The sequence below is a fragment of the Ranitomeya variabilis genome, chromosome 1, assembly GCF_051348905.1.
Source record: "Ranitomeya variabilis isolate aRanVar5 chromosome 1, aRanVar5.hap1, whole genome shotgun sequence".
Lineage (NCBI taxonomy): Eukaryota > Metazoa > Chordata > Amphibia > Anura > Dendrobatidae > Ranitomeya > Ranitomeya variabilis.
This window is the reverse complement of record NC_135232.1, coordinates 367,711,600-367,783,688: the sequence shown is the minus strand read 5'-3', so window position 1 is coordinate 367,783,688 and position 72,089 is coordinate 367,711,600.

Sequence of the window (72,089 nt, the reverse complement as noted above, 5' to 3'; positions counted from 1 at the left end):
TCATTATCAATTACAACAACAGAACATAACGAGTTATTAAATTTATGAAACAAGGATTAGCTTGCTGATCTGAAATTAGCAGGATATCCACTTGTATTAATTAGGAAGTAATTAGTAAATGCAAAATCTACAGTAAAAAAAAGGAAATTGCAGATTACCCAATTAGCTTATAATCAGCTATGTATCTTCTGTACACATGGCAGTATGCTGAATTGCATGATAATTACCCTCTTATACTCTCACATTCAGTAAACATTCCATTTTAGCTAATGACAAATTATGCATCTTATTATGTTCATTTTTATATGTGAGTACATAGAAAGATTGAATATGCCCCATCGTACAAATTTGCTGTCAGCTTAAATATAATCTAATGATTTTCTTGCTGACCTTCTTGTTCCATAATGATGCTGCACATTGTTTATCACCCTATTATATCTGATATTCCGTTTACATACCATAAAGCTCATGTCTTATGACTATTTCATAAATATGTATTTTTGTATTTAGCAATATTCAATATGTAATTATCTTGGCTATCATTACTATGATTGATTACCTACAGCTAGACCTAGAGGTTTCATATTTCTTCTAAGCTTCTATTTACATGAATTTTTCTCAGCAGGCGTTATACAATTGAATGAAAGTATCATGTTTTTAAATTGAAAGTAACACACGAACACACATTCTGCAGATATTATCATCAGTACTGACTGAGTGTATAATGAGAACTGAGAAAATGTTGAAAATATATAACTTGATGACAGCTAAGGGCCATTGGGTTTTTCTGGTTGACTCGTTTTGCTTACTTGTTACAAAATCATAGACTTTATCCAACCTAATGCTATGTTTTGGTCTATTCTTCTACCCCACTGGGTGTCTTGAATGTGTACGGCTCTAAATTGTCATTTACTGTATATTGCTAAGAGTTCTACACACCATTTGCTGAAATTATTTTTGTATTGCTAAAAATTGTCTTCATATTTCAAATTGCTCCATAATCTAAAGGCTCAAAGGCAAGAACACTTGCATTTATCGCTCTTTATGATATTCTTCCTGTTGTGTCTTATTAATATTTGCGAATGCCACATATAAAATTTCACCATGCACCTGTGCAATAAACCCCTAAGTTAAACAGTAGCTTGCTAGATTTGAGGTTCAGAGCAAATCATAGGGATTTAAATTTGGGGAATTAACGGACAATATCATTTTTAATGATGTGCTTGTCTGTAGAGAAGATGGAATTGTTTTGACAGGTTCAAGATTCGCAGCTTACAAATATAATTTAGTCACTCATTTATGAGATTTTTAAAAATATTTCCTCTTGTAATATGGAAAGTATTTGGTTGACTCTATGAAGACTGGCATTTTATCAATCACTCTTTAGCAAAAATCCCTGCATATTTTAACTGGCATATTCCTCTTAATAAATTTGGCGCAACTTTAGACAAGCAGGGATAGACTATGTTTTAACACCTTCTGCTCCCCTTCTTCCCAGAGCCATAATTTTTTTATTTTTTCATCAATAAGGCCATGTTAGGGCTTGTTTTTTGCAGGACAAGTTGTACTTTTGAATGACACCATTGGTGTTACCATATCATGTACTAAAAATAAGAAAAAAATTCCAAGTGCAGTGAAATTGCAAAAAAGTGCAATTTTGCAACTTTTTTTTTTTACCATGTTCACCAGATACTAAAACTGACCTGTCAATATTATTCTCCAGGTCATTATGAGTTCAAAGACACCAAATATGTCTAGGATCATTTTTATTTAAGTGGTGAAAAAAATCCAAAATATATTTAAAAAAAACAAATTGCACCATTTTCCGAGACCCGTAGTGTCTCCATTTTTCATTGTCTCTGGTTGGGTGAGGGCTTATTTTTTTTGCACACCAAGCTGACGTTTTTATTGATACAATTTTAGTGCAGATACAATCTTTTGAACACCCGTTGCATTTTAATTCATTGTTGCGGCGACCAAAAAAAGTAATTCTGGGGTTTTGACTTTTTTCTCTCTACACTGTTTAGCGATTAGGTTAATCCTTTTTTCATTGCTAGATCAGGTGATTCTTACTTATGCCAATCTCAGCATAGGGAGAGGTTTCTGCAGCTTCGTCAGAAGAAGGGATATAGTTAGGGAGGGAAGATTAACCCACAAACCGCTTGTGCTGTAGCGATTTCCACTGTCCAACACCACCTTTTTTTGCAGGGACAGTGGAGGCTATATCTTTGTGCATCAGCTCTGTAGCTTATTAGGCTGCCTTGTAAGGCTCCCTGATAGCTGCATTGCTGTTTGCACGCTGCTGTGCAAACCAACTGCTTTTTTAAAGGCAAAAATCCTGTTGCCCCTTTCTGCACAGTTATCTTGTTTATTTGTCCACACTTTTGTGTGCAGCAGTCCTTTTTGTTGCTGCCATACTTCTCCTGAGATCATTGTAGGGAAAAATTGTACTACAGTCCTTGGATTTTTTCAGATATCTTCAAGCCACTTTCTGCCATTTACATTGTGTTGTGTTACACACTGGGCCTGAGTTGTGGTGCTGTCTCCCCCACAAAAAAAGGGAGATTCAAATTGTCACAAAAGTGGATATACGTCAGTTCTGTTAGTTTGTCGTATATCAGCCAGCCACGTTCTGCCACTTACATTGTGTTGTGTTATATACTGGGCCTGAGTTGTGGTGCTGTCTCCCCCCCAAAAAAGGGAGATTCAAACTGTCACAAAGTGGATATAAGTCAGTTCTGTTAGTTTGTCGTATATCAGCCAGCCACGTTCTGCCACTTACATTGTGTTGTGTTATACACTGGGCCTGAGTTGTGGTGCAGTCTCCCCCCCAAAAAAGGGAGATTCAAACTGTCACAAAGTGGATATAAGTCAGTTCTGTTAGTTTGTCGTATATCAGCCAGCCATGTTCTGCCACTTACATTGTGTTGTGTTACACACTGGGCCTGAGTTGTGGTGCTGTCTCTCCCCCAAAAAAGGGAGATTCAAATTGTCACAAAGTGAATATACGTCAGTTCTGTTAGTTTGTCGTATATCAGCCAGCCATGTTCTGCCACTTACATTGTGTTGTGTTATACACTGGGCCTGAGTTGTGGTGCAGTCTCCCCCCAAAAAAAGGGAGATTCAAATTGTCACAAAGTAGATATACGTCAGTTCTGTCAGATTGTCGTATATCAGCCAGCCACGTTCTGCCACTTACATTGTGTTGTGTTGTACACTGGGCCTGAGTTGTGGTGCTGTCTCCCCCCAAAAAAAGGGAGATTCAAATTGTCACAAAGTAGATATACGCCAGTTCTGTTAGTTTGTCGTATATCAGCCAGCCACGTTCTGCCACTTACATTGTGTTGTGTTATACACTGGGCCTGAGTTGTGGTGCAGTCTCCCCCCAAAAAAAGGGAGATTCAAATTGTCACAAAGTAGATATACGTCAGTTCTGTCAGATTGTCGTATATCAGCCAGCCACGTTCTGCCACTTACATTGTGTTGTGTTGTACACTGGGCCTGAGTTGTGGTGCTGTCTCCCCCCCAAAAAAGGGAGATTCAAATTGTCACAAAGTGGATATAAGTCAGTTCTGTTAGTTTGTCGTATATCAGCCAGCCACGTTCTGCCACTTACATTGTGTTGTGTTATACACTGGGCCTGAGTTGTGGTGCAGTCTCCCCCCCAAAAAAGGGAGATTCAAATTGTCACAAAGTGGATATACGTCAGTTCTGTTAGTTTGTCGTATATCAGCCAGCCACGTTCTGCCACTTACATTGTGTTGTGTTATACACTGGGCCTGAGTTGTGGTGCTGTCTCCCCCCAAAAAATGGGAGATTCAAATTGTCACAAAGTGGATATAAGTCAGTTTTGTTAGTTTGTCGTATATCAGCCAGCCACGTTCTGCCACTTACATTGTGTTGTGTTACACACTGGGCCTGAGTTGTGGTGCAGTCTCCCCCCCAAAAAAGGGAGATTCAAATTGTCACAAAGTGGATATACGTCAGTTCTGTTAGTTTGTCGTATATATCAGCCAGCCACATTCTGCCACGTACATTGTGTTGTGTTATACACTGGGCCTGAGTTGTGGTGCAGTCTCCGCCCAAAAAAAGGGAGATTCAAATTGTAACAAAGTTGATAAATGTCAGTTCTGTTAGTTTGTCGTATATCAGCCAGCCACGTTCTGCCACTTACATTGTGTTGTGTTATACACTGGGCCTGAGTTGTGGTGCAGTCTCCCCCCCAAAAAAGGGAGATTCAAATTGTCACAAAGTAGATATACGCCAGTTCTGTTAGTTTGTCGTATATCAGCCAGCCACGTTCTGCCACTTACATTGTGTTGTGTTATACACTGGGCCTGAGTTGTGGTGCAGTCTCCCCCCAAAAAAAGGGAGATTCAAATTGTCACAAAGTAGATATACGTCAGTTCTGTCAGATTGTCGTATATCAGCCAGCCACGTTCTGCCACTTACATTGTGTTGTGTTGTACACTGGGCCTGAGTTGTGGTGCTGTCTCCCCCCCAAAAAAGGGAGATTCAAATTGTCACAAAGTGGATATAAGTCAGTTCTGTTAGTTTGCCGTATATCAGCCAGCCACGTTCTGCCACTTACATTGTGTTGTGTTATACACTGGGCCTGAGTTGTGGTGCAGTCTCCCCCCCAAAAAAGGGAGATTCAAATTGTCACAAAGTGGATATACGTCAGTTCTGTTAGTTTGTCGTATATCAGCCAGCCACGTTCTGCCACTTACATTGTGTTGTGTTATACACTGGGCCTGAGTTGTGGTGCTGTCTCCCCCCAAAAAATGGGAGATTCAAATTGTCACAAAGTGGATATAAGTCAGTTCTGTTAGTTTGTCGTATATCAGCCAGCCACGTTCTGCCACTTACATTGTGTTGTGTTACACACTGGGCCTGAGTTGTGGTGCAGTCTCCCCCCCAAAAAAGGGAGATTCAAATTGTCACAAAGTGGATATACGTCAGTTCTGTTAGTTTGTCGTATATATCAGCCAGCCACATTCTGCCACGTACATTGTGTTGTGTTATACACTGGGCCTGAGTTGTGGTGCAGTCTCCGCCCAAAAAAAGGGAGATTCAAATTGTAACAAAGTGGATAAATGTCAGTTCTGTTAGTTTGTCGTATATCAGCCAGCCACGTTCTGCCACTTACATTGTGTTGTGTTATACACTGGGCCTGAGTTGTGGTGCAGTCTCCCCCCCAAAAAAGGGAGATTCAAATTGTCACAAAGTGGATATACGTCAGTTCTGTTAGTTTGTCGTATATCAGCCAGCCATGTTCTGCCACTTACATTGTGTTGTATTATACACTGTGCCTGAGTTGTGGTGCAGTCTCCCCCCAAAAAAGGGAGATTCAAATTGTCACAAAGTGGATATATGTCAGTTCTGTTAGTTTGTCATATTTCAGCCAGCCACAATCTGCCACTTACATTGTGTTGTGTTACACACTGGGCCTGAGTTGTGGTGCAGTTTGCGCCCCAAAAAAGGGAGATTCAAATTGTCGCAAAGTAGATATACGTCAATTCTGTTAGTTTGTCGTATATCAGCCAGCCAGTTCTGCCACTTACACTGTGTTGTGTTATACACTGGGCCTGAGTTATGGTGTAGTCTCCCCCCCCCAAAAAAAAGGGAGATTCAAATTGTCACAAAGTGGATATACGTCAGTTCTGTTGTTTTGTCGTATATCAGCCAGCCACGTTCTGCCACTTACATTGTGTTGTGTTATACACTGGGCCTGAGTTGTGGTGCTGTCTCCCCCCCAAAAAAGGGAGATTCAAATTGTCACAAAGTGGATATAAGTCACTTCTCTTAGATTGTCGTATATCAGCAAGCCACGTTCTGCCACTTACATTGTGTTGTGTTATACACTGGGCCTAAATTGTGGTGCAGTCTCCCCCCCAAAAAAGGGAGATTCAAATTGTCACAAAGTGGATAAACGTCAGTTCTATTAGTTTGTCGCATATCAGCCAGCCACGTTTTGTTACTTACATTGTGTTGTGTTATACACTGGGCCTGAGTTGTGGTGCTGTCTCCCCCCAAAAAAAGTGAGATTCAAATTGTCACAAGGTGGATATATGTCAGTTCTGTTAGTTTGACGTATATCAGCCAGCCACGTTCTGCCACTTACTTTGTGTTGTGTTATACACTGGGCCTGAGTTGTAGTGCTGTTTCCCCCCCAAAAATGGGAGATTCAAATTGTCACAAAGTGGATATACGTCAGTTCTGTTAGTTTCTCATATATCAGCCAGCTACGTTCTGCCACTTACATTGTGTTGTGTTATACACTGGGCCTAAATTGTGGTGCAGTCTCCCCACAAAAAAAGGGAGATTCAAATTGTCACAAAGTGGATATACGTCAATTCTGTAAGTTTGTCGTATATCAGCCAGCCACGTTCTGCCACTTACATTGTGTTGTGTTATACACTGGGCCTGAGTTGTGGTGCAGTCTCCCCCAAAAAAAAGGGAGTTTCAAATTGTCACAAAGTGGATATACGTCAATTCTGTTAGTTTGTCGTATATCAGCCAGCCACGTTCTGCCACTTACATTGTGTTTTGTTATATACTGGGCATGAGTTGTGGTGCAGTCTCCACCCCCAAAAAAAGGGAGACTCAAATTGTCACAAAGTGGATATACGTCCGTTCTGTTAGTTTGTCGTATATCAGCCAGCCACGTTCTGCCACTTACATTGTGTTGTGTTATACACTGGGCCTGAGTTGTGGTGCAGTCTCCCCCCAAAAAAAGGGAGATTCAAATTGTCACAAAGTGGAAATACGTCAATTCTGTTAGTTTGTCGTATATCAGCCAGTAACATTCTGCCACTTACATTGTGTTGTGTTATACACTGGGCCTGAGTTGTGGTGCTGTCTCCTCCCCAAAAATGGAGATTTAATTTGTCACAAAGTGTATAAACGTCACTTCTCTTAGTTTGTCGTATATCAGCCAGCCACGTTCTGCCACTTACATTGTGTTGTGTTATACACTGGGCCTGAGTTGTGGTGCAGTTCCACCCCCAAAAAAGTGAGATTCAAATTGTCACAAAGTGGATAAACGTCAGTTCTGTTAGTTTGTCGTATATCAGCCAGCCACGTTCTGCCACTTACATTGTGTTGTGTTATACACTGGGCCTGAGTTGTGGTGCAGTCTCCCCCCAAAAAAAGGGAGATTCAAATTGTCACAAAGTGGATATACGTCAATTCTGTTAGTTTGTCGTATATCAGCCAGCCACGTTCTGCCACTTACATTGTGTTGTGTTATATACTGTGCCTGAGTTGTGGTGCAGTCTCCCCCCAAAAAAGGGAGATTCAAATTGTCACAAAGTGGATATACGTAAGTTCTGTTAGTTGGTCATACATCAGCCAGCTACCTTCTGCCACTTACATTGTGTTGTGTTATACACTGGGCTTGAGTTGTGGTGCAGTCAGCCTCCCAAAAAAGGGAGACTCAAATTGTCACAAAGTGGAAATACGTCAATTCTGTTAGTTTGTCGTATATCAGCCAGTAACATTCTGCCACTTACATTGTGTTGTGTTTTACACTGGGCCTGAGTTGTGGTGCTGTCTCCTCCCCAAAAATGGAGATTTAATTTGTCACAAAGTGTATAAACGTCACTTCTCTTAGTTTGTCGTATATCAGCCAGCCACGTTCTGCCACTTACATTGTGTTGTGTTATACACTGGGCCTGAGTTGTGGTGCTGTCTCCCCCCAAAAAATGGGAGATTCAAATTGTCACAAAGTGGATATAAGTCAGTTCTGTTAGTTTGTCGTATATCAGCCAGCCACGTTCTGCCACTTACATTGTGTTGTGTTACACACTGGGCCTGAGTTGTGGTGCAGTCTCCCCCCCAAAAAAGGGAGATTCAAATTGTCACAAAGTGGATATACGTCAGTTCTGTTAGTTTGTCGTATATATCAGCCAGCCACATTCTGCCACGTACATTGTGTTGTGTTATACACTGGGCCTGAGTTGTGGTGCAGTCTCCGCCCAAAAAAAGGGAGATTCAAATTGTAACAAAGTGGATAAATGTCAGTTCTGTTAGTTTGTCGTATATCAGCCAGCCACGTTCTGCCACTTACATTGTGTTGTGTTATACACTGGGCCTGAGTTGTGGTGCAGTCTCCCCCCCAAAAAAGGGAGATTCAAATTGTCACAAAGTGGATATACGTCAGTTCTGTTAGTTTGTCGTATATCAGCCAGCCATGTTCTGCCACTTACATTGTGTTGTATTATACACTGTGCCTGAGTTGTGGTGCAGTCTCCCCCCAAAAAAGGGAGATTCAAATTGTCACAAAGTGGATATATGTCAGTTCTGTTAGTTTGTCATATTTCAGCCAGCCACAATCTGCCACTTACATTGTGTTGTGTTACACACTGGGCCTGAGTTGTGGTGCAGTTTGCGCCCCAAAAAAGGGAGATTCAAATTGTCGCAAAGTAGATATACGTCAATTCTGTTAGTTTGTCGTATATCAGCCAGCCAGTTCTGCCACTTACACTGTGTTGTGTTATACACTGGGCCTGAGTTATGGTGTAGTCTCCCCCCCCCAAAAAAAAGGGAGATTCAAATTGTCACAAAGTGGATATACGTCAGTTCTGTTGTTTTGTCGTATATCAGCCAGCCACGTTCTGCCACTTACATTGTGTTGTGTTATACACTGGGCCTGAGTTGTGGTGCTGTCTCCCCCCCAAAAAAGGGAGATTCAAATTGTCACAAAGTGGATATAAGTCACTTCTCTTAGATTGTCGTATATCAGCAAGCCACGTTCTGCCACTTACATTGTGTTGTGTTATACACTGGGCCTAAATTGTGGTGCAGTCTCCCCCCCAAAAAAGGGAGATTCAAATTGTCACAAAGTGGATAAACGTCAGTTCTATTAGTTTGTCGCATATCAGCCAGCCACGTTTTGTTACTTACATTGTGTTGTGTTATACACTGGGCCTGAGTTGTGGTGCTGTCTCCCCCCAAAAAAAGTGAGATTCAAATTGTCACAAGGTGGATATATGTCAGTTCTGTTAGTTTGACGTATATCAGCCAGCCACGTTCTGCCACTTACTTTGTGTTGTGTTATACACTGGGCCTGAGTTGTAGTGCTGTTTCCCCCCCAAAAATGGGAGATTCAAATTGTCACAAAGTGGATATACGTCAGTTCTGTTAGTTTCTCATATATCAGCCAGCTACGTTCTGCCACTTACATTGTGTTGTGTTATACACTGGGCCTAAATTGTGGTGCAGTCTCCCCACAAAAAAAGGGAGATTCAAATTGTCACAAAGTGGATATACGTCAATTCTGTAAGTTTGTCGTATATCAGCCAGCCACGTTCTGCCACTTACATTGTGTTGTGTTATACACTGGGCCTGAGTTGTGGTGCAGTCTCCCCCCAAAAAAAGGGAGTTTCAAATTGTCACAAAGTGGATATACGTCAATTCTGTTAGTTTGTCGTATATCAGCCAGCCACGTTCTGCCACTTACATTGTGTTTTGTTATATACTGGGCATGAGTTGTGGTGCAGTCTCCACCCCCAAAAAAAGGGAGACTCAAATTGTCACAAAGTGGATATACGTCCGTTCTGTTAGTTTGTCGTATATCAGCCAGCCACGTTCTGCCACTTACATTGTGTTGTGTTATACACTGGGCCTGAGTTGTGGTGCAGTCTCCCCCCAAAAAAAGGGAGATTCAAATTGTCACAAAGTGGAAATACGTCAATTCTGTTAGTTTGTCGTATATCAGCCAGTAACATTCTGCCACTTACATTGTGTTGTGTTATACACTGGGCCTGAGTTGTGGTGCTGTCTCCTCCCCAAAAATGGAGATTTAATTTGTCACAAAGTGTATAAACGTCACTTCTCTTAGTTTGTCGTATATCAGCCAGCCACGTTCTGCCACTTACATTGTGTTGTGTTATACACTGGGCCTGAGTTGTGGTGCAGTTCCACCCCCAAAAAAGTGAGATTCAAATTGTCACAAAGTGGATAAACGTCAGTTCTGTTAGTTTGTCGTATATCAGCCAGCCACGTTCTGCCACTTACATTGTGTTGTGTTATACACTGGGCCTGAGTTGTGGTGCAGTCTCCCCCCAAAAAAAGGGAGTTTCAAATTGTCACAAAGTGGATATACGTCAATTCTGTTAGTTTGTCGTATATCAGCCAGCCACGTTCTGCCACTTACATTGTGTTGTGTTATATACTGTGCCTGAGTTGTGGTGCAGTCTCCCCCCAAAAAAGGGAGATTCAAATTGTCACAAAGTGGATATACGTAAGTTCTGTTAGTTGGTCATACATCAGCCAGCTACCTTCTGCCACTTACATTGTGTTGTGTTATACACTGGGCTTGAGTTGTGGTGCAGTCAGCCTCCCAAAAAAGGGAGACTCAAATTGTCACAAAGTGGAAATACGTCAATTCTGTTAGTTTGTCGTATATCAGCCAGTAACATTCTGCCACTTACATTGTGTTGTGTTTTACACTGGGCCTGAGTTGTGGTGCTGTCTCCTCCCCAAAAATGGAGATTTAATTTGTCACAAAGTGTATAAACGTCACTTCTCTTAGTTTGTCGTATATCAGCCAGCCACGTTCTGCCACTTACATTGTGTTGTGTTATACACTGGGCCTGAGTTGTGGTGCAGTTCCACCCCCAAAAAAGGGAGATTCAAATTGTCACAAAGTGGATAAACGTCAGTTCTGTTAGTTTGTCGTATATCAGCCAGCCACCTTCTGTCACTTACATTGTGTTGTGTTGTACACTGGGCCTGAGTTGTGGTGCTGTCTCCCCCCCCAAAAAAGTGAGATTTAAATTGTCACAAGGTGGATATATGTCAGTTCTGTTAGTTTGTCGTATATCAGCCAGCCACGTTCTGCCACTTACATTGTGTTGTGTTATACACTGGGCCTGAGTTGTGGTGCAGTCTTCCCCCCCAAAAAAAAAGGGAGATTCAAATTGTCACAAAGTGGATATACGTCAATTCTGTTAGTTTGTCATATATCAGCCAGCCACGTTCTGCCACTTACGTTGTGTTGTGTTATATCACTGGGCCTGAGTTGTGGTGCAGTCTCCCCCCAAAAAAAGGGAGATTCAAATTGTCACAAGGTGGATATATGTCAGTTCTGTTAGTTTGACGTAAATCAGCCAGCCACGTTCTGCCACTTACATTGTGTTATGTTATACACTGGGCCTAAGTTGTAGTGCAGTCTCCCCCCAAAAAAAGGGAGATTCAAATTGTCATAAAGTGGATATAGGTCAATTCTCTTAGTTTGTCGTATATCAGCCAGCCACGTTCTGCCACTTACATTGTGTTGTGTTATACACTGGGCCTGAGTTGTGGTGCAGTCTCCCCCCCAAAATAGGGAGATTCAAATTGTCACAAAGTGGATATACGTCAATTCTGTTAGTTTGTCATATATCAGCCAGCCACGTTCTGCCACTTACATTGTGTTGTGTTATGCACTGAGCCTGAGTTGTGGTGCAGTCTCCCCCCCAAAAAAGGGAGATTCAAATTGTCACAAAATGGATATAGGTCAATTCTGTTATTTTGTCGTATATTTCAGCCAGCCACGTTCTGCCACTTACATTGTGTTGTGTTATGCACTGAGCCTGAGTTGTGGTGCAGTCTCCCCCCAAAAAAGGGAGCTTCAAATTGTCACAAAGTGGATATACGTAAGTTCTGTTAGTTGGTCATACATCAGCCAGCTACCTTCTGCCACTTACATTGTGTTGTGTTATACACTGGGCTTGAGTTGTGGTGCAGTCAGCCTCCCAAAAAAGGGAGATTCAAATTGTCACAAAGTGGAAATACGTCAATTCTGTTAGTTTGTCGTATATCAGCCAGTAACATTCTGCCACTTACATTGTGTTGTGTTTTACACTGGGCCTGAGTTGTGGTGCTGTCTCCTCCCCAAAAATGGAGATTTAATTTGTCACAAAGTGTATAAACGTCACTTCTCTTAGTTTGTCGTATATCAGCCAGCCACGTTCTGCCACTTACATTGTGTTGTGTTATACACTGGGCCTGAGTTGTGGTGCAGTTCCACCCCCAAAAAAGGGAGATTCAAATTGTCACAAAGTGGATAAACGTCAGTTCTGTTAGTTTGTCGTATATCAGCCAGCCACGTTCTGCCACTTACATTGTGTTGTGTTATACACTGGGCCTGAGTTGTGGTGCAGTCTTCCCCCCCCAAAAAAAAGGGAGATTCAAATTGTCACAAAGTGGATATACGTCAATTCTGTTAGTTTGTCATATATCAGCCAGCCACGTTCTGCCACTTACGTTGTGTTGTGTTATATCACTGGGCCTGAGTTGTGGTGCAGTCTCCCCCCAAAAAAAGGGAGATTCAAATTGTCACAAGGTGGATATATGTCAGTTCTGTTAGTTTGACGTAAATCAGCCAGCCACGTTCTGCCACTTACATTGTGTTATGTTATACACTGGGCCTAAGTTGTAGTGCAGTCTCCCCCCAAAAAAAGGGAGATTCAAATTGTCATAAAGTGGATATAGGTCAATTCTCTTAGTTTGTCGTATATCAGCCAGCCACGTTCTGCCACTTACATTGTGTTGTGTTATACACTGGGCCTGAGTTGTGGTGCAGTCTCCCCCCCAAAATAGGGAGATTCAAATTGTCACAAAGTGGATATACGTCAATTCTGTTAGTTTGTCATATATCAGCCAGCCACGTTCTGCCACTTACATTGTGTTGTGTTATGCACTGAGCCTGAGTTGTGGTGCAGTCTCCCCCCCAAAAAAGGGAGATTCAAATTGTCACAAAATGGATATAGGTCAATTCTGTTATTTTGTCGTATATTTCAGCCAGCCACGTTCTGCCACTTACATTGTGTTGTGCTATGCACTGAGCCTGAGTTGTGGTGCAGTCTCCCCCCCAAAAAAGGGAGATTCAAATTGTCACAAAGTGGATATACGTCAGTTCTGTTAGTTTGTCGTATATCAGCCAGCCACGTTCTGCCACTTACATTGTGTTGTGTTATACACTGTGCCTGAGTTGTGGTGCAGTCTCCCCCCAAAAAAGGTAGACTCAAATTGTCACAAAGTGGATATACGTCAGTTCTGTTAGTTTGTCATATATCAGCCAGCCACGTTCTGCCACTTACATTGTGTTGTGTTATACACTGGGCCTGAGTTGTGGTGCAGCCAGCCCCCCAAAAAAGGGTGATTCAAATTGTCACAAAATGGATATACGTCAGTTCTGTTAGTTTGTCGTATATCAGCCAGCCACGTTCTGCCACTTACATTGTGTTGTGTTATACACTGGGCCTGAGTTGTGGTGCAGTTCCACCCCCAAAAAAGGGAAATTCAAATTGTCACAAAGTGGACAAACGTCAGTTCTGTTAGTTTGTCGTATGTCAGCCAGCTACGCTCTGTCACTTACTTTGTGTTGTGTTATACACTGGGCCTAAGTTGTGGTGCTGTCTCCCCCCAAAAAAGTGAGATTCAAATTGTCACAAGGTGGATATATGTCAGTTCTGTTAGTTTGTCGTATATCAGCCAGCCATGTTCTGCCACTTACATTGTGTTGTGTTATACACTGGGCCTGAGTTGTGGTGCAGTCTTCCCCCCCCCAAAAAAAGGGAGATTCAAATTGTCACAAAGTGGATATACGTCAATTCTGTTAGTTCGTCATATATCAGCCAGCCACGTTCTGCCACTTACGTTGTGTTGTGTTATACACTGGGCCTGAGTTGTGGTGCAGTCTCCCCCCCAAAAAAGGGAGATTCAAATTGTCATAAAGTGGATGTACGTCAATTCTGTTAGTTTGTCGTATATCAGCCAGCCACGTTCTGCCACTTACATTGTGTTGTGTTATACACTGGGCCTGAGTTGTGGTGCAGTCTCCCCCCCAAAAAAGGGAGATTCAAATTGTCACAAAGTGGATATACATCAATTCTGTTAGTTTGTCGTATATCAGCCAGCCACGTTCTGCCACTTACATTGTGTTGTGTTATGCACTAGGGTTGAGCGAAACGGATCGTTCATTTTCAAAAGTCGCCGACTTTTGGCTAAGTCGGCGTCTCATGAAACCCGATCCGACCCCTGTGCTTGTCGGCCATGCGGTACGCGACTTTCACGCCAAAGTCGCGTTTCAATGACACGAAAAGCGCCATTTCTCAGCCAATGAAGGTGAACGCAGAGTGTGGGCAGCGTAATGACATAGGTCCTGGTCCCCACCATCTTAGAGAAGGGCATTGCAGTGATTGGCTTGCTGTCTGCGGCGTCACAGGGGCTATAAAGGGGCGTTCCCGCCGACCGCCATCTCACTGCTGCTGATCTGAGCTTAGGGAGAACTTGCTGCCGCTTCGTCAGAAGCAGGGATAGCGTTAGGCAGGGTCCACTAACCACCAAACCGCTTGTGCTGTAGCGATTTCCACTGTCCAACACCACCTTCGGTGTGCAGGGACAGTGGAAGCTACATTTTTTTATTTTTTTTTTCTCTCAGCGCTGTAGCTCATTGGGCTGCCCTAGAAGGCTCTGTGATAGCTGTATTGCTGTGTGTACGCCACTGTGGAAACCAACTGCTTTTTTCAAAGCACATATCCTCTTGTTCCTTCCTTTCTGCACAGCTATCTTTTTTGTTTGTCCACACTTTTTATTTAATTTGTGCATCAGTCCACTCCTGTTGCTGCCTGCCATACCTGGCTGAGATTACTGCAGGGAGATAGTAATTGTAGGACAGTCCCTGTTTTTTTTTTTTTTGTGGGAGATTAAGATTTGCATTTCTGCTAGAGTGCCATCCCTGTGTGTGCCATCTCTCACTGAGTGGGCCATAGAAAGCCTATTTATTTTTTTCCTTGATTTGGGTTCTAAAATCTACCTCACCAAAAAAACACTACATCAATCAGTGGGAGAAAAATATTGGCCTCAGTCAGGGCTTGTGTGCCACTCCTGTGTGTGCCATCTCTCATTCAGTGGGCCATAGAAAGCCTTTTTTTTATTTATTTTTTTTATTATTTGGTTTCTAAAGTCTCCCTTAAAAAAAAAAAATAAATAAAAAAACAGTGGGAGAGTAATATTGCCCTTTCAGCTTGTGTGCCAGTCTTGACTCCTGGGTGTGCCACCTCTCTCTCTCAAATTGTGGGCCATAGAAAGCCTATTTATTTTTTTGCTTGATTTGGGTTCTAAAATCTACCTCAACAAAAAAACACTACATCAATCAGTGGGAGAAAAATATTGGCCTCAGTCAGGGCTTGTGTGCCACTCCTGTGTGTGCCATCTCTCACTTAGTGGGCCTTAGAAAGCCTATTTATTTTTTTCCTTGATTTGGGTTCTAAAATCTACCTCAACAAAAAAACACTACATCAATCAGTGGGAGAAAAATATTGGCCTCAGTCAGGGCTTGTGTGCCACTCCTGTGTGTGCCATCTCTCACTTAGTGGGCCATAGAAAGCCTATTTATTTTTTTCTTTGATTTGGGTTCGAAAATCTACCTTAAAAAAAACATTACATCAATCAGTGGGAGAAAAATATTGGCCTCAGTCAGGGCTTGTGTGCCACTCCTGTGTGTGCCATCTCTCATTCAGTGGGCCATAGAAAGCCTTATTTTTATTTTTTTTTTTTTATTATTTGGTTTCTAAAGTCTCCCTTTAAAAAAAAAAAAATTAAATAAAAAAACAGTGGGAGATTATTATTGCCCTTTCAGCTTGTGTGCCAGTCTTGACTCCTGGGTGTGCCACCTCTCTCTCTCAAATTGTGGGCCATAGAAAGCCTATTTATTTTTTTCCTTGATTTGGGTTCGAAAATCTACCTTAAAAAAAAACACTACATCAATCAGTGGGAGAAAAATATTGGCCTCAGTCAGGGCTTGTGTGCCACTCCTGTGTGTGCCATCTCTCACTTAGTGGGCCATAGAAAGCCTTTTTTTTTTTCCTTGATTTGAGTTCGAAAATCTACCTTAAAAAAAACACTACATCAATCAGTGGGAGAAAAATATTGGCCTCAGTCAGGGCTTGTGTGCCACTCCTGTGTGTGCCATCTCTCACTTAGTGGGCCATAGAAAGCCTATTTATTTTTTTCCTTGATTTGGGTTCTAAAATCTACCTCAACAAAAAAACACTACATCAATCAGTGGGAGAAAAATATTGGTGTCAGTCAGGGCTTGTGTGCCACTCCTGTGTGTGCCATCTCTCACTTAGTGGGCCATAGAAAGCCTATTTATTTTTTTCCTTGATTTGGGTTCGAAAATCTACCTTAAAAAAAACATTACATCAATCAGTGGGAGAAAAATATTGGCCTCAGTCAGGGCTTGTGTGCCACTCCTGTGTGTGCCATCTCTCATTCAGTGGGCCATAGAAAGCCTTTTTTTTTTTTTTTTTTTTATTATTTGGTTTCTAAAGTCTCCCTTTAAAAAAAAAAAATTAAATAAAAAAACAGTGGGAGATTAATATTGCCCTTTCAGCTTGTGTGCCAGTCTTGACTCCTGGGTGTGCCACCTCTCTCTCTCAAATTGTGGGCCATAGAAAGCCTATTTATTTTTTTCCTTGATTTGGGTTCGAAAATCTACCTTAAAAAAAAACACTACATCAATCAGTGGGAGAAAAATATTGGCCTCAGTCAGGGCTTGTGTGCCACTCCTGTGTGTGCCATCTCTCACTTAATGGGCCATAGAAAGCCTTTTTTTTTTTCCTTGATTTGGGTTCGAAAATCTACCTTAAAAAAAAACACTACATCAATCAGTGGGAGAAAAATATTGGCGTCAGTCAGGGCTTGTGTGCCACTCCTGTGTGTGCCATCTCTCACTTAGTGGGCCATAGAAAGCCTATTTATTTTTTTCCTTGATTTGGGTTCGAAAATCTACCTTAAAAAAAAACACTACATCAATCAGTGGGAGAAAAATATTGGCCTCAGTCAGGGCTTGTGTGCCACTCCTGTGTGTGCCATCTCTCATTCAGTGGGCCATAGAAAGCCTTTTTTTTTATTATTATTATTTGGTTTCTAAAGTCTCCCTTAAAAAAATAAAATAAATAAAAAAACAGTGGGAGAGTAATATTGCCCTTTCAGCTTGTGTGCCAGTCTTGACTCCTGGGTGTGCCACCTCTCTCTCTCAAATTGTGGGCCATAGAAAGCCTATTTATTTTTTTGCTTGATTTGGGTTCTAAAATCTACCTCAACAAAAAAACACTACATCAATCAGTGGGAGAAAAATATTGGCCTCAGTCAGGGCTTGTGTGCCACTCCTGTGTGTGCCATCTCTCATTCAGTGGGCCATAGAAAACATTTTTTTTTTTTATTATTATTATTATTTGGTTTCTAAAGTCTCCCTTTAAAAAAAAATAATTTAATAAAAAAACAGTGGGAGATTAATATTGCCCTTTCAGCTTGTGTGCCAGTCTTGACTCCTGGGTGTGTGACCTCTCTCTCTCAAATTGTGGGCAATAGAAAGCCTATTTATTTTTTTCCTTGATTTGGGTTCTAAAATCTACCTTAAAAAAAAACACTACATCAATCAGTGTGAGAAAAATATTGGCCTCAGTCAGGGCTTGTGTGCCACTCCTGTGTGTGCCATCTCTCACTCAGTGGGCCACAGAAAGCCTATTTATTTTTTTCCTTGATTTGGGTTCGAAAATCTACCTTAAAAAAAAACACTACATCAATCAGTGGGAGAAAAATATTGGCCTCAGTCAGGGCTTGTGTGCCACTCCTGTGTGTGCCATCTCTCATTCAGTGGGCCATAGAAAGCCTTTTTTTTTTTTTTTTTTTTTTTTTTTTTTTTTTATTATTTGGTTTCTAAAGTCTCCCTTAAAAAAAAAAATTAAATAAAGAAATAGTGGGAGATTAATATTGCCCTTTCAGCTTGTGTGCCAGTCTTGACTCCTGGGTGTGCCACCTCTCTCTCTCAAATTGTGGGCCATAGAAAGCCTATTTATTTTTTTTATTTTTTTTATTGTTTGGTTTCTAAATTGTCCCTGAAAAAAACATTTTATCTTATTTGGTTTCTAAAGTCTCCCTGAGAAAACAAAAAAAAAAAAAATAGGTGGGAGATTAATATTGACATTTGTGCTTGAGTGACAGTCCTGCGTGTGTGTCGTCTCTGTGATTTGGTGCCACAGAAAACAGAGTGTGTAACATTGTGCCTGATTTTCCTTGTGGTCTCACCAACCTGTTAAGGGATATAGAAATCATACTGAAGTTATAGCTCACCGTGTAAGTTGTTTGACAGCAACAAATAAAGTTACTTTGGTTAAGTTTCTAAAACAATGAGGAAGTCTGGTGCAAGAGGTCGTGGCCGTGGGCGTTCATTGTCAGCTGGTAATGATGGTAGTGGTAGTGGAGCATCAGTTGGTCGTGGGGATCAAAATATTCCACCTAAGTCTGGAGCTGTGGAGCCAGTTTCGTCATCTGGCTACACAAGGCCTCGAAAGCTTTCTTTTCTGGGAGTAGGAAAACCGCTTTTAAAGCTGGAACAGCAACAGCAAGTTTTGGCTTACATTGCAGACTCAGCCTCTAGCTCTTTTGCCTCCTCTTCTGAAACTGGTAAATGTAAAAGCAGCGCGTCGCTTGTGGATGTTCACGGTCAGGGACAAGTCGCTTCCTTGTCCTCCTCAGCAAAAACTACAACAAGAGAGAAGGATGCAGCAGGCGACACAACGGGTTACTCCATGGAGCTCTTTACACATACCGTCCCTGGCTTAGAAAGTGAAACACTTAACAGGCCATGCCCATTACAAGTAGATTCTGACATGGAGTGCACTGATGCACAGCCACAGCCAGAGTACTATGCTGCTCCTTTGACTCAGACCACCACATTGCCCTCTCAGGGTACTGATCCACAATCAGACCCTGATGAGACTATGTTGCCCCGCCACGAATGCTATACCACTGACCGACACAGTGACACAGACGAAGTTGCACACGAGCTCGAAGAGGAGGTAATAGATGACCCGGTTGTTGACCCCGATTGGCAGCCATTGGGGGAACAGGGTGCAGGCGGCAGTAGTTCAGAAGCGGAGGTGGAGGAGGGGCCGCAGCAGGCATCAACATCGCAACAGGTTCCATCTGCCGGGCCCCTATCTGGCCCAAAACGCGTGTCAAAGCCAAAACCTGTTTGAGGACAGCGTGGCCATCCGGTTAAAGCTCAGTCTGCAATCCCTGAAAAGGGATCCGATGCTAGGAAGAGTGCAGTCTGGCATTTTTTTAAACATCCAATTGATCAGCGCAAAGTCATCTGTCAAAAATGTTCAACTAGCTTAAGCGGAGGTCAGAATCTGAAAAGTCTCAATACTAGTTGCATGCATAGACACTTAACCACCATGCATTTTCAAGCCTGGACTAACTACCAAACGTCCCTTAAGGTTGTAGCACCCTCGGCCAATGAAGCTAGTCAGCAACGCAACATCCCTTCCGTCACTGTAAGGCCACCATTTTCCGCACCACCGGCAGTATCTGTGCAGGTTTCTTTGACAGTCAAAAGCAGTCAGGGTCAGGGAATCACCAGTTTTGTAGGAGGAAATATTGCATCTAGGGCACCGGCGGAAACAATTCCGTCTCCAACCGTCTCTCAGTCTGCCATGTCCACCGGCACACCCGCAAGTTCCACGATCTCCATCTCTCCAGTTCAGCTCACACTACATGAGACGCTGGTTAGAAAAAGGAAGTACTTATCCTCGCATCCGCGTACACAGGGTTATAACGCCCACATAGCTAGACTAATCTCGTTAGAGATGATGCCCTACCGGTTAGTTGAAAGCGAAGCTTTCAAAGCCCTGATGGAGTACGCTGAACCACGATACGAGCTACCCAGTCGACACTTTTTTTCAAGAAAAGCCATCCCAGCCCTGCACCAGCATGTTAAACAGCGCATCGTCCATGCACTCAGGCAATCTGTGAGTACAAAGGTGCACCTGACTACAGATGCATGGACCAGTAGGCATGGCCAGGGACGTTATGTGTCCATCACGGCACACTGGGTGAATGTGGTGGATGCAGGGTCCACAGGGGACATCAATTTCGGGACAGTTTTGCCTAGCCCACGGTCTAGGAAACAGTTGGCTGTAGGCGTTCGCACCCCCTCCTCCTCCTCCTCCTCATCCTCCTGCAGAAGCTACAGCTCTTCCACAGACTGCAGTCGGCCAACCACTCCATCGGCAGATGACACTGTTGCACACCAGTTGTCCCATTATGGGCCAGCTACTGGCAAGCGTCAGCAGGCTGTATTGGCTATGAAGTGTTTGGGCGACAACAGACACACCGCGGAAGTTCTGTCCGAGTTCTTGCAACAAGAAACGCAGTCGTGGCTGGGCACAGTAGATCTTGAGGCAGGCAAGGTAGTGAGTGATAACGGAAGGAATTTCATGGCTGCCATCTCCCTTTCCCAACTGAAACACATTCCTTGCCTGGCTCACACCTTAAACCTGGTGGTGCAGTGCTTATTGAAAACTTATCCTGGGTTCTCCGACCTGCTCCTCAAAGTGCGTGGACTTTGCTCACATATCCGACGTTCGCCTGTACACGCCAGCCGTATGCAGACCTATCAGCGGTCTTTGAACCTTCCCCAGCATCGCCTAATCATAGACGTTGCAACAAGGTGGAACTCAACACTGCACATGCTTCAGAGACTGTGCCAACAGGGGCGGGCTGTTATGTTTTTGTGGGAGGATACACATACACGGGCAGGCAGTAGGATGGCAGACATGGAGTTGTCAGGTGTGCAGTGGTCCAAGATACAAGACATGTGTCAAGTCCTTCAGTGTTTTGAGGAATGCACACGGCTGGTTAGTGCAGACAACGCCGTAATAAGCATGAGCATCCCCCTAATGCGTCTGCTGATGCAAAGTTTGACGCACATAAAGGAGCAGGCGTCTGCACCAGAGGAAGAGGAAAGCCTTGATGACAGTCAGCCATTGTCTGGTCAGGGCAGTGTACAGGACGAGGTAGCGGGCGAAGAGGAGGTGGAGGATGAGGAGGATGATGGGGATGAGTATATTTTTAATGCGGAAGCTTTCCCGGGGGCACTGGAAATTGTTTGCGTGGCAAGGCCGGGTTCTGGTTTTTTGAGGGACACAAGTGACGTAGATTTGCCTGAAACTGCCCCTCAACCAATCACAACCGGAGATTTGACAACTGGAACTTTGGCCCACATGGCGGATTATGCCTTACGTATCCTAAAAAGGGACACACGCATTACGAAAATGATGAACGATGACGATTACTGGTTGGCCTGCCTCCTTGATCCACGCTATAAAGGCAAATTGCAAAATATTATGCCACATGAGAACTTGGAACTAATATTAGCAACCAAACAATCAACTCTTGTTAACCATTTGCTTCAGGCATTCCCAGCACACAGCGCACGTGATCGTTCTCACACGAGCTCCAGGGGGCAGCAGACTAGGAGTGTTAGGGGTGCACACATCAGAAGTGGCGTTGGATAGAGGGGTTTTCTGACCAGGTTGTGGAGTGATTTTGCTATGACCGCAGACAGGACAGGTACTGCTGCATCAATTGAAAGTGACAGGAGACAACATTTGTCCAGTATGGTTACTAACTATTTTTCATCCCTTATCGATGTTCTCCCTCAACCGTCATTCCCATTTGATTACTGGGCATCAAAATTAGACACCTGGCCAGAATTGGCAGAATATGCATTGCAGGAGCTTGCTTGCCCGGCAGCAAGTGTCCTATCAGAAAGAGTATTCAGTGCTGCAGGTTCAATATTAACCGAAAAAAGGACTCGTCTGGCTACCCAAAATGTTGACGATCTAACATTCATTAAAATGAACCACAACTGGATTTCGAAATCTTTTGCCCCACCTTGCCCGGCCGACAACTAGCTTTCCTATGAAAAGCTCTTACCTGTGGACTACTGTGAATTACTTTTCTAATGTCTAATTTTCTGCAGCTGATTGTCCAGCCTACGACATGTTTACACCTCACTAAATGGCCAAACTCCACACACGGGGCCTTGGTATCGCGACTTGGCGCAAGCACCCGTGAGACTGCTGTTTGTCTGAAGAGGTGGGTGTGCTCGCTTTTGGTCGACGGCATTGCTACTTGGTCCCTCATAGTACAATAAAGTGTCTCTGGCGGTGGTGGTGCGCACCCAACGTCAGACACACTGTTGTAACATGAGGGGCCCTGGGCCTGTACCGCCGGCCACAAGAGAGTTCACCCACCCCCAGGTCAAACATTGCTCTACCACTTCCACAGTTATCTCTCACACTTCCACCAATGTTTAGTCTATGCGCTGACATCCTTCCATACCTGCCACTGACAATACCATTGTGTTAACATGTATGATGGTACTTAACATAGTCAGGGGCAGTGTCCTCTATTTACCACAGTAAATACTTTGCGCTAAATTATTAGGTCTGAAACAACGCAGAGGATCCCACCCCTGAACCTAATGATTGCACCCTTTAGTGTTTTTGTTTTGTTTTAATGCGAGACATTCACATTTATTTGTTGTTTTGGACTACTAACTGGCAGACACTCATTACAATCGGCCTCCACTAACCAGACCATTGCTGCCCGTGTACCCCTGGAACCAATTATAAAGTGCCTACAGCCAGCCCATTTTATTATGTTAGGCCTTCGAAGCCTGTCTGCGGTCCCTCCTTCCACTAGGCCTCCACTGACCAGACCACTGCTGCCCGTGTACCCCTGGAACCAATTATAAAGTGCCTACAGCCAGCCCATTTTATTATGTTAGGCCTTCAAAGCCTGTCTGCGGTCCCTCCTTCCACTAGGCCTCCACTGACCAGACCACTGCTGCCCGTGTACCCCTGGAACCAATTATAAAGTGCCTACAGCCAGCCCATTTTATTATGTTAGGCCTTCGAAGCCTGTCTGCGGTCCCTCCTTCCACTAGGCCTCCACTGACCAGACCACTGCTGCCCGTGTACCCCTGGAACCAATTATAAAGTGCCTACAGCCAGCTTATTTTTTTATGTTAGGCCTTCGAAGCCTGTCTGCGGTCCCTCCTTCCACTAGGCCTCCACTGACCAGACCACTGCTGCCCGTGTACCCCTGGAACCAATTATAAAGTGCCTACAGCCAGCTTATTTTTTTAAGTTAGGCCTTCGAAGCCTGTCTGCGGTCCCTCCTTCCACTAGGCCTCCACTGACCAGACCACTGCTGCCCGTGTACCCCTGGAACCAATTATAAAGTGCCTACAGCCAGCCCATTTTATTACGTTAGGCTTTCGAAGCCTGTCTGCGGTCCCTCCTTCCACTAGGCCTCCACTGACCAGACCACTGCTGCCCGTGTACCCCTGGAACCAATTATAAAGTGCCTACAGCCAGCCCATTTTATTATGTTAGGCCTTCGAAGCCTGTCTGCGGTCCCTCCTTCCACTAGGCCTCCACTGACCAGACCACTGCTGCCCGTGTACCCCTGGAACCAATTATAAAGTGCCTACAGCCAGCTTATTTTTTTATGTTAGGCCTTCGAAGCCTGTCTGCGGTCCCTCCTTCCACTAGGCCTCCACTGACCAGACCACTGCTGCCCGTGTACCCCTGGAACCAATTATAAAGTGCCTACAGCCAGCTTATTTTTTTATGTTAGGCCTTCGAAGCCTGTCTGCGGTCCCTCCTTCCACTAGGCCTCCACTGACCAGACCACTGCTGCCCATGTACCCCTGGAACCAATTATAAAGTGCCTACAGCCAGCTTATTTTTTTATGTTAGGCCTTCGAAGCCTGTCTGCGGTCCCTCCTTCCACTAGGCCTCCACTGACCAGACCACTGCTGCCCGTGTACCCCTGGAACCAATTGTAAAGTGCCTACAGCCAGCCCATTTTATTATGTTAGGCCTTCGAAGCCTGTCTGCGGTCCCTCCTTCCACTAGGCCTCCACTGACCAGACCACTGCTGCCCGTGTACCCCTGGAACCAATTATAAAGTGCCTACAGCCAGCCCATTTTATTATGTTAGGCCTTCAAAGCCTGTCTGCGGTCCCTCCTTCCACTAGGCCTCCACTGACCAGACCACTGCTGCCCGTGTACCCCTGGAACCAATTATAAAGTGCCTACAGCCAGCCCATTTTATTATGTTAGGCCTTCGAAGCCTGTCTGCGGTCCCTCCTTCCACTAGGCCTCCACTGACCAGACCACTGCTGCCCGTGTACCCCTGGAACCAATTATAAAGTGCCTACAGCCAGCCCATTTTATTATGTTAGGCCTTCGAAGCCTGTCTGCGGTCCCTCCTTCCACTAGGCCTCCACTGACCAGACCACTGCTGCCCGTGTACCCCTGGAACCAATTATAAAGTGCCTACAGCCAGCCCATTTTATTATGTTAGGCCTTCGAAGCCTGTCTGCGGTCCCTCCTTCCACTAGGCCTCCACTGACAAGACCACTGCTGCCCGTGTACCCCTGGAACCAATTATAAAGTGCCTACAGCCAGCCCATTTTATTATGTTAGGCCTTCGAAGCCTGTCTGCGGTCCCTCCTTCCACTAGGCCTCCACTGACCAGACCACTGCTGCCCGTGTACCCCTGGAAGCTATTTTACAGTGCATAAGCCTATTTTTTTTTTTATTTAATATTAATGAAGCCAGGATGGACTACGATGTACCACGCTATGAGCTACCCAGTTGACAATTCTTTTGCGAGAAAAGCCATCCCACCCCTCCACCAGCATGTTAAAGACCGCATTGTCCTTGCATTCTGTCAATCTGTGTGTCCAAAGGTACACCTGACAACAGACACATGGACCTGTAGGCATGGCCACGGAAGGTTACGTGTCCTTTGTGGCTCAATGGGTTAATGTATTGGATGCATGGTCCACACAGGGGACAGCCTGCTAAGTCTGTCTGCAGTCCCTAATTCATGTTGTCCTCAACTGAATAAAGCTGAGCTTCTACCTTCTGGTTCTGATTAACTACTGTTTTTTAAAAAAAAATGGTGGTTCCGGCCTACTAACGGTGTCTGGCCCTGCCTGGTGTTGTCCTCAACTGAATAAAGCTGAGCTTCTACCTTCTGCCTCTTATTAACTGCTGTTTTTTTAAAAAATTGGCTGTTCCGGCCTACTAAAGGTGTCTGCCCCTGCCTGGTGTTGTCCTCAACTGAATAAAGCTGTGCTTCAACCTTCTGTTCCAAATTACGATTTTTAAAAATGAAATTGGCTGTTCCGGCCTACTAAAGGTGTCTGCCCCTGCCTGGTGTTGTCCTCAACTGAATAAAGCTGAGCTTCTACCTTCTGCCTCTTATTAACTGCTTTTTTTAAAAAAAATTGGCCACCAGCTACAAAAACTTTCTCCTGCAAGTAGTTAACTGAAAGGTTTTTTTCCATTGAAAACACAGATATGGCATCCACCGAGTGTTGTCCTGTCGCGTCTTCTTTATATTATTGCCAAGAAGCTGCAACTGAATAAAGCTGAGCTTCTACCTTCTGCCTCTTATTAACTGCTGTTTTTTTAAAAAATTGGCTGTTCCGGCCTACTAAAGGTGTCTGCCCCTGCCTGGTGTTGTCCTCAACTGAATAAAGCTGAGCTTCTACCTTCTGCCTCTTATTAACTGCTGTTTTTTTAAAAAATTGGCTGTTCCGGCCTACTAAAGGTGTCTGCCCCTGCCTGGTGTTGTCCTCAACTGAATAAAGCTGAGCTTCTACCTTCTGCCTCTTATTAACTGCTGTTTTTTAAAAAAATTGGCTGTTCCGGCCTACTAAAGGTGTCTGCCCCTGCCTGGTGTTGTCCTCACCTGAATAAAGCTGTGCTTCAACCTTCTGTTCCAAATTACGATTTTTAAAAATGAAATTGGCTGTTCTGGCCTAATAAAGGTGTCTGCCCCTGCCTGGTGTTGTCCTCAACTGAATAAAGCTGAGCTTCTACCTTCTGCCTCTTATTAACTGCTTTTTAAAAAAAAAATTGGCCACCAGCTACAAAAACTTTCTCCTGCAAGTAGTTAACTGGAAGGTTTTTTTCCATTGAAAACACAGATATGGCATCCACCGAGTGTTGTCCTGTCGCGTCTTCTTTATATTATTGCCAAGAAGCTGCAACTGAATAAAGCTGAGCTTCTACCTTCTGCCTCTTATTAACTGCTTTTTTTAAAAAAAATTGGCCACCAGCTACAAAAACTTTCTCCTGCAAGTAGTTAACTGAAAGTTTTTTTTCCATTGAAAACACAGATATGGCATCCACCGAGTGTTGTCCTGTCGCGTCTTCTTTATATTATTGCCAAGAAGCTGCAACTGAATAAAGCTGAGCTTCTACCTTCTGCCTCTTATTAACTGCTTTTTTTAAAAAAAAATTGGCTGTTCCGGCCTACTAACAGTGTCTGCCCCTCCCTGGTGTTGTCCTCAACTGAACAAAGCTGAGCTTCCACATTCTGGCTTTCGGCCTATACTATCAGATATTAAACTGCATTTGGCCTACTAGTGTGGTTAGGCCCTTGAAACAGTGTCTGCTGCTCTTGGGTTTGCTACTCCACTGAACAAAGCAATGCCGCCTGTTTAGTCCTGTTACGAATTTTGAACTGCATTTAGCCTACTTTATTCTTTGGCCCTATATCTGTTTCCTCCACATCCTGCCCATTGCCCAGCCACTGCTAGATGAGTCTGCTGGTACATTGACCTAGACCACTACATTCCCCTTGTACTCTACACAGCCAGAATCTGACCCTGCTGAAAGTAAGGTTCCCCTTCCCGCATGTTATACCACCTTACACAGGGACAAAGAGGAAGGTGCAGATGAAAGTGCAGGTTCCTTCATCAGGTGGGGGGGCATACTCGTTGGCGACGTCACTGGCACAGGGCCCCTCAGAGTACGCAAAAGTGTCGCTGCTGGTGGGAGGCGCCCCCGCCATGCAAACACACCGCCGTACTTTGAGGGGCCCTGTGCCAGTGCCAATGCGAACGAGTGGGCCCCCCCTGCTTGCTCAGGATCACAGCACTTGCAACGTTGAAATACTTACCTCTGCCTGCAACACCGCCGTGACGTAGTCCGCATTTCCTGGGCCAACGAAAAACTTGAGCCAGCCCTACTCCCCCCACAACTTTTGCCAAATGACCCCCAATTTCCTATGCCCAACTATTATTATAAAGTTAATTAAGATTGACAAGCTTCAGAAACAAGAATGGATGTTTTTGGCATTAAAATGGGCACTGTAGGTGTTTTCCTGGCCTCCACTCACTGCCGACTATGCTTCCCCATTGGCTTGCATTGGGTTTCGTGTTTCGGTCGATCCCCGACTTTTAGCGATAATCGGCCGACTGCACTCGACTCGACTCTGGACAAAGTCGGGTTTCACAAAACCCAACTCGATCTTAAAAAAATGAAAGTCGCTCAACCCTATTATGCACTGAGCCTGAGTTGTGGAGCAGTCTACCCCCAAAAAAAGGGAGATTCAAATTGTCACAAAGTGGATATACGTCAATTCTGTTAGTTTGTCGTATATCAGCCAGCCACGTTCTGCCACTTACATTGTGTTGTGTTATGCACTGACCCTGAGTTGTGGTGCAGTCTCCCCCCCAAAAAAGGGAGATTCAAATTGTCACAAAGTGGATATACGTCAATTCTGCTAGTTTGTCGTATATCAGCCAGCCACGTTCTGCCACTTACATTGTGTTGTGTTATACACTGGGCCTGAGTTGTGGTGCAGTCTCCCCCCCAAAAAAGGGAGATTCAAATTGTCACAAAGTGGATATACGTCAATTCTGTTAGTTTGTCGTATATCAGCCAGCCATGTTCTGCCACTTACATTGTGTTTTGTTATACACTGGGCCTGAGTTGTGGTGCAGTCTCCCCCCCCAAAAAAAAGGGAGATTCAAATTGTCACAAAGTGGATATACGTCAATTCTGTTAGTTTGTCATATATCAGCCAGCCACGTTCTGCCACTTACATTGTGTTGTGTTGTACACTGGGCCTGAGTTGTGGTGCAGTCTCCCCCCAAAAAAAGGGAGATTCAAATTGTCACAAAGTGAATATATGGCAGTTCTGTTAGTTTGACGTATACCAGCCAGCCATGTTCTGCCACTTACATTGTGTTGTGTTATACACTAGGCCTAAGTTGTGGCGCAGTCTCCCCCCAAAAAAAGGGAGATTCAAATTGTCATAAAGTGGATGTACGTCAATTCTGTTAGTTTGTCGTATATCAGCCAGCCACGTTCTGCCACTTACATTGTGTTGTGTTACACACTGGGCCTGAGTTGTGGTGCAGTCTCCCCCCAAAAAAAGGGAGATTCAAATTGTCACAAAGTGGATATACATCAATTCTGTTAGTTTGTCGTATATCAGCCAGCCACGTTCTGCCACTTACATTGTGTTGTGTTATACACCGTGCCTGAGTTGTGGTGCAGTCTCCCCCCAAAAAAGGGAGCTTCAAATTGTTACAAAGTGGATATACGTAAGTTCGGTTAGTTTGTCATACATCAGCCAGCTACCTTCTGCCACTTACATTGTGTTGTGTTATACACTGGGCTTGAGTTGCGGTGCAGTCAGCCCCCCAAAAAAGGGAGATTCAAATTGTCACAAAGTGGATATACGTCAATTCTGTTAGTTTGTCGTATATCAGCCAGCCACGTTCTGCCACTTACATTGTGTTGTGTTATACACTGGGCCTGAGTTGTGGTGCAGTCTCCCCCCCAAAAAAAAGGGAGATTCAAATTGTCACAAAGTGGATATACGTCAGTTCTGTTAGTTTGTCGTATATCAGCCAGCCACGTTCTGCCACTTACATTGTGTTGTGTTATACACTGGGCCGGAGTTGTGGTGCTGTCTCCTCCCCAAAAATGGAGATTTAATTTGTCATAAAGTGGATATACGTCACTTCTCTTAGTTTGTCGTATATCAGCCAGCCACGTTCTGCCACTTACATTGTGTTGTGTTATACACTGGGCCTGAGTTGTGGTGCAGTCTCCCCCCCAAAAAAGGAAGATTCAAATTGTCACAAAGTGGATAATCCTCAGTTCTGTTAGTTTGTCGTATATCAGCCAGCCACGTTCTGCCACTTACATGGTGTTGTGTTGTACACTGGGCCTGAGTTGTGGTGCTGTCTCCCCCCAAAAAAAGTGAGATTCAAATTGTCACAAGGTGGATATATGTCAGTTCTGTTAGTTTGTCGTATATCAGCCAGCCACGTTCTGCCACTTACATTGTGTTGTGTTATACGCTGGGCCTGAGTTGTAGTGCTGTCTCCCCCCAAAAAAAGGGAGATTCAAATTGTCACAAAGTGGATATACGTCAATTCTGTTAGTTTGTCGTATATCAGCCAGCCACGTTCTGCCACTTACATTGTGTTGTGTTATACACTGGGCCTGAGTTGTGGTGCAGTCTTCCCCCCCCAAAAAATGGGAGATTCAAATTGTCACAAAGTGGATATATGTCAATTCTGTTAGTTTGTCATATACAGTGGGGCAAAAAAGTATTTAGTCAGTCAGCAATAGTGCAAGTTCCACCACTTAAAAAGATGAGAGGCGTCTGTAATTTACATCATAGGTAGACCTCAACTATGGGAGACAAACTGAGAAAAAAAAATCCAGAAAATCACATTGTCTGTTTTTTTATCATTTTATTTGCATATTATGGTGGAAAATAAGTATTTGGTCAGAAACAAACAATCAAGATTTCTGGCTCTCACAGACCTGTAACTTCTTCTTTAAGAGTCTCCTCTTTCCTCCACTCATTACCTGTAGTAATGGCACCTGTTTAAACTTGTTATCAGTATAAAAAGACACCTGTGCACACCCTCAAACAGTCTGACTCCAAACTCCACTATGGCGAAGACCAAAGAGCTGTCAAAGGACACCAGAAACAAAATTGTAGCCCTGCACCAGGCTGGGAAGACTGAATCTGCAATATCCAACCAGCTTGGAGTGAAGAAATCAACAGTGGGAGCAATAATTAGAAAATGGAAGACATTCAAGACCACTGATAATCTCCCTCGATCTGGGGCTCCACGCAAAATCCCACCCCGTGGGGTCAGAATGATCACAAGAACGGTGAGCAAAAATCCCAGAACCACGCGGGGGGACCTAGTGAATGAACTGCAGAGAGCTGGGACCAATGTAACAAGGCCTACCATAAGTAACACACTACGCCACCATGGACTCAGATCCTGCAGTGCCAGACGTGTCCCACTGCTTAAGCCAGTACATGTCCGGGCCCATCTGAAGTTTGCTAGAGAGCATTTGGATGATCCAGAGGAGTTTTGGGAGAATGTCCTATGGTCTGATGAAACCAAACTGGAACTGTTTGGTAGAAACACAACTTGTCGTGTTTGGAGGAAAAAGAATACTGAGTTGCATCCATCAAACACCATACCTACTGTAAAGCATGGTGGTGGAAACATCATGCTTTGGGGCTGTTTCTCTGCAAAGGGGCCAGGACGACTGATCCGGGTACATGAAAGAATGAATAGGGCCATGTATCGTGAGATTTTGAGTGCAAACCTCCTTCCATCAGCAAGGGCATTGAAGATGAAACGTGGCTCTGTCTTTCAACATGACAATGATCCAAAGCACACCGCCAGGGCAACGAAGGAGTGGCTTCGTAAGAAGCATTTCAAGGTCCTGGAGTGGCCTAGCCAGTCTCCAGATCTCAACCCTATAGAAAACCTTTGGAGGGACTTGAAAGTCCGTGTTGCCAAGCGAAAAGCCAAAAACATCACTGCTCTAGAGGAGATCTGCATGGAGGAATGGGCCAACATACCAACACCAGTGTGTGGCAACCTTGTGAAGACTTACAGAAAACGTTTGACCTCTGTCATTGCCAACAAAGGATAGATTACAAAGTATTGAGATGAAATTTTGTTTCTGACCAAATACTTATTTTCCACCATAATATGCAAATAAAATGATAAAAAAACAGACAATGTGATTTTCTGGATTTTTTTTTCTCGGTTTGTCTCCCATAGTTGAGGTCTACCTATGATGTAAATTACAGACGCCTCTCATCTTTTTAAGTGGTGGAACTTGCACTATTGCTGACTGACTAAATACTTTTTTGCCCCACTGTATCAGCCAGCCACGCTCTGCCACTTACGTTGTGTTGTGTTATACACTGGGCCTGAGTTGTGGTGCAGTCTCCCCCCCAAAAAAGGGAGATTCAAATTGTCACAAGGTGGATATATGTCAGTTCTTTTAGTTTGACGTATATCAGCCAGCCACGTTCTGCCACTTACATTGTGTTGTGTTATACACTGGGCCTAAGTTGTGGTGCAGTCTCCCCTCAAAAAAAGGGAGATTCAAATTGTCATAAAGTGGATATACGTCAATTCTGTTAGTTTGTCGTATATCAGCCAGCCACGTTCTGCCACTTACATTGTGTTGTGTTATACACTGGGCCTGAGTTGTGGTGCAGTCTCCCCCCCCAAAAAAGGGAGATTCAAATTGTCACAAAGTGGATATACTTCAATTCTGTTAGTTTGTCGTATATCAGCCAGCCACATTCTGCCACTTACATTGTGTTGTGTTATGCACTGAGCCTGAGTTGTGGTGCAGTCTCCCCCCAAAAAAGGGAGATTCAAATTGTCACAAAGTGGATATACGTCAATTCTGCTAGTTTGTCATATATCAGCCAGCCACGTTCTGCCACTTACATTGTGTTGTGTTATACACTGGGCCTGAGTTGTGGTGCAGTCTCTCCCCCAAAAAAGGGAGATTCAAATTGTCACAAAGTGGATATACGTCAATTCTGTTAGTTTGTCGTATATCAGCCAGCCTCGTTCTGCCACATACATTGTGTTGTGTTATACACTGGGCCTGAGTTGTGGTGCAGTCTCCCCCCAAAAAAGGGAGCTTCAAATTGTCACAAAGTAGATATACGTAAGTTCTGTTAGTTTGTCATACATCAGCCAGCTACCTTCTGCCACTTACATTGTGTTGTGTTATACACTGGGCTTGAGTTGTGGTGCAGTCAGCCCCCCAAAAAAGGGAGATTCAAATTGTCACAAAGTGGATATACTTCAATTCTGTTAGTTTGTCGTATATCAGCCAGCCACGTTCTGCCACTTACATTGTGTTGTGTTATACACTGGGCCTGAGTTGTGGTGCAGTCTCCCCCCCCAAAAAAAAGGGAGATTCAAATTGTCACAAAGTGGATATACGTCAGTTCTGTTAGTTTGTCATATATCAGCCAGCCACGTTCTGCCACTTACATTGTGTTGTGTTATACACTGGGCCTGAGTTGTGGTGCTGTCTCCTCCCCAAAAATGGAGATTTAATTTGTCACAAAGTGGATATACGTCACTTCTCTTAGTTTGTCGTATATCAGCCAGCCACGTTCTGCCACCTACATTGTGTTGTGTTATACACTGGGCATGAGTTGTGGTGCAGTTCCACCCCCAAAAAAGGAAGATTCAAATTGTCACAAAGTGGATAATCGTCAGTTCTGTTAGTTTGTCGAATATCAGCCAGCCACATTCTGCCACTTACATTGTGTTGTGTTGTACACTTGGCCTGAGTTGTGGTGCTGTCTCCCCCAAAAAAAGTGAGATTCAAATTGTCACAAGGTGGATATATGTCAGTTCTGTTAGTTTGTCGTATATCAGCCAGCCACGTTCTGCCACTTACATTGTGTTGTGTTATACGCTGGGCCTGAGTTGTAGTGCTGTCTCCCCCCAAAAAAAGGGAGATTCAAATTGTCACAAAGTGGATATACGTCAATTCTGTTAGTTTGTTGTATATCAGCCAGCCACGTTCTGCCACTTACATTGTGTTTAGTTATACACTGGGCCTGAGTTGTGGTGCCGTCTTCCCCCCAAAAAAAAGGGAGATTCAAATTGTCACAAAGTGGATATATGTCAATTCTGTTAGTTTGTCATATATCAGCCAGCCACGTTCTGCCACTTACGTTGTGTTGTGTTATACACTGGGCCTGAGTTGTGGTGCAGTCTCCCCCCCAAAAAAGGGAGATTCAAATTGTCACAAGGTGGATATATTTCAGTTCTGTTAGTTTGACGTATATCAGCCAGCCACGTTCTGCCACTTACATTGTGTTGTGTTATACACTGGGCCTAAGTTGTGGTGCAGTCTCTCCACCAAAAAGGGAGATTCAAATTGTCATAAAGTGGATATACGTCAATTCTGTTAGTTTGTCGTATTTCAGCCAGCCACGTTCTGCCACTTACATTGTGTTGTGTTATGCACTGGGCCTGAACTGTGGTGCAGTCTCCCCCCCAAAAAAGGGAGATTCAAATTGTCACAAAGTGGATATACTTCAATTCTGTTAGTTTGTCGTATATCAGCCAGCCACGTTCTGCCACTTACATTGTGTTGTGTTATGCTCTGAGCCTGAGTTGTGGTGCAGTCTCCCCCCCAAAAAAGGGAGATTCAAATTGTCACAAAGTGGATATACGTCAATTCTGTTAGTTTGTCATATATCAGCCAGCCACGTTCTGCCACTTACGTTGTGTTGTGTTATACACTGGGCCTGAGTTGTGGTGCAGTCTCCCCCCCAAAAAAGGGAGATTCAAATTGTCACAAGGTGGATATATGTCAGTTCTGTTAGTTTGACGTATACCAGCCAGCCACGTTCTGCCACTTACATTGTGTTGTGCTATACACTGGGCCTAAGTTGTGGTGCAGTCTCCCCCAAAAAAAGGGAGATTCAAATTGTCATATAGTGGATGTACGTCAATTCTGTAAGTTTGTCGTATATCAGCCAGCCACGTTCTGCCACTTACATTGTGTTGTGTTATGCACTGAGCCTGAGTTGTGGAGCAGTCTACCCCCCAAAAAAGGGAGATTCAAATTGTCACAAAGTGGATATACGTCAATTCTGCTAGTTTGTCGTATATCAGCCAGCCACGTTCTGCCACTTACATTGTGTTGTGTTATGCACTGAGCCTGAGTTGTGGTGCAGTCTCCCCCCAAAAAAGGGAGATTCAAATTGTCACAAAGTGGATATACGTCAATTCTGCTAGTTTGTCGTATATCAGCCAGCCACGTTCTGCCACTTACATTGTGTTGTGTTATACACTGTGCCTGAGTTGTGGTGCAGTCTCCCCGCAAAAAAGGGAGCTTCAAATTGTCACAAAAAGGATATATGTAAGTTCTGTTAGTTTGTCATACATCAGCCAGCTACCTTCTGCCACTTACATTGTGTTGTGTTATACACTGGGCTTGAGTTGTGGTGCAGTCAGCCCCCCAAAAAAGGGAGATTTAATTTGTCAGAAAGTGGATATACTTCAATTCTGTTAGTTTGTCGTATATCAGCCAGCCACATTCTGCCACTTACATTGTGTTGTGTTGTACACTGGGCCTGAGTTGTGGTGCTGTCTCCTCCCAAAAAAAGTGAGATTCAAATTGTCACAAGGTGGATATATGTCAGTTCTGTTAGTTTGTCGTATATCAGCCAGCCACGTTCTGCCACTTACATTGTGTTGTGTTATACGCTGGGCCTGAGTTGTAGTGCTGTCTCCCCCCCAAAAAAGGGAGATTCAAATTGTCACAAAGTGGATATACGTCAATTGTGTTAGTTTGTTGTATATCAGCCAGCCACGTTCTGCCACGTACATTGTGTTGTGTTATACACTGGGCCTGAGTTGTGGTGCCGCCTTCCCCACCAAAAAAAGGGAGATTCAAATTGTCACAAAGTGGATATATGTCAATTCTGTTAGTTTGTCAATTATCAGTCAGCCACGTTCTGCCACTTACGTTGTGTTGTGTGATACACTGGGCCTGAGTTTTGGTGCAGTCTCCCCCCCCCCAAAAAAGGGAGATTCAAATTGTCACAAAGTGGATATACGTCAGTTCTGTTAGTTTGTCGTATATCAGCCAGCCACGTTCTGCCACTTACATTGTGTTGTGTTATTCACTGGGCCTGAGTTGTGGTGCTGTCTCCTCCCCAAAAATGGAGATTTAATTTGTCACAAAGTGGATATACGTCACTTCTCTTAGTTTGTCGTATATCAGCCAGCCACGTTCTGCCACTTAAAATTCTGTTGTGTTATACACTGGGCCTGAGTTGTGGTGCTGTCTCCTCCCCAAAAATGGAGATTTAATTTGTCAGAAAGTGGATATACTTCAATTCTGTTAGTTTGTCGTATATCAGCCAGCCACATTCTACCACTTACATTGTGTTGTGTTGTACACTGGGCCTGAGTTGTGGTGCTGTCTCCTCCCAAAAAAAGTGAGATTCAAATTGTCACAAGGTGGATATATGTCAGTTCTGTTAGTTTGTCGTATATCAGCCAGCCACGTTCTGCCACTTACATTGTGTTGTGTTATACGCTGGGCCTGAGTTGTAGTGCTGTCTCCCCCCAAAAAAAGGGAGATTCAAATTGTCAAAAAGTGTATATATACGTCAATTGTGTTAGTTTGTTGTATATCAGCCAGCCACGTTCTGCCACGTTCATTGTGTTGTGTTATACACTGGGCCTGAGTTGTGGTGCCGCCTTCCCCACCAAAAAAAAGGGAGATTCAAATTGTCACAAAGTGGATATATGTCAATTCTGTTAGTTTGTCGTATATCAGCCAGCCACGTTCTGCAACTTACATTGTGTTGTGTTATACACTGGGCCTGAGTTGTGGTGCAGTCTCCCCCCCAAAAAAGGGAGATTCAAATTGTCACAAGTGGATATACTTCAATTCTGTCAGTTTGTCGTATATCAGCCAGCCACGTTCTGCCACTTACATTGTGTTGTGTTATGCACTGAGCCTGAGTTGTGGAGCAGTCTACCCCCCAAAAAAGGGAGATTCAAATTGTCACAAAGTGGATATACGTCAATTCTGTTAGTTTGTCTTATATCAGCCAGCCATGTTCTGCCACTTACATTGTGTTGTGTTATGCACTGAGCCTGAGTTGTGGTGCAGTCTCCCCCCCAAAAAAGGGAGATTCAAATTGTCACAAAGTGGATATACGTCAATTCTGCTAGTTTGTTGTATATCAGCCAGCCACGTTCTGCCACTTACATTGTGTTGTGTTATACACTGGGCCTGAGTTGTGGTGCAGTCTCCCCCCCAAAAAAGGGAGATTCAAATTGTCACAAAGTGGATATACGTCAATTCTGTTAGTTTGTCATATATCAGCCAGCCACGTTCTGCCACTTACGTTGTGTTGTGTTATACACTGGGCCTGAGTTGTGGTGCAGTCTCCCCCCAAAAAAAGGGAGATTCAAATTGTCACAAGGTGGATATATGTCAGTTCTGTTAGTTTGACGTATACCAGCCAGCCACGTTCTGCCACTTACATTGTGTTGTGTTATACACTGGGCCTAAGTTGTGGTGCAGTCTCCCCCCCAAAAAAGGGAGATTCAAATTGTCATAAAGTGGATGTACGTCAATTCTGTAAGTTTGTCGTATATCAGCCAGCCACGTTCTGCCACTTACATTGTGTTTTGTTATAAACTGGGCCTGAGTTGTGGTGCACTCTCCCCCCCCAAAAAAAGGAGATTCAAATTGTCACAAAGTGGATATACGTCAATTCTGTTAGTTTGTCATATATCAGCCAGCCACGTTCTGCCACTTACGTTGTGTTGTGTTATACACTGGGCCTGAGTTGTGGTGCAGTCTCCCCCCAAAAAAAGGGAGATTCAAATTGTCACAAGGTGGATATATGTCAGTTCTGTTAGTTTGACGTATACCAGCCAGCCACGTTCTGCCACTTACATTGTGTTGTGTTATACACTGGGCCTAAGTTGTGGTGCAGTCTCCCCCCCAAAAAAGGGAGATTCAAATTGTCATAAAGTGGATGTACGTCAATTCTGTAAGTTTGTCGTATATCAGCCAGCCACGTTCTGCCACTTACATTGTGTTGTGTTATACACTGGGCCTGAGTTGTGGTGCAGTCTCCCCCCCAAAAAAGGGAGATTCAAATTGTCACAAAGTGGATATACATCAATTCTGTCTGTTTGTTGTATATCAGCCAGCCACGTTCTGCCACTTACATTGTGTTGTGTTATGCACTGAGCCTGAGTTGTTGAGCAGTCTACCCCCCAAAAAAGGGAGATTCAAATTGTCACAAAGTGGATATACGTCAATTCTGTTAGTTTGTCGTATATCAGCCAGCCACATTCTGCCACTTACATTGTGTTGTGTGATGCACTGAGCCTGAGTTGTGGTGCAGTCTCCCCCCAAAAAAGGGAGATTCAATTTGTCACAATGTGGATATACGTCAATTCTGCTAGTTTGTCGTATATCAGCCAGCCACGTTCTGCCACTTACATTGTGTTGTGTTATACACTGGGCCTGAGTTGTGGTGCAGTCTCCCCCCCAAAAAAGGGAGATTCAAATTGTCACAAAGTGGATATACGTCAATTCTGTTAGTTTGTCGTATATCAGCCAGCCACGTTCTGTCACTTACATTGTGTTTTGTTATACACTGTGCCTGAGTTGTGGTGCAGTCTCCCCCCCCAAAAAAAGGGAGATTTAAATTGTCACAAAGTGGATATACGTCAGTTCTGTTAGTTTGTCGTATATCAGCCAGCCACGTTCTGCCACTTACATTGTGTTGTGTTATACACTGTGCCTGAGTTGTGGTGCAGTCTACCCCCAAAAAAGGGAGATTCAAATTGTCACAAAGTGGATATACATAAGTTCTGTTAGTTTGTCATATATCAGCCAGCCAGGTTCTGCCACTTACATTGTGTTGTGTTATACACTGGGCCTGAGTTGTGGTGCAGTCTCCCCCCCAAAAAAAAAGGGAGATTCAAATTGTCACAAAGTGGATATATATGTCAGTTCTGTTAGTTTGTCGTATATCAGCCAGCCACGTTCTGCCACTTACATTGTGTTGTGTTATACACTGGGCCTGAGTTGTGGTGCTGTCTCCTCCCCAAAAATGGAGATTTAATTTGTCACAAAGTGGATATACGTCACTTCTATTAGTTTGTCGTATATCAGCCAGCCACGTTCTGCCACTTACATTGTGTTGTGTGATGCACTGAGCCTGAGTTGTGGTGCAGTCTCCCCCCAAAAAAGGGAGATTCAAATTGTCACAAAGTGGATATACGTCAATTCTGCTAGTTTGTCGTATATCAGCCAGCCACGTTCTGCCACTTACATTGTGTTGTGTTATACACTGGGCCTGAGTTGTGGTGCTGTCTCCCCCCAAAAAAAGGGAGATTCAAATTGTCACAAAGTGGATATACGTCAATTCTGTTAGTTTGTCGTATATCAGCCAGCCACGTTCTGCCACATACATTGTGTTTTGTTATACACTGGGCCTGAGTTGTGGTGCAGTCTCCCCTCCCAAAAAAAAGGGAGATTCAAATTGTCACAAAGTGGATATACGTCAGTTCTGTTAGTTTGTCGTATATCAGCCAGCCACGTTCTGCCACTTACATTGTGTTGTGTTATACACTGTGCCTGAGTTGTGGTGCAGTCTCCCCCCAAAAAAGGGAGATTCAAATTGTCACAAAGTGGATATACGTAAGTTCTGTTAGTTTGTCATACATCAGCCAGCTACCTTCTGCCACTTACATTGTGTTGTGTTATACACTGGGCTTGAGTTGTGGTGCAGTCAGCCCCCCAAAAAAGGGAGATTCAAATTGTCACAAAGAGGATATACGTCAATTCTGTTAGTTTGTCGTATATCAGCCAGCCACGTTCTGCCACTTACATTGTGTTGTGTTATACACTGGGCCTGAGTTTTGGTGCAGTCTCCCCCCCCAAAAAAAAGGGAGATTCAAATTGTCACAAAGTGGATATACGTCAGTTCTGTTAGTTTGTCGTATATCAGCCAGCCACGTTCTGCCACTTACATTGTGTTTTGTTATAAACTGGGCCTGAGTTGTGGTGCAGTCTCCCCCCCAAAAAAAAGGAGATTCAAATTGTCACAAAGTGGATATACGTCAATTCTGTTAGTTTGTCATATATCAGCCAGCCACGTTCTGCCACTTACGTTGTGTTGTGTTATACACTGGGCCTGAGTTGTGGTGCAGTCTCCCCCCAAAAAAGGGAGATTCAAATTGTCACAATGTGGATATACGTCAATTCTGCTAGTTTGTCGTATATCAGCCAGCCACGTTCTGCCACTTACATTGTGTTGTGTTATACACTGGGCCTGAGTTGTGGTGCTGTCTCCCCCCAAAAAAATGGAGATTCAAATTGTCACAAAGTGGATATACGTCAATTCTGTTAGTTTGTCGTATATCAGCCAGCCACGTTCTGCCACTTACATTGTGTTTTGTTATACACTGGGCCTGAGTTGTGGTGCAGTCTCCCCTCCCAAAAAAAAGGGAGATTCAAATTGTCACAAAGTGGATATACGTCAGTTCTGTTAGTTTGTCGTATATCAGCCAGCCACGTTCTGCCACTTACATTGTGTTGTGTTATACACTGTGCCTGAGTTGTGGTGCAGTCTCCCCCCAAAAAAGCGAGATTCAAATTGTCACAAAGTGGATATACGTAAGTTCTGTTAGTTTGTCATACATCAGCCAGCTACCTTCTGCCACTTACATTGTGTTGTGTTATACACTGGGCTTGAGTTGTGGTGCAGTCAGCCCCCCAAAAAAGGGAGATTCAAATTGTCACAAAGAGGATATACGTCAATTCTGTTAGTTTGTCGTATATCAGCCAGCCACGTTCTGCCACTTACATTGTGTTGTGTTATACACTGGGCCTGAGTTTTGGTGCAGTCTCCCCCCCCAAAAAAAAGGGAGATTCAAATTGTCACAAAGTGGATATACGTCAGTTCTGTTAGTTTGTCGTATATCAGCCAGCCACGTTCTGCCACTTACATTGTGTTTTGTTATAAACTGGGCCTGAGTTGTGGTGCAGTCTCCCCCCCCAAAAAAAGGAGATTCAAATTGTCACAAAGTGGATATACGTCAATTCAGTTAGTTTGTCATATATCAGCCAGCCACGTTCTGCCACTTACGTTGTGTTGTGTTATACACTGGGCCTGAGTTGTGGTGCAGTCTCCCCCCAAAAAAAGGGAGATTCAAATTGTCACAAGGTGGATATATGTCAGTTCTGTTAGTTTGACGTATACCAGCCAGCCACGTTCTGCCACTTACATTGTGTTGTGTTATACACTGGGCCTAAGTTGTGGTGCAGTCTCCCCCCAAAAAAAGGGAGATTCAAATTGTCATAAAGTGGATGTACGTCAATTCTGTTAGTTTGTCGTATATCAGCCAGCCACATTCTGCCACTTACATTGTGTTGTGTGATGCACTGAGCCTGAGTTGTGGTGCAGTCTCCCCCCAAAAAAGGGAGATTCAATTTGTCACAATGTGGATATACGTCAATTCTGTTAGTTTGTCATATATCAGCCAGCCACGTTCTGCCACTTACGTTGTGTTGTGTTATACACTGGGCCTGAGTTGTGGTGCAGTCTCCCCCCAAAAAAGGGAGATTCAAATTGTCACAATGTGGATATACGTCAATTCTGCTAGTTTGTCGTATATCAGCCAGCCACGTTCTGCCACTTACATTGTGTTGTGTTATACACTGGGCCTGAGTTGTGGTGCTGTCTCCCCCCCAAAAAAGGGAGATTCAAATTGTCACAAAGTGGATATACGTCAATTCTGTTAGTTTGTCGTATATCAGCCAGCCACGTTCTGCCACTTACATTGTGTTTTGTTATACACTGGGCCTGAGTTGTGGTGCAGTCTCCCCTCCCCAAAAAAAGGGAGATTCAAATTGTCACAAAGTGGATATACGTCAGTTCTGTTAGTTTGTCGTATATCAGCCAGCCACGTTCTGCCACTTACATTGTGTTGTGTTATACACTGTGCCTGAGTTGTGGTGCAGTCTCCCCCCAAAAAAGCGAGATTCAAATTGTCACAAAGTGGATATACGTAAGTTCTGTTAGTTTGTCATACATCAGCCAGCTACCTTCTGCCACTTACATTGTGTTGTGTTATACACTGGGCTTGAGTTGTGGTGCAGTCAGCCCCCCAAAAAAGGGAGATTCAAATTGTCACAAAGAGGATATACGTCAATTCTGTTAATTTGTCATATATCAGCCAGCCACGTTCTGCCACTTACACTGTGTTGTGTTATACACTGGGCCTGAGTTGTGGTGCAGTCTCCCCCCCCAAAAAAAGGAGATTCAAATTGTCACAAAGTGGATATACGTCAATTCTGTTAGTTTGTCATGTATCAGCCAGCCACGTTCTGCCACTTACGTTGTGTTGTGTTATACACTGGGCCTGAGTTGTGGTGCAGTCTCCCCCCAAAAAAAGGGAGATTCAAATTGTCACAAGGTGGATATATGTCAGTTCTGTTAGTTTGACGTATACCAGCCAGCCACGTTCTGCCACTTACATTGTGTTGTGTTATACACTGGGCCTAAGTTGTGGTGCAGTCTCCCCCCAAAAAAAGGGAGATTCAAATTGTCATAAAGTGGATGTACGTCAATTCTGTAAGTTTGTCGTATATCAGCCAGCCACGTTCTGCCACTTACATTGTGTTGTGTTATACACTGGGCCTGAGTTGTGGTGCAGTCTCCCCCCCAAAAAAGGGAGATTCAAATTGTCACAAAGTGGATATACATCAATTCTGTCTGTTTGTCGTATATCAGCCAGCCACGTTCTGCCACTTACATTGTGTTGTGTTATGCACTGAGCCTGAGTTGTTGAGCAGTCTACCCCCCAAAAAAGGGAGATTCAAATTGTCACAGAGTGGATATACGTCAATTCTGTTAGTTTGTCGTATATCAGCCAGCCACATTCTGCCACTTACATTGTGTTGTGTGATGCACTGAGCCTGAGTTGTGGTGCAGTCTCCCCCCAAAAAAGGGAGATTCAATTTGTCACTATGTGGATATACGTCAATTCTGTTAGTTTGTCGTATATCAGCCAGCCACGTTCTGTCACTTACATTGTGTTTTGTTATACACTGTGCCTGAGTTGTGGTGCAGTCTCCCCCCCCCAAAAAAGGGAGATTTAAATTGTCACAAAGTGGATATACGTCAGTTCTGTTAGTTTGTCGTATATCAGCCAGCCACGTTCTGCCACTTACATTGTGTTGTGTTATACACTGTGCCTGAGTTGTGGGGCAGTCTACCCCCAAAAAAGGGAGATTCAAATTGTCACAAAGTGGATATACATAAGTTCTGTTAGTTTGTCATACATCAGCCAGCCACGTTCTGCAACTTACATTGTGTTGTGTTATACACTGGGCTTGAGTTGTGGTGCAGTCAGCCCCCCAAAAAAGGGAGATTCAAATTGTCACAAAGAGGATATACGTCAATTCTGTTAGTTTGTCGTATATCAGCCAGCCACGTTCTGCCACTTACATTGTGTTGTGTTATACACTGGGCCTGAGTTGTGGTGCAGTCTCCCCCCCCAAAAAAAAGGGAGATTCAAATTGTCACAAAGTGGATATATATGTCAGTTCTGTTAGTTTGTCGTATATCAGCCAGCCACGTTCTGCCACTTACATTCTGTTGTGTTATACACTGGGCCTGAGTTGTGGTGCTGTCTCCTCCCCAAAAATGGAGATTTAATTTGTCAGAAAGTGGATATACTTCAATTCTGTTAGTTTGTCGTATATCAGCCAGCCACATTCTGCCACTTACATTGTGTTGTGTTGTACACTGGGCCTGAGTTGTGGTGCTGTCTCCTCCCAAAAAAAGTGAGATTCAAATTCTCACAAGGTGGATATATGTCAGTTCTGTTAGTTTGTCGTATATCAGCCAGCCACGTTCTGCCACTTACATTGTGTTGTGTTATACGCTGGGCCTGAGTTGTAGTGCTGTCTCCCCCCAAAAAAAGGGAGATTCAAATTGTCACAAAGTGGATATACGTCAATTGTGTTAGTTTGTTGTATATCAGCCAGCCACGTTCTGCCACGTACATTGTGTTGTGTTATACACTGGGCCTGAGTTGTGGTGCCGCCTTCCCCACCAAAAAAAAGGGAGATTCAAATTGTCACAAAGTGGATATATGTCAATTCTGTTAGTTTGTCATATATCAGTCAGCCACGTTCTGCCACTTACGTTGTGTTGTGTGATACACTGGGCCTGAGTTTTGGTGCAGTCTCCCCCCCCAAAAAAAAGGGAGATTCAAATTGTCACAAAGTGGATATACATCAATTCTGTCTGTTTGTCGTATATCAGCCAGCCACGTTCTGCCACTTACATTGTGTTGTGTTATGCACTGAGCCTGAGTTGTTGAGCAGTCTACCCCCCAAAAAAGGGAGATTCAAATTGTCACAAAGTGGATATACGTCAATTCTGTTAGTTTGTCGTATTTCAGCCAGCCACATTCTGCCACTTACATTGTGTTGTGTGATGCACTGAGCCTGAGTTGTGGTGCAGTCTCCCCCCAAAAAAGGGAGATTCAATTTGTCACAATGTGGATATACGTCAATTCTGCTAGTTTGTCGTATATCAGCCAGCCACGTTCTGCCACTTACATTGTGTTGTGTTATACACTGGGCCTGAGTTGTGGTGCAGTCTCCTCCCCAAAAATGGAGATTTAATTTGTCACAAAGTGGATATACGTCACTTCTCTTAGTTTGTCGTATATCAGCCAGCCACGTTCTGCCACTTACATTGTGTTGTGTGATGCACTGAGCCTGAGTTGTGGTGCAGTCTCCCCCCAAAAAAGGGAGATTCAAATTGTCACAAAGTGGATATACGTCAATTCTGCTAGTTTGTCGTATATCAGCCAGCCACGTTCTGCCACTTACATTGTGTTGTGTTATACACTGGGCCTGAGTTGTGGTGCAGTCTCCCCCCCAAAAAAGGGAGATTCAAATTGTCACAAAGTGGATATACGTCAATTCTGTTAGTTTGTCGTATATCAGCCAGCCACGTTCTGTCACTTACATTGTGTTTTGTTATACACTGTGCCTGAGTTGTGGTGCAGTCTCCCCCCCAAAAAAAAGGGAGATTTAAATTGTCACAAAGTGGATATACATGAGTTCTGTTAGTTTGTCGTATATCAGCCAGCCACGTTCTGCCACTTACATTGTGTTGTGTTATACACTGTGCCTGAGTTGTGGTGCAGTCTACCCCCAAAAAAGGGAGATTCAAATTGTCACAAAGTGGATATACATAAGTTCTGTTAGTTTGTCATACATCAACCAGCCACGTTCTGCCACTTACATTGTGTTGTGTTATACACTGGGCTTGAGTTGTGGTGCAGTCAGCCCCCCAAAAAAGGGAGATTCAAATTGTCACAAAGAGGATATACGTCAATTCTGTTAGTTTGTCGTATATCAGCCAGCCACGTTCTGCCACTTACATTGTGTTGTGTTATACACTGGGCCTGAGTTGTGGTGCAGTCTCCCCCCCCCAAAAAAAAGGGAGATTCAAATTGTCACAAAGTGGATATATATGTCAGTTCTGTTAGTTTGTCGTATATCAGCCAGCCACGTTCTGCCACTTACATTGTGTTGTGTTATACACTGGGCCTGAGTTGTGGTGCTGTCTCCTCCCCAAAAATGGAGATTTAATTTGTCACAAAGTGGACATACGTCACTTCTCTTAGTTTGTCGTATATCAGCCAGCCACGTTCTGCCACTTACATTGTGTTGTGTGATGCACAGAGCCTGAGTTGTGGTGCAGTCTCCCCCCAAAAAAGGGAGATTCAAATTGTCACAAAGTGGATATACGTCAATTCTGCTAGTTTGTCGTATATCAGCCAGCCACGTTCTGCCACTTACATTGTGTTGTGTTATACACTGGGCCTGAGTTGTGGTGCAGTCTCCCCCCCAAAAAAGGGAGATTCAAATTGTCACAAAGTGGATATACGTCAATTCTGTTAGTTTGTCGTATATCAGCCAGCCACGTTCTGTCACTTACATTGTGTTTTGTTATACACTGTGCCTGAGTTGTGGTGCAGTCTCCCCCCAAAAAAAAAGGGAGATTTAAATTGTCACAAAGTGGATATACGTCAGTTCTGTTAGTTTGTCGTATATCAGCCAGCCACGTTCTGCCACTTACATTGTGTTGTGTTATACACTGTGCCTGAGTTGTGGTGCAGTCTACCCCCAAAAAAGGGAGATTCAAATTGTCACAAAGTGGATATACATAAGTTTTGTTAGTTTGTCATACATCAGCCAGCCACGTTCTGCAACTTACATTGTGTTGTGTTATACACTGGGCTTGAGTTGTGGTGCAGTCAGCCCCCCAAAAAAGGGAGATTCAAATTGTCACAAAGAGGATATACGTCAATTCTGTTAGTTTGTCGTATATCAGCCAGCCAGGTTCTGCCACTTACATTGTGTTGTGTTATACACTGGGCCTGAGTTGTGGTGCAGTCTCCCCCCCAAAAAAAAAGGGAGATTCAAATTGTCACAAAGTGGATATATATGTCAGTTCTGTTAGTTTGTCGTATATCAGCCAGCCACGTTCTGCCACTTACATTGTGTTGTGTTATACACTGGGCCTGAGTTGTGGTGCTGTCTCCTCCCCAAAAATGGAGATTTAATTTGTCACAAAGTGGATATACGTCACTTCTATTAGTTTGTCGTATATCAGCCAGCCACGTTCTGCCACTTACATTGTGTTTTGTTATACACTGGGCCTGAGTTGTGGTGCAGTCTCCCCTCCCAAAAAAAAGGGAGATTCAAATTGTCACAAAGTGGATATACGTCAGTTCTGTTAGTTTGTCGTATATCAGCCAGCCACGTTCTGCCACTTACATTGTGTTGTGTTATACACTGTGCCTGAGTTGTGGTGCAGTCTCCCCCCAAAAAAGGGAGATTCAAATTGTCACAAAGTGGATATACGTAAGTTCTGTTAGTTTGTCATACATCAGCCAGCTACCTTCTGCCACTTACATTGTGTTGTGTTATACACTGGGCTTGAGTTGTGGTGCAGTCAGCCCCCCAAAAAAGGGAGATTCAAATTGTCACAAAGAGGATATACGTCAATTCTGTTAGTTTGTCGTATATCAGCCAGCCACGTTCTGCCACTTACATTGTGTTGTGTTATACACTGGGCCTGAGTTTTGGTGCAGTCTCCCCCCCCAAAAAAAAGGGAGATTCAAATTGTCACAAAGTGGATATACGTCAGTTCTGTTAGTTTGTCGTATATCAGCCAGCCACGTTCTGCCACTTACATTGTGTTTTGTTATAAACTGGGCCTGAGTTGTGGTGCAGTCTCCCCCCCCAAAAAAAGGAGATTCAAATTGTCACAAAGTGGATATACGTCAATTCTGTTAGTTTGTCATATATCAGCCAGCCACGTTCTGCCACTTACGTTGTGTTGTGTTATACACTGGGCCTGAGTTGTGGTGCAGTCTCCCCCCAAAAAAGGGAGATTCAAATTGTCACAATGTGGATATACGTCATTTCTGCTAGTTTGTCGTATATCAGCCAGCCACGTTCTGCCACTTACATTGTGTTGTGTTATACACTGGGCCTGAGTTGTGGTGCTGACTCCCCCCCAAAAAAGGGAGATTCAAATTGTCACAAAGTGGATATACGTCAATTCTGTTAGTTTGTCGTATATCAGCCAGCCACGTTCTGCCACTTACATTGTGTTTTGTTATACACTGGGCCTGAGTTGTGGTGCAGTCTCCCCTCCCAAAAAAAAGGGAGATTCAAATTGTCACAAAGTGGATATACGTCAGTTCTGTTAGTTTGTCGTATATCAGCCAGCCACGTTCTGCCACTTACATTGTGTTGTGTTATACACTGTGCCTGAGTTGTGGTGCAGTCTCCCCCCAAAAAAGCGAGATTCAAATTGTCACAAAGTGGATATACGTAAGTTCTGTTAGTTTGTCATACATCAGCCAGCTACCTTCTGCCACTTACATTGTGTTGTGTTATACACTGGGCTTGAGTTGTGGTGCAGTCAGCCCCCCAAAAAAGGGAGATTCAAATTGTCACAAGGTGGATATATGTCAGTTCTGTTAGTTTGACGTATACCAGCCAGCCACGTTCTGCCACTTACATTGTGTTGTGTTATACACTGGGCCTAAGTTGTGGTGCAGTCTCCCCCCAAAAAAAGGGAGATTCAAATTGTCATAAAGTGGATGTACGTCAATTCTGAAAGTTTGTCGTATATCAGCCAGCCACGTTCTGCCACTTACATTGTGTTGTGTTATACACTGGGCCTGAGTTGTGGTGCAGTCTCCCCCCCAAAAAAGGGAGATTCAAATTGTCACAAAGTGGATATACATCAATTCTGTCTGTTTGTCGTATATCAGCCAGCCACGTTCTGCCACTTACATTGTGTTGTGTTATGCACTGAGCCTGAGTTGTTGAGCAGTCTACCCCCCAAAAAAGGGAGATTCAAATTGTCACAAAGTGGATATACGTCAATTCTGTTAGTTTGTCGTATATCAGCCAGCCACATTCTGCCACTTACATTGTGTTGTGTGATGCACTGAGCCTGAGTTGTGGTGCAGTCTCCCCCCAAAAAAGGGAGATTCAATTTGTCACAATGTGGATATACGTCAATTCTGTTAGTTTGTCGTATATCAGCCAGTCACGTTCTGTCACTTACATTGTGTTTTGTTATACACTGTGCCTGAGTTGTGGTGCATTCTCCCCCCCCAAAAAAAGGGAGATTTAAATTGTCACAAAGTGGATATACGTCAGTTCTGTTAGTTTGTCGTATATCAGCCAGCCACGTTCTGCCACTTACATTGTGTTGTGTTATACACTGTGCCTGAGTTGTGGTGCAGTCTACCCCCAAAAAAGGGAGATTCAAATTGTCACAAAGTGGATATACATAAGTTCTGTTAGTTTGTCATACATCAGCCAGCCACGTTCTGCAACTTACATTGTGTTGTGTTATACACTGGGCTTGAGTTGTGGTGCAGTCAGCCCCCCAAAAAAGGGAGATTCAAATTGTCACAAAGAGGATATACGTCAATTCTGTTAGTTTGTCGTATATCAGCCAGCCACGTTCTGCCACTTACATTGTGTTGTGTTATACACTGGGCCTGAGTTGTGGTGCAGTCTCCCCCCCAAAAAAAAAGGGAGATTCAAATTGTCACAAAGTGGATATATATGTCAGTTCTGTTAGTTTGTCGTATATCAGCCAGCCACGTTCTGCCACTTACATTCTGTTGTGTTATACACTGGGCCTGAGTTGTGGTGCTGTCTCCTCCCCAAAAATGGAGATTTAATTTGTCAGAAAGTGGATATACTTCAATTCTGTTAGTTTGTCGTATATCAGCCAGCCACATTCTGCCACTTACATTGTGTTGTGTTGTACACTGGGCCTGAGTTGTGGTGCTGTCTCCTCCCAAAAAAAGTGAGATTCAAATTCTCACAAGGTGGATATATGTCAGTTCTGTTAGTTTGTCGTATATCAGCCAGCCACGTTCTGCCACTTACATTGTGTTGTGTTATACGCTGGGCCTGAGTTGTAGTGCTGTCTCCCCCCAAAAAAAGGGAGATTCAAATTGTCACAAAGTGGATATACGTCAATTGTGTTAGTTTGTTGTATATCAGCCAGCCACGTTCTGCCACGTACATTGTGTTGTGTTATACACTGGGCCTGAGTTGTGGTGCCGCCTTCCCCACCAAAAAAAAGGGAGATTCAAATTGTCACAAAGTGGATATATGTCAATTCTGTTAGTTTGTCATATATCAGTCAGCCACGTTCTGCCACTTACGTTGTGTTGTGTGATACACTGGGCCTGAGTTTTGGTGCAGTCTCCCCCCCCAAAAAAAAGGGAGATTCAAATTGTCACAAAGTGGATATACATCAATTCTGTCTGTTTGTCGTATATCAGCCAGCCACGTTCTGCCACTTACATTGTGTTGTGTTATGCACTGAGCCTGAGTTGTTGAGCAGTCTACCCCCCAAAAAAGGGAGATTCAAATTGTCACAAAGTGGATATACGTCAATTCTGTTAGTTTGTCGTATTTCAGCCAGCCACATTCTGCCACTTACATTGTGTTGTGTGATGCACTGAGCCTGAGTTGTGGTGCAGTCTCCCCCCAAAAAAGGGAGATTCAATTTGTCACAATGTGGATATACGTCAATTCTGCTAGTTTGTCGTATATCAGCCAGCCACGTTCTGCCACTTACATTGTGTTGTGTTATACACTGGGCCTGAGTTGTGGTGCAGTCTCCTCCCCAAAAATGGAGATTTAATTTGTCACAAAGTGGATATACGTCACTTCTCTTAGTTTGTCGTATATCAGCCAGCCACGTTCTGCCACTTACATTGTGTTGTGTGATGCACTGAGCCTGAGTTGTGGTGCAGTCTCCCCCCAAAAAAGGGAGATTCAAATTGTCACAAAGTGGATATACGTCAATTCTGCTAGTTTGTCGTATATCAGCCAGCCACGTTCTGCCACTTACATTGTGTTGTGTTATACACTGGGCCTGAGTTGTGGTGCAGTCTCCCCCCCAAAAAAGGGAGATTCAAATTGTCACAAAGTGGATATACGTCAATTCTGTTAGTTTGTCGTATATCAGCCAGCCACGTTCTGTCACTTACATTGTGTTTTGTTATACACTGTGCCTGAGTTGTGGTGCAGTCTCCCCCCCAAAAAAAAGGGAGATTTAAATTGTCACAAAGTGGATATACATGAGTTCTGTTAGTTTGTCGTATATCAGCCAGCCACGTTCTGCCACTTACATTGTGTTGTGTTATACACTGTGCCTGAGTTGTGGTGCAGTCTACCCCCAAAAAAGGGAGATTCAAATTGTCACAAAGTGGATATACATAAGTTCTGTTAGTTTGTCATACATCAACCAGCCACGTTCTGCCACTTACATTGTGTTGTGTTATACACTGGGCTTGAGTTGTGGTGCAGTCAGCCCCCCAAAAAAGGGAGATTCAAATTGTCACAAAGAGGATATACGTCAATTCTGTTAGTTTGTCGTATATCAGCCAGCCACGTTCTGCCACTTACATTGTGTTGTGTTATACACTGGGCCTGAGTTGTGGTGCAGTCTCCCCCCCCCAAAAAAAAGGGAGATTCAAATTGTCACAAAGTGGATATATATGTCAGTTCTGTTAGTTTGTCGTATATCAGCCAGCCACGTTCTGCCACTTACATTGTGTTGTGTTATACACTGGGCCTGAGTTGTGGTGCTGTCTCCTCCCCAAAAATGGAGATTTAATTTGTCACAAAGTGGACATACGTCACTTCTCTTAGTTTGTCGTATATCAGCCAGCCACGTTCTGCCACTTACATTGTGTTGTGTGATGCACAGAGCCTGAGTTGTGGTGCAGTCTCCCCCCAAAAAAGGGAGATTCAAATTGTCACAAAGTGGATATACGTCAATTCTGCTAGTTTGTCGTATATCAGCCAGCCACGTTCTGCCACTTACATTGTGTTGTGTTATACACTGGGCCTGAGTTGTGGTGCAGTCTCCCCCCCAAAAAAGGGAGATTCAAATTGTCACAAAGTGGATATACGTCAATTCTGTTAGTTTGTCGTATATCAGCCAGCCACGTTCTGTCACTTACATTGTGTTTTGTTATACACTGTGCCTGAGTTGTGGTGCAGTCTCCCCCCAAAAAAAAAGGGAGATTTAAATTGTCACAAAGTGGATATACGTCAGTTCTGTTAGTTTGTCGTATATCAGCCAGCCACGTTCTGCCACTTACATTGTGTTGTGTTATACACTGTGCCTGAGTTGTGGTGCAGTCTACCCCCAAAAAAGGGAGATTCAAATTGTCACAAAGTGGATATACATAAGTTTTGTTAGTTTGTCATACATCAGCCAGCCACGTTCTGCAACTTACATTGTGTTGTGTTATACACTGGGCTTGAGTTGTGGTGCAGTCAGCCCCCCAAAAAAGGGAGATTCAAATTGTCACAAAGAGGATATACGTCAATTCTGTTAGTTTGTCGTATATCAGCCAGCCAGGTTCTGCCACTTACATTGTGTTGTGTTATACACTGGGCCTGAGTTGTGGTGCAGTCTCCCCCCCAAAAAAAAAGGGAGATTCAAATTGTCACAAAGTGGATATATATGTCAGTTCTGTTAGTTTGTCGTATATCAGCCAGCCACGTTCTGCCACTTACATTGTGTTGTGTTATACACTGGGCCTGAGTTGTGGTGCTGTCTCCTCCCCAAAAATGGAGATTTAATTTGTCACAAAGTGGATATACGTCACTTCTATTAGTTTGTCGTATATCAGCCAGCCACGTTCTGCCACTTACATTGTGTTTTGTTATACACTGGGCCTGAGTTGTGGTGCAGTCTCCCCTCCCAAAAAAAAGGGAGATTCAAATTGTCACAAAGTGGATATACGTCAGTTCTGTTAGTTTGTCGTATATCAGCCAGCCACGTTCTGCCACTTACATTGTGTTGTGTTATACACTGTGCCTGAGTTGTGGTGCAGTCTCCCCCCAAAAAAGGGAGATTCAAATTGTCACAAAGTGGATATACGTAAGTTCTGTTAGTTTGTCATACATCAGCCAGCTACCTTCTGCCACTTACATTGTGTTGTGTTATACACTGGGCTTGAGTTGTGGTGCAGTCAGCCCCCCAAAAAAGGGAGATTCAAATTGTCACAAAGAGGATATACGTCAATTCTGTTAGTTTGTCGTATATCAGCCAGCCACGTTCTGCCACTTACATTGTGTTGTGTTATACACTGGGCCTGAGTTTTGGTGCAGTCTCCCCCCCCAAAAAAAAGGGAGATTCAAATTGTCACAAAGTGGATATACGTCAGTTCTGTTAGTTTGTCGTATATCAGCCAGCCACGTTCTGCCACTTACATTGTGTTTTGTTATAAACTGGGCCTGAGTTGTGGTGCAGTCTCCCCCCCCAAAAAAAGGAGATTCAAATTGTCACAAAGTGGATATACGTCAATTCTGTTAGTTTGTCATATATCAGCCAGCCACGTTCTGCCACTTACGTTGTGTTGTGTTATACACTGGGCCTGAGTTGTGGTGCAGTCTCCCCCCAAAAAAGGGAGATTCAAATTGTCACAATGTGGATATACGTCATTTCTGCTAGTTTGTCGTATATCAGCCAGCCACGTTCTGCCACTTACATTGTGTTGTGTTATACACTGGGCCTGAGTTGTGGTGCTGACTCCCCCCCAAAAAAGGGAGATTCAAATTGTCACAAAGTGGATATACGTCAATTCTGTTAGTTTGTCGTATATCAGCCAGCCACGTTCTGCCACTTACATTGTGTTTTGTTATACACTGGGCCTGAGTTGTGGTGCAGTCTCCCCTCCCAAAAAAAAGGGAGATTCAAATTGTCACAAAGTGGATATACGTCAGTTCTGTTAGTTTGTCGTATATCAGCCAGCCACGTTCTGCCACTTACATTGTGTTGTGTTATACACTGTGCCTGAGTTGTGGTGCAGTCTCCCCCCAAAAAAGCGAGATTCAAATTGTCACAAAGTGGATATACGTAAGTTCTGTTAGTTTGTCATACATCAGCCAGCTACCTTCTGCCACTTACATTGTGTTGTGTTATACACTGGGCTTGAGTTGTGGTGCAGTCAGCCCCCCAAAAAAGGGAGATTCAAATTGTCACAAGGTGGATATATGTCAGTTCTGTTAGTTTGACGTATACCAGCCAGCCACGTTCTGCCACTTACATTGTGTTGTGTTATACACTGGGCCTAAGTTGTGGTGCAGTCTCCCCCCAAAAAAAGGGAGATTCAAATTGTCATAAAGTGGATGTACGTCAATTCTGAAAGTTTGTCGTATATCAGCCAGCCACGTTCTGCCACTTACATTGTGTTGTGTTATACACTGGGCCTGAGTTGTGGTGCAGTCTCCCCCCAAAAAAAGGGAGATTCAAATTGTCACAAAGTGGATATACATCAATTCTGTCTGTTTGTCGTATATCAGCCAGCCACGTTCTGCCACTTACATTGTGTTGTGTTATGCACTGAGCCTGAGTTGTTGAGCAGTCTACCCCCCAAAAAAGGGAGATTCAAATTGTCACAAAGTGGATATACGTCAATTCTGTTAGTTTGTCGTATATCAGCCAGCCACATTCTGCCACTTACATTGTGTTGTGTGATGCACTGAGCCTGAGTTGTGGTGCAGTCTCCCCCCAAAAAAGGGAGATTCAATTTGTCACAATGTGGATATACGTCAATTCTGTTAGTTTGTCGTATATCAGCCAGTCACGTTCTGTCACTTACATTGTGTTTTGTTATACACTGTGCCTGAGTTGTGGTGCATTCTCCCCCCCCAAAAAAAGGGAGATTTAAATTGTCACAAAGTGGATATACGTCAGTTCTGTTAGTTTGTCGTATATCAGCCAGCCACGTTCTGCCACTTACATTGTGTTGTGTTATACACTGTGCCTGAGTTGTGGTGCAGTCTACCCCCAAAAAAGGGAGATTCAAATTGTCACAAAGTGGATATACATAAGTTCTGTTAGTTTGTCATACATCAGCCAGCCACGTTCTGCAACTTACATTGTGTTGTGTTATACACTGGGCTTGAGTTGTGGTGCAGTCAGCCCCCCAAAAAAGGGAGATTCAAATTGTCACAAAGAGGATATACGTCAATTCTGTTAGTTTGTCGTATATCAGCCAGCCACGTTCTGCCACTTACATTGTGTTGTGTTATACACTGGGCCTGAGTTGTGGTGCAGTCTCCCCCCCCAAAAAAAAGGGAGATTCAAATTGTCACAAAGTGGATATATATGTCAGTTCTGTTAGTTTGTCGTATATCAGCCAGCCACGTTCTGCCACTTACATTCTGTTGTGTTATACACTGGGCCTGAGTTGTGGTGCTGTCTCCTCCCCAAAAATGGAGATTTAATTTGTCAGAAAGTGGATATACTTCAATTCTGTTAGTTTGTCGTATATCAGCCAGCCACATTCTGCCACTTACATTGTGTTGTGTTGTACACTGGGCCTGAGTTGTGGTGCTGTCTCCTCCCAAAAAAAGTGAGATTCAAATTGTCACAAGGTGGATATATGTCAGTTCTGTTAGTTTGTCGTATATCAGCCAGCCACGTTCTGCCACTTACATTGTGTTGTGTTATACGCTGGGCCTGAGTTGTAGTGCTGTCTCCCCCCAAAAAAAGGGAGATTCAAATTGTCACAAAGTGGATATACGTCAATTGTGTTAGTTTGTTGTATATCAGCCAGCCACGTTCTGCCACGTACATTGTGTTGTGTTATACACTGGGCCTGAGTTGTGGTGCCGCCTTCCCCACCAAAAAAAAGGGAGATTCAAATTGTCACAAAGTGGATATATGTCAATTCTGTTAGTTTGTCATATATCAGTCAGCCACGTTCTGCCACTTACGTTGTGTTGTGTGATACACTGGGCCTGAGTTTTGGTGCAGTCTCCCCCCCCCAAAAAAAAGGGAGATTCAAATTGTCACAAAGTGGATATACATCAATTCTGTCTGTTTGTCGTATATCAGCCAGCCACGTTCTGCCACTTACATTGTGTTGTGTTATGCACTGAGCCTGAGTTGTTGAGCAGTCTACCCCCCAAAAAAGGGAGATTCAAATTGTCACAAAGTGGATATACGTCAATTCTGTTAGTTTGTCGTATATCAGCCAGCCACATTCTGCCACTTACATTGTGTTGTGTGATGCACTGAGCCTGAGTTGTGGTGCAGTCTCCCCCCAAAAAAGGGAGATTCAATTTGTCACAATGTGGATATACGTCAATTCTGCTAGTTTGTCGTATATCAGCCAGCCACGTTCTGCCACTTACATTGTGTTGTGTTATACACTGGGCCTGAGTTGTGGTGCAGTCTCCCCCCCAAAAAAGGGAGATTCAAATTGTCACAAAGTGGATATACGTCAATTCTGTTAGTTTGTCGTATATCAGCCAGCCACGTTCTGTCACTTACATTGTGTTTTGTTATACACTGTGCCTGAGTTGTGGTGCAGTCTCCCCCCCAAAAAAAAGGGAGATTTAAATTGTCACAAAGTGGATATACATCAGTTCTGTTAGTTTGTCGTATATCAGCCAGCCACGTTCTGCCACTTACATTGTGTTGTGTTATACACTGTGCCTGAGTTGTGGTGCAGTCTACCCCCAAAAAAGGGAGATTCAAATTGTCACAAAGTGGATATACATAAGTTCTGTTAGTTTGTCATACATCAGCCAGCCACGTTCTGCCACTTACATTGTGTTGTGTTATACACTGGGCTTGAGTTGTGGTGCAGTCAGCCCCCCAAAAAAGGGAGATTCAAATTGTCACAAAGAGGATATACGTCAATTCTGTTAGTTTGTCGTATATCAGCCAGCCACGTTCTGCCACTTACATTGTGTTGTGTTATACACTGGGCCTGAGTTGTGGTGCAGTCTCCCCCCCAAAAAAAAAGGGAGATTCAAATTGTCACAAAGTGGATATATATGTCAGTTCTGTTAGTTTGTCGTATATCAGCCAGCCACGTTCTGCCACTTACATTGTGTTGTGTTATACACTGGGCCTGAGTTGTGGTGCTGTCTCCTCCTCAAAAATGGAGATTTAATTTGTCACAAAGTGGATATACGTCACTTCTCTTAGTTTGTCGTATATCAGCCAGCCACGTTCTGCCACTTACATTGTGTTGTGTGATGCACTGAGCCTGAGTTGTGGTGCAGTCTCCCCCCAAAAAAGGGAGATTCAAATTGTCACAAAGTGGATATACGTCAATTCTGCTAGTTTGTCGTATATCAGCCAGCCACGTTCTGCCACTTACATTGTGTTGTGTTATACACTGGGCCTGAGTTGTGGTGCTGTCTCCCCCCAAAAAAAGGGAGATTCAAATTGTCACAAAGTGGATATACGCCAATTCTGTTAGTTTGTCGTATATCAGCCAGCCACGTTCTGCCACTTACATTGTGTTGTGTTATACTCTGGGCCTGAGTTGTTGTGCTGTCTCCTCCTCAAAAATGGAGATTTAAATTGTCACAAAGTGGATATACGTCACTTCTCTTAGTTTGTCGTATATCAGCCAGCCACTTTCTGCCACTTACATTGTGTTGTGTTATACACTGGGCCTGAGTTGTGGTGCAGTTCCAACCCCAATAAAGGGAGATTCAAATTGTCACAAAGTGGATAAACGTCAGTTCTGTTAGTTTGTCGTATATCAGCCAGCCACGTTCTGTCACTTACTTTGTGTTGTGTTATACACGGGGCCTAAGTTGTGGTGCTGTCTCCCCCCAAAAAAAGTGAGATTCAAATTGTCACAAGGTGGATATATGTCACTTCTGTTAGTTTGTCGTATATCAGCCAGCCACGTTCTGCCACTTACATTGTGTTGTGTTATACACTGGGCCTGAGTTGTGTTGCAGTCTTCGCCCCCCCAAAAAAAGGAGATTCAAATTGTCACAAAGTGGATATACGTCAATTCTGTTAGTTTGTCATATATCAGCCAGCCACGTTCTGCCACTTACGTTGTGTTGTGTTATACACTGGGCCTGAGTTGTGGTGCAGTCTCTCCCCCCAAAAAGGGAGATTCAAATTGTCACAAGGTGGATATATGTCAGTTCTGTTAGTTTGACGTATATCAGCCAGCCACGTTCTGCCACTTACATTGTGTTGTGTTATACACTGGGCCTAAGTTGTGGTGCAGTCTCCCCCCCAAAAAAGGGAGATTCAAATTGTCATAAAGTGGATGTACGTCAATTCTGTTAGTTTGTCGTATATCAGCCAGCCACATTCTGCCACTTACATTGTGCTGTGTTATACACTGGGCCTGAGTTGTGGTGCAGTCTCCCCCCCAAAAAAGGGAGATTCAAATTGTCACAAAGTGGATATACGTCAATTCTGTTAGTTTGTCGTATATCAGCCAGCCACGTTCTGCCACTTACATTGTGTTGTGTTATACTCTGGGCCTGAGTTGTTGTGCTGTCTCCTCCTCAAAAATGGAGATTTAAATTGTCACAAAGTGGATATACGTCACTTCTCTTAGTTTGTCGTATATCAGCCAGCCACTTTCTGCCACTTACATTGTGTTGTGTTATACACTGGGCCTGAGTTGTGGTGCAGTTCCAACCCCAATAAAGGGAGATTCAAATTGTCACAAAGTGGATAAACGTCAGTTCTGTTAGTTTGTCGTATATCAGCCAGCCACGTTCTGTCACTTACTTTGTGTTGTGTTATACACTGGGCCTGAGTTGTGTTGCAGTCTTCGCCCCCCCAAAAAAAGGAGATTCAAATTGTCACAAAGTGGATATACGTCAATTCTGTTAGTTTGTCATATATCAGCCAGCCACGTTCTGCCACTTACGTTGTGTTGTGTTATACACTGGGCCTGAGTTGTGGTGCAGTCTCTCCCCCAAAGAAGGGAGATTCAAATTGTCACAAGGTGGATATATGTCAGTTCTGTTAGTTTGACGTATATCAGCCAGCCACGTTCTGCCACTTACATTGTGTTGTGTTATACACTGGGCCTAAGTTGTGGTGCAGTCTCCCCCCCAAAAAAGGGAGATTCAAATTGTCATAAAGTGGATGTACGTCAATTCTGTTAGTTTGTCGTATATCAGCCAGCCACATTCTGCCACTTACATTGTGTTGTGTTATACACTGAGCCTGAGTTGTGGTGCAGTCTCCCCCCAAAAAAAGGGAGATTCAAATTGTCACAAAGTGGATATACGTCAATTCTGTTAGTTTGTCGTATATCAGCCAGCCACGTTCTGCCACTTACATTGTGTTGTGTTATGCACTGAGCCTGAGTTGTGGAGCAGTCTACTCCCCAAAAAAGGAGATTCAAATTGTCACAAAATGGATATACGTCAATTCTGTTAGTTTGTCGTATATCAGCCAGCCACGTTCTGCCACTTACATTGTGTTGTGTTATGCACTGAGCCTGAGTTGTGGTGCAGTCTCCCCCCCAAAAAAGGGAGATTCAAAATGTCACAAAGTGGATATACGTCAATTCTGCTAGTTTGTCGTATATCAACCAGCCACGTTCTGCCACTTACATTGTGTTGTGTTATGCACTGAGCCTGAGTTGTGGTGCAGTCTCCCCCCAAAAAAAGGGAGATTCAAATTGTCACAAAGTGGATATACGTCATTTCTGCTAGTTTGTCGTATATCAGCCAGCCACGTTCTGCCACTTACATTGTGTTGTGTTATACACTGGGCCTGAGTTGTGGTGCAGTCTCCCCCCCAAAAAAGGGAGATTCAAATTGTCACAAAGTGGATATACGTCAATTCTGTTAGTTTGTCGTATATCAGCCAGCCACGTTCTGCCACTTACATTGTGTTTTGTTATACACTGGGCCTGAGTTGTGGTGCAGTCTCCCCCCAAAAAAAGTGAGATTCAAATTGTCACAAAGTGGATATACTTCAATTCTGTTAGTTTGTCGTATATCAACCAGCCACGTTCTGCCACTTACATTGTGTTGTGTTATGCACTGAGCCTGAGTTGTGGTGCAGTCTCCCCCCCAAAAAAAGGGAGATTCAAATTGTCACAAAGTGGATATACGTCAATTCTGTTAGTTTGTCATATATCAGCCAGCCACGTTCTGCCACTTACGTTGTGTTGTGTTATACACTGGGCCTGAGTTGTGGTGCAGTCTCCCCCCAAAAAAAGGGAGATTCAAATTGTCACAAGGTGGATATATGTCAGTTCTGTTAGTTTGACGTATACCAGCCAGCCACGTTCTGCCACTTACATTGTGTTGTGTTATACACTGGGCCTAAGTTGTGGTGCAGTCTCCCCCCAAAAAAAGGGAGATTTAAATTGTCATAAAGTGGATGTACGTCAATTCTGTAAGTTTGTCGTATATCAGCCAGCCACGTTCTGCCACTTACATTGTGTTGTGTTATACACTGGGCCTGAGGTGTGGTGCAGTCTCCCCCCCAAAAAAGGGAGATTCAAATTGTCTCAAAGTGGATATACATCAATTCTGTCTGTTTGTCGTATATCAGCCAGCCACGTTCTGCCACTTACATTGTGTTGTGTTATGCACTGAGCCTGAGTTGTGGAGCAGTCTACCCCCCAAAAAAGGGAGATTCAAATTGTCACAAAGTGGATATACGTCAATTCTGTTAGTTTGTCGTATATCAGCCAGCCACGTTCTGCCACTTACATTGTGTTGTGTTATGCACTGAGCCTGAGTTGTGGTGCAGTCTCCCCCCAAAAAAGGGAGATTCAAATTGTCACAAAGTGGATATACGTCAATTCTGCTAGTTTGTCGTATATCAGCCAGCCACGTTCTGCCACTTACATTGTGTTGTGTTATACACTGGGCCTGAGTTGTGGTGCAGTCTCCCCCCCCAAAAAAAAGGGAGATTCAAATTGTCACAAAGTGGATATACGTCAATTCTGTTAGTTTGTCGTATATCAGCCAGCCACTTTCTGCCACTTACATTGTGTTGTGTTATACACTGGGCCTGAGTTGTGGTGCAGTTTCCCCCCCAAAAAAAAGGGAGATTCAAATTGTCACAAAGTGGATATACGTCAATTCTGTTAGTTTGTCGTATATCAGCCAGACACGTTCTGCCACTTACATTGTGTTGTGTTATACACTGGGCCTGAGTTGTGGTGCAGTTTCCCCCCCCCAAAAAAAGGGAGATTCAAATTTTCACAAAGTGGATATACGTCAGTTCTGTTAGTTTGTCGTATATCAGCCAGCCACGTTCTGCCACTTACATTGTGTTGTGTTATACACTGGGCCTGAGTTGTGGTGCAGTCTCCCCCCAAAAAAGGGAGATTCAAATTGTCACAAAGTGGATATACGTCAGTTCTGCTAGTTTGTCGTATATCAGCCAGCCACGTTCTGCCACTTACATTGTGTTGTGTTATACACTGGGCCTGAGTTGTGGTGCTGTCTCCCCCCCAAAAAAGGGAGATTCAAATTGTCACAAAGTGGATATACGTCAATTCTGTTAGTTTGTCGTATATCAGCCAGCCACGTTCTGCCACTTACATTGTGTTTTGTTATACACTGGGCCTGAGTTGTGGTGCAGTCTCCCCTCCCCAAAAAAAGGGAGATTCAAATTGTCACAAAGTGGATATACGTCAGTTCTGTTAGTTTGTCGTATATCAGCCAGCCACGTTCTGCCACTTACATTGTGTTGTGTTATACACTGTGCCTGAGTTGTGGTGCAGTCTCCCCCCAAAAAAGCGAGATTCAAATTGTCACAAAGTGGATATACGTAAGTTCTGTTAGTTTGTCATACATCAGCCAGCTACCTTCTGCCACTTACATTGTGTTGTGTTATACACTGGGCTTGAGTTGTGGTGCAGTCAGCCCCCCAAAAAAGGGAGATTCAAATTGTCACAAAGAGGATATACGTCAATTCTGTTAATTTGTCATATATCAGCCAGCCACGTTCTGCCACTTACACTGTGTTGTGTTATACACTGGGCCTGAGTTTTGGTGCAGTCTCCCCCCCCCCAAAAAAGGGAGATTCAAATTGTCACAAAGTGGATATACGTCAGTTCTGTTAGTTTGTCGTATATCAGCCAGCCACGTTCTGCCACTTACATTGTGTTTTGTTATAAACTGGGCCTGAGTTGTGGTGCAGTCTCCCCCCCCAAAAAAAGGAGATTCAAATTGTCACAAAGTGGATATACGTCAATTCTGTTAGTTTGTCATATATCAGCCAGCCACGTTCTGCCACTTACGTTGTGTTGTGTTATACACTGGGCCTGAGTTGTGGTGCAGTCTCCCCCCAAAAAAAGGGAGATTCAAATTGTCACAATGTGGATATATGTCAGTTCTGTTAGTTTGACGTATACCAGCCAGCCACGTTCTGCCACTTACATTGTGTTGTGTTATACACTGGGCCTAAGTTGTGGTGCAGTCTCCCCCCAAAAAAAGGGAGATTCAAATTGTCATAAAGTGGATGTACGTCAATTCTGTAAGTTTGTCGTATATCAGCCAGCCACGTTCTGCCACTTACATTGTGTTGTGTTATACACTGGGCCTGAGTTGTGGTGCAGTCTCCCCCCCAAAAAAGGGAGATTCAAATTGTCACAAAGTGGATATACATCAATTCTGTCTGTTTGTCGTATATCAGCCAGCCACGTTCTGCCACTTACATTGTGTTGTGTTATGCACTGAGCCTGAGTTGTTGAGCAGTCTACCCCCCAAAAAAGGGAGATTCAAATTGTCACAGAGTGGATATACGTCAATTCTGTTAGTTTGTCGTATATCAGCCAGCCACATTCTGCCACTTACATTGTGTTGTGTGATGCACTGAGCCTGAGTTGTGGTGCAGTCTCCCCCCAAAAAAGGGAGATTCAATTTGTCACTATGTGGATATACGTCAATTCTGTTAGTTTGTCGTATATCAGCCAGCCACGTTCTGTCACTTACATTGTGTTTTGTTATACACTGTGCCTGAGTTGTGGTGCAGTCTCCCCCCCCCAAAAAAGGGAGATTTAAATTGTCACAAAGTGGATATACGTCAGTTCTGTTAGTTTGTCGTATATCAGCCAGCCACGTTCTGCCACTTACATTGTGTTGTGTTATACACTGTGCCTGAGTTGTGGTGCAGTCTACCCCCAAAAAAGGGAGATTCAAATTGTCACAAAGTGGATATACATAAGTTCTGTTAGTTTGTCATACATCAGCCAGCCACGTTCTGCAACTTACATTGTGTTGTGTTATACACTGGGCTTGAGTTGTGGTGCAGTCAGCCCCCCAAAAAAGGGAGATTCAAATTGTCACAAAGAGGATATACGTCAATTCTGTTAGTTTGTCGTATATCAGCCAGCCACGTTCTGCCACTTACATTGTGTTGTGTTATACACTGGGCCTGAGTTGTGGTGCAGTCTCCCCCCCCAAAAAAAAGGGAGATTCAAATTGTCACAAAGTGGATATATATGTCAGTTCTGTTAGTTTGTCGTATATCAGCCAGCCACGTTCTGCCACTTACATTCTGTTGTGTTATACACTGGGCCTGAGTTGTGGTGCTGTCTCCTCCCCAAAAATGGAGATTTAATTTGTCAGAAAGTGGATATACTTCAATTCTGTTAGTTTGTCGTATATCAGCCAGCCACATTCTGCCACTTACATTGTGTTGTGTTGTACACTGGGCCTGAGTTGTGGTGCTGTCTCCTCCCAAAAAAAGTGAGATTCAAATTCTCACAAGGTGGATATATGTCAGTTCTGTTAGTTTGTCGTATATCAGCCAGCCACGTTCTGCCACTTACATTGTGTTGTGTTATACGCTGGGCCTGAGTTGTAGTGCTGTCTCCCCCCAAAAAAAGGGAGATTCAAATTGTCACAAAGTGGATATACGTCAATTGTGTTAGTTTGTTGTATATCAGCCAGCCACGTTCTGCCACGTACATTGTGTTGTGTTATACACTGGGCCTGAGTTGTGGTGCCGCCTTCCCCACCAAAAAAAAGGGAGATTCAAATTGTCACAAAGTGGATATATGTCAATTCTGTTAGTTTGTCATATATCAGTCAGCCACGTTCTGCCACTTACGTTGTGTTGTGTGATACACTGGGCCTGAGTTTTGGTGCAGTCTCCCCCCCCAAAAAAAAGGGAGATTCAAATTGTCACAAAGTGGATATACATCAATTCTGTCTGTTTGTCGTATATCAGCCAGCCACGTTCTGCCACTTACATTGTGTTGTGTTATGCACTGAGCCTGAGTTGTTGAGCAGTCTACCCCCCAAAAAAGGGAGATTCAAATTGTCACAAAGTGGATATACGTCAATTCTGTTAGTTTGTCGTATTTCAGCCAGCCACATTCTGCCACTTACATTGTGTTGTGTGATGCACTGAGCCTGAGTTGTGGTGCAGTCTCCCCCCAAAAAAGGGAGATTCAATTTGTCACAATGTGGATATACGTCAATTCTGCTAGTTTGTCGTATATCAGCCAGCCACGTTCTGCCACTTACATTGTGTTGTGTTATACACTGGGCCTGAGTTGTGGTGCAGTCTCCTCCCCAAAAATGGAGATTTAATTTGTCACAAAGTGGATATACGTCACTTCTCTTAGTTTGTCGTATATCAGCCAGCCACGTTCTGCCACTTACATTGTGTTGTGTGATGCACTGAGCCTGAGTTGTGGTGCAGTCTCCCCCCAAAAAAGGGAGATTCAAATTGTCACAAAGTGGATATACGTCAATTCTGCTAGTTTGTCGTATATCAGCCAGCCACGTTCTGCCACTTACATTGTGTTGTGTTATACACTGGGCCTGAGTTGTGGTGCAGTCTCCCCCCCAAAAAAGGGAGATTCAAATTGTCACAAAGTGGATATACGTCAATTCTGTTAGTTTGTCGTATATCAGCCAGCCACGTTCTGTCACTTACATTGTGTTTTGTTATACACTGTGCCTGAGTTGTGGTGCAGTCTCCCCCCCAAAAAAAAGGGAGATTTAAATTGTCACAAAGTGGATATACATGAGTTCTGTTAGTTTGTCGTATATCAGCCAGCCACGTTCTGCCACTTACATTGTGTTGTGTTATACACTGTGCCTGAGTTGTGGTGCAGTCTACCCCCAAAAAAGGGAGATTCAAATTGTCACAAAGTGGATATACATAAGTTCTGTTAGTTTGTCATACATCAACCAGCCACGTTCTGCCACTTACATTGTGTTGTGTTATACACTGGGCTTGAGTTGTGGTGCAGTCAGCCCCCCAAAAAAGGGAGATTCAAATTGTCACAAAGAGGATATACGTCAATTCTGTTAGTTTGTCGTATATCAGCCAGCCACGTTCTGCCACTTACATTGTGTTGTGTTATACACTGGGCCTGAGTTGTGGTGCAGTCTCCCCCCCACAAAAAAAAGGGAGATTCAAATTGTCACAAAGTGGATATATATGTCAGTTCTGTTAGTTTGTCGTATATCAGCCAGCCACGTTCTGCCACTTACATTGTGTTGTGTTATACACTGGGCCTGAGTTGTGGTGCTGTCTCCTCCCCAAAAATGGAGATTTAATTTGTCACAAAGTGGACATACGTCACTTCTCTTAGTTTGTCGTATATCAGCCAGCCACGTTCTGCCACTTACATTGTGTTGTGTGATGCACAGAGCCTGAGTTGTGGTGCAGTCTCCCCCCAAAAAAGGGAGATTCAAATTGTCACAAAGTGGATATACGTCAATTCTGCTAGTTTGTCGTATATCAGCCAGCCACGTTCTGCCACTTACATTGTGTTGTGTTATACACTGGGCCTGAGTTGTGGTGCAGTCTCCCCCCCAAAAAAGGGAGATTCAAATTGTCACAAAGTGGATATACGTCAATTCTGTTAGTTTGTCGTATATCAGCCAGCCACGTTCTGTCACTTACATTGTGTTTTGTTATACACTGTGCCTGAGTTGTGGTGCAGTCTCCCCCCCAAAAAAAAAGGGAGATTTAAATTGTCACAAAGTGGATATACGTCAGTTCTGTTAGTTTGTCGTATATCAGCCAGCCACGTTCTGCCACTTACATTGTGTTGTGTTATACACTGTGCCTGAGTTGTGGTGCAGTCTACCCCCAAAAAAGGGAGATTCAAATTGTCACAAAGTGGATATACATAAGTTTTGTTAGTTTGTCATACATCAGCCAGCCACGTTCTGCAACTTACATTGTGTTGTGTTATACACTGGGCTTGAGTTGTGGTGCAGTCAGCCCCCCAAAAAAGGGAGATTCAAATTGTCACAAAGAGGATATACGTCAATTCTGTTAGTTTGTCGTATATCAGCCAGCCAGGTTCTGCCACTTACATTGTGTTGTGTTATACACTGGGCCTGAGTTGTGGTGCAGTCTCCCCCCCCAAAAAAAAGGGAGATTCAAATTGTCACAAAGTGGATATATATGTCAGTTCTGTTAGTTTGTCGTATATCAGCCAGCCACGTTCTGCCACTTACATTGTGTTGTGTTATACACTGGGCCTGAGTTGTGGTGCTGTCTCCTCCCCAAAAATGGAGATTTAATTTGTCACAAAGTGGATATACGTCACTTCTATTAGTTTGTCGTATATCAGCCAGCCACGTTCTGCCACTTACATTGTGTTTTGTTATACACTGGGCCTGAGTTGTGGTGCAGTCTCCCCTCCCAAAAAAAAGGGAGATTCAAATTGTCACAAAGTGGATATACGTCAGTTCTGTTAGTTTGTCGTATATCAGCCAGCCACGTTCTGCCACTTACATTGTGTTGTGTTATACACTGTGCCTGAGTTGTGGTGCAGTCTCCCCCCAAAAAAGGGAGATTCAAATTGTCACAAAGTGGATATACGTAAGTTCTGTTAGTTTGTCATACATCAGCCAGCTACCTTCTGCCACTTACATTGTGTTGTGTTATACACTGGGCTTGAGTTGTGGTGCAGTCAGCCCCCCAAAAAAGGGAGATTCAAATTGTCACAAAGAGGATATACGTCAATTCTGTTAGTTTGTCGTATATCAGCCAGCCACGTTCTGCCACTTACATTGTGTTGTGTTATACACTGGGCCTGAGTTTTGGTGCAGTCTCCCCCCCCAAAAAAAAGGGAGATTCAAATTGTCACAAAGTGGATATACGTCAGTTCTGTTAGTTTGTCGTATATCAGCCAGCCACGTTCTGCCACTTACATTGTGTTTTGTTATAAACTGGGCCTGAGTTGTGGTGCAGTCTCCCCCCCCAAAAAAAGGAGATTCAAATTGTCACAAAGTGGATATACGTCAATTCTGTTAGTTTGTCATATATCAGCCAGCCACGTTCTGCCACTTACGTTGTGTTGTGTTATACACTGGGCCTGAGTTGTGGTGCAGTCTCCCCCCAAAAAAGGGAGATTCAAATTGTCACAATGTGGATATACGTCATTTCTGCTAGTTTGTCGTATATCAGCCAGCCACGTTCTGCCACTTACATTGTGTTGTGTTATACACTGGGCCTGAGTTGTGGTGCTGACTCCCCCCCAAAAAAGGGAGATTCAAATTGTCACAAAGTGGATATACGTCAATTCTGTTAGTTTGTCGTATATCAGGCAGCCACGTTCTGCCACTTACATTGTGTTTTGTTATACACTGGGCCTGAGTTGTGGTGCAGTCTCCCCTCCCAAAAAAAAGGGAGATTCAAATTGTCACAAAGTGGATATACGTCAGTTCTGTTAGTTTGTCGTATATCAGCCAGCCACGTTCTGCCACTTACATTGTGTTGTGTTATACACTGTGCCTGAGTTGTGGTGCAGTCTCCCCCCAAAAAAGCGAGATTCAAATTGTCACAAAGTGGATATACGTAAGTTCTGTTAGTTTGTCATACATCAGCCAGCTACCTTCTGCCACTTACATTGTGTTGTGTTATACACTGGGCTTGAGTTGTGGTGCAGTCAGCCCCCCAAAAAAGGGAGATTCAAATTGTCACAAGGTGGATATATGTCAGTTCTGTTAGTTTGACGTATACCAGCCAGCCACGTTCTGCCACTTACATTGTGTTGTGTTATACACTGGGCCTAAGTTGTGGTGCAGTCTCCCCCCAAAAAAAGGGAGATTCAAATTGTCATAAAGTGGATGTACGTCAATTCTGAAAGTTTGTCGTATATCAGCCAGCCACGTTCTGCCACTTACATTGTGTTGTGTTATACACTGGGCCTGAGTTGTGGTGCAGTCTCCCCCCCAAAAAAGGGAGATTCAAATTGTCACAAAGTGGATATACATCAATTCTGTCTGTTTGTCGTATATCAGCCAGCCACGTTCTGCCACTTACATTGTGTTGTGTTATGCACTGAGCCTGAGTTGTTGAGCAGTCTACCCCCCAAAAAAGGGAGATTCAAATTGTCACAAAGTGGATATACGTCAATTCTGTTAGTTTGTCGTATATCAGCCAGCCACATTCTGCCACTTACATTGTGTTGTGTGATGCACTGAGCCTGAGTTGTGGTGCAGTCTCCCCCCAAAAAAGGGAGATTCAATTTGTCACAATGTGGATATACGTCAATTCTGTTAGTTTGTCGTATATCAGCCAGTCACGTTCTGTCACTTACATTGTGTTTTGTTATACACTGTGCCTGAGTTGTGGTGCATTCTCCCCCCCCAAAAAAAGGGAGATTTAAATTGTCACAAAGTGGATATACGTCAGTTCTGTTAGTTTGTCGTATATCAGCCAGCCACGTTCTGCCACTTACATTGTGTTGTGTTATACACTGTGCCTGAGTTGTGGTGCAGTCTACCCCCAAAAAAGGGAGATTCAAATTGTCACAAAGTGGATATACATAAGTTCTGTTAGTTTGTCATACATCAGCCAGCCACGTTCTGCAACTTACATTGTGTTGTGTTATACACTGGGCTTGAGTTGTGGTGCAGTCAGCCCCCCAAAAAAGGGAGATTCAAATTGTCACAAAGAGGATATACGTCAATTCTGTTAGTTTGTCGTATATCAGCCAGCCACGTTCTGCCACTTACATTGTGTTGTGTTATACACTGGGCCTGAGTTGTGGTGCAGTCTCCCCCCCAAAAAAAAAGGGAGATTCAAATTGTCACAAAGTGGATATATATGTCAGTTCTGTTAGTTTGTCGTATATCAGCCAGCCACGTTCTGCCACTTACATTCTGTTGTGTTATACACTGGGCCTGAGTTGTGGTGCTGTCTCCTCCCCAAAAATGGAGATTTAATTTGTCAGAAAGTGGATATACTTCAATTCTGTTAGTTTGTCGTATATCAGCCAGCCACATTCTGCCACTTACATTGTGTTGTGTTGTACACTGGGCCTGAGTTGTGGTGCTGTCTCCTCCCAAAAAAAGTGAGATTCAAATTGTCACAAGGTGGATATATGTCAGTTCTGTTAGTTTGTCGTATATCAGCCAGCCACGTTCTGCCACTTACATTGTGTTGTGTTATACGCTGGGCCTGAGTTGTAGTGCTGTCTCCCCCCAAAAAAAGGGAGATTCAAATTGTCACAAAGTGGATATACGTCAATTGTGTTAGTTTGTTGTATATCAGCCAGCCACGTTCTGCCACGTACATTGTGTTGTGTTATACACTGGGCCTGAGTTGTGGTGCCGCCTTCCCCACCAAAAAAAAGGGAGATTCAAATTGTCACAAAGTGGATATATGTCAATTCTGTTAGTTTGTCATATATCAGTCAGCCACGTTCTGCCACTTACGTTGTGTTGTGTGATACACTGGGCCTGAGTTTTGGTGCAGTCTCCCCCCCCCCAAAAAAAGGGAGATTCAAATTGTCACAAAGTGGATATACATCAATTCTGTCTGTTTGTCGTATATCAGCCAGCCACGTTCTGCCACTTACATTGTGTTGTGTTATGCACTGAGCCTGAGTTGTTGAGCAGTCTACCCCCCAAAAAAGGGAGATTCAAATTGTCACAAAGTGGATATACGTCAATTCTGTTAGTTTGTCGTATATCAGCCAGCCACATTCTGCCACTTACATTGTGTTGTGTGATGCACTGAGCCTGAGTTGTGGTGCAGTCTCCCCCCAAAAAAGGGAGATTCAATTTGTCACAATGTGGATATACGTCAATTCTGCTAGTTTGTCGTATATCAGCCAGCCACGTTCTGCCACTTACATTGTGTTGTGTTATACACTGGGCCTGAGTTGTGGTGCAGTCTCCCCCCCAAAAAAGGGAGATTCAAATTGTCACAAAGTGGATATACGTCAATTCTGTTAGTTTGTCGTATATCAGCCAGCCACGTTCTGTCACTTACATTGTGTTTTGTTATACACTGTGCCTGAGTTGTGGTGCAGTCTCCCCCCCCAAAAAAAGGGAGATTTAAATTGTCACAAAGTGGATATACATCAGTTCTGTTAGTTTGTCGTATATCAGCCAGCCACGTTCTGCCACTTACATTGTGTTGTGTTATACACTGTGCCTGAGTTGTGGTGCAGTCTACCCCCAAAAAAGGGAGATTCAAATTGTCACAAAGTGGATATACATAAGTTCTGTTAGTTTGTCATACATCAGCCAGCCACGTTCTGCCACTTACATTGTGTTGTGTTATACACTGGGCTTGAGTTGTGGTGCAGTCAGCCCCCCAAAAAAGGGAGATTCAAATTGTCACAAAGAGGATATACGTCAATTCTGTTAGTTTGTCGTATATCAGCCAGCCACGTTCTGCCACTTACATTGTGTTGTGTTATACACTGGGCCTGAGTTGTGGTGCAGTCTCCCCCCCCAAAAAAAAGGGAGATTCAAATTGTCACAAAGTGGATATATATGTCAGTTCTGTTAGTTTGTCGTATATCAGCCAGCCACGTTCTGCCACTTACATTGTGTTGTGTTATACACTGGGCCTGAGTTGTGGTGCTGTCTCCTCCCCAAAAATGGAGATTTAATTTGTCACAAAGTGGATATACGTCACTTCTCTTAGTTTGTCGTATATCAGCCAGCCACGTTCTGCCACTTACATTGTGTTGTGTGATGCACTGAGCCTGAGTTGTGGTGCAGTCTCCCCCCAAAAAAGGGAGATTCAAATTGTCACAAAGTGGATATACGTCAATTCTGCTAGTTTGTCGTATATCAGCCAGCCACGTTCTGCCACTTACATTGTGTTGTGTTATACACTGGGCCTGAGTTGTGGTGCTGTCTCCCCCCAAAAAAAGGGAGATTCAAATTGTCACAAAGTGGATATACGTCAATTCTGTTAGTTTGTCGTATATCAGCCAGCCACGTTCTGCCACTTACATTGTGTTGTGTTATACTCTGGGCCTGAGTTGTTGTGCTGTCTCCTCCTCAAAAATGGAGATTTAAATTGTCACAAAGTGGATATACGTCACTTCTCTTAGTTTGTCGTATATCAGCCAGCCACTTTCTGCCACTTACATTGTGTTGTGTTATACACTGGGCCTGAGTTGTGGTGCAGTTCCAACCCCAATAAAGGGAGATTCAAATTGTCACAAAGTGGATAAACGTCAGTTCTGTTAGTTTGTCGTATATCAGCCAGCCACGTTCTGTCACTTACTTTGTGTTGTGTTATACACGGGGCCTAAGTTGTGGTGCTGTCTCCCCCCAAAAAAAGTGAGATTCAAATTGTCACAAGGTGGATATATGTCACTTCTGTTAGTTTGTCGTATATCAGCCAGCCACGTTCTGCCACTTACATTGTGTTGTGTTATACACTGGGCCTGAGTTGTGTTGCAGTCTTCGCCCCCCCAAAAAAAGGAGATTCAAATTGTCACAAAGTGGATATACGTCAATTCTGTTAGTTTGTCATATATCAGCCAGCCACGTTCTGCCACTTACGTTGTGTTGTGTTATACACTGGGCCTGAGTTGTGGTGCAGTCTCTCCCCCCAAAAAGGGAGATTCAAATTGTCACAAGGTGGATATATGTCAGTTCTGTTAGTTTGACGTATATCAGCCAGCCACGTTCTGCCACTTACATTGTGTTGTGTTATACACTGGGCCTAAGTTGTGGTGCAGTCTCCCCCCCAAAAAAGGGAGATTCAAATTGTCATAAAGTGGATGTACGTCAATTCTGTTAGTTTGTCGTATATCAGCCAGCCACATTCTGCCACTTACATTGTGCTGTGTTATACACTGGGCCTGAGTTGTGGTGCAGTCTCCCCCCCAAAAAAGGGAGATTCAAATTGTCACAAAGTGGATATACGTCAATTCTGTTAGTTTGTCGTATATCAGCCAGCCACGTTCTGCCACTTACAATGTGTTGTGTTATACTCTGGGCCTGAGTTGTTGTGCTGTCTCCTCCTCAAAAATGGAGATTTAAATTGTCACAAAGTGGATATACGTCACTTCTCTTAGTTTGTCGTATATCAGCCAGCCACTTTCTGCCACTTACATTGTGTTGTGTTATACACTGGGCCTGAGTTGTGGTGCAGTTCCAACCCCAATAAAGGGAGATTCAAATTGTCACAAAGTGGATAAACGTCAGTTCTGTTAGTTTGTCGTATATCAGCCAGCCACGTTCTGTCACTTACTTTGTGTTGTGTTATACACTGGGCCTGAGTTGTGTTGCAGTCTTCGCCCCCCCAAAAAAAGGAGATTCAAATTGTCACAAAGTGGATATACGTCAATTCTGTTAGTTTGTCATATATCAGCCAGCCACGTTCTGCCACTTACGTTGTGTTGTGTTATACACTGGGCCTGAGTTGTGGTGCAGTCTCTCCCCCAAAAAAGGGAGATTCAAATTGTCACAAGGTGGATATATGTCAGTTCTGTTAGTTTGACGTATATCAGCCAGCCACGTTCTGCCACTTACATTGTGTTGTGTTATACACTGGGCCTAAGTTGTGGTGCAGTCTCCCCCCCAAAAAAGGGAGATTCAAATTGTCATAAAGTGGATGTACGTCAATTCTGTTAGTTTGTCGTATATCAGCCAGCCACATTCTGCCACTTACATTGTGTTGTGTTATACACTGAGCCTGAGTTGTGGTGCAGTCTCCCCCCAAAAAAAGGGAGATTCAAATTGTCACAAAGTGGATATACGTCAATTCTGTTAGTTTGTCGTATATCAGCCAGCCACGTTCTGCCACTTACATTGTGTTGTGTTATGCACTGAGCCTGAGTTGTGGAGCAGTCTAGTCCCCAAAAAAGGAGATTCAAATTGTCACAAAATGGATATACGTCAATTCTGTTAGTTTGTCGTATATCAGCCAGCCACGTTCTGCCACTTACATTGTGTTGTGTTATGCACTGAGCCTGAGTTGTGGTGCAGTCTCCCCCCCAAAAAAGGGAGATTCAAAATGTCACAAAGTGGATATACGTCAATTCTGCTAGTTTGTCGTATATCAACCAGCCACGTTCTGCCACTTACATTGTGTTGTGTTATGCACTGAGCCTGAGTTGTGGTGCAGTCTCCCCCCAAAAAAAGGGAGATTCAAATTGTCACAAAGTGGATATACGTCATTTCTGCTAGTTTGTCGTATATCAGCCAGCCACGTTCTGCCACTTACATTGTGTTGTGTTATACACTGGGCCTGAGTTGTGGTGCAGTCTCCCCCCCAAAAAAGGGAGATTCAAATTGTCACAAAGTGGATATACGTCAATTCTGTTAGTTTGTCGTATATCAGCCAGCCACGTTCTGCCACTTACATTGTGTTTTGTTATACACTGGGCCTGAGTTGTGGTGCAGTCTCCCCCCAAAAAAAGTGAGATTCAAATTGTCACAAAGTGGATATACTTCAATTCTGTTAGTTTGTCGTATATCAACCAGCCACGTTCTGCCACTTACATTGTGTTGTGTTATGCACTGAGCCTGAGTTGTGGTGCAGTCTCCCCCCCAAAAAAAGGGAGATTCAAATTTTCACAAAGTGGATATACGTCAATTCTGTTAGTTTGTCATATATCAGCCAGCCACGTTCTGCCACTTACGTTGTGTTGTGTTATACACTGGGCCTGAGTTGTGGTGCAGTCTCCCCCCAAAAAAAGGGAGATTCAAATTGTCACAAGGTGGATATATGTCAGTTCTGTTAGTTTGACGTATACCAGCCAGCCACGTTCTGCCACTTACATTGTGTTGTGTTATACACTGGGCCTAAGTTGTGGTGCAGTCTCCCCCCAAAAAAAGGGAGATTTAAATTGTCATAAAGTGGATGTACGTCAATTCTGTAAGTTTGTCGTATATCAGCCAGCCACGTTCTGCCACTTACATTGTGTTGTGTTATACACTGGGCCTGAGGTGTGGTGC